The 69,304-nt window shown below is 52.7% G+C and overlaps 2 protein-coding genes across 4 annotated transcripts; one reads left to right on the top strand and one right to left on the bottom strand.

Moving 5' to 3' along the window:
- Positions 1-14,222: 14,222 nt before the first annotated feature.
- On the top strand, positions 14,223-26,861 carry ANKK1 (ankyrin repeat and kinase domain containing 1; the record flags this gene model as incomplete). Of its 2 annotated transcripts, none has more annotated exons than XM_082843739.1 (8): positions 14,223-14,404; positions 20,311-20,605; positions 22,018-22,169; positions 22,420-22,469; positions 23,081-23,236; positions 23,939-24,057; positions 24,695-24,728; positions 25,645-26,861. In XM_082843739.1, 8 exons carry the CDS (start codon positions 14,223-14,225, stop codon positions 26,859-26,861), a joined length of 2,205 nt encoding a protein of 734 aa, XP_082699865.1. The 2 variants fall into 2 exon arrangements, with proteins under 2 accessions (XP_082699865.1, XP_082699864.1); XM_082843738.1 differs by having other exon boundaries at positions 24,695-24,731.
- A 10,689-nt stretch (positions 26,862-37,550) lies between these two features.
- Positions 37,551-50,323, bottom strand: DRD2 (dopamine receptor D2; the record flags this gene model as incomplete). Of its 2 annotated transcripts, XM_082845075.1 has the most annotated exons (7): positions 37,551-37,744; positions 39,475-39,802; positions 41,401-41,487; positions 42,389-42,579; positions 43,738-43,874; positions 44,932-45,041; positions 50,039-50,323. In XM_082845075.1, the coding sequence occupies 7 exons, from the start codon at positions 50,321-50,323 to the stop codon at positions 37,551-37,553; spliced, it is 1,332 nt and encodes a 443-aa protein (XP_082701201.1). The 2 variants fall into 2 exon arrangements, with proteins under 2 accessions (XP_082701201.1, XP_082701202.1); XM_082845076.1 differs by lacking the exon at positions 41,401-41,487.
- Positions 50,324-69,304: the final 18,981 nt, after the last annotated feature.

The raw sequence follows: 69,304 nt of genomic DNA, 5'->3' as shown, positions 1-69,304 counted from the left end.
AAAGGGGTAAGAAGAACGCTTTTTCAATTTTCTGAAATTTTGCTGATAAAGCATTCACATTTTTCCACTTAAACTACTGTAAGATTTATATATATTCCTTACACTGGATATGAGTAAGAGCCATGATTCATAAGTTTTAGGTACAATTTAAAATAAGCATATCTATTATTACCCGTTACATATTACCAAAATTACACATGGCCTTAGCACATGACCCATCCAGGGTGATCTCACTGAGTCTTGGAGTTGGCTTAGTTTTAGGGTCATATTCTGGTACTGTTACCAAACCAAACTTGGGTCCACTCGCCTGCACACAGTAAAGCCAATCTACTGACACTGGGTTGTGGTGAAGGAAAGTGCAGCGTTTATTGCAGTTGCCAAGCAAGGAGTCCAGGCTGCTCATGCTCAAAAGACCCAAACTCCCCAGTGGTTTTCAGGCAAAGGTTTTTAAAGACAGGGTGAGGGGGGGGGGATTGTGGGGTTCATGATCAACTCATGGACATTCTTCTGATTGGTTGGTGGTGAGGTAATCGGAGTCAACATCATCAACCTTCTGGTTCCAACCAGTCTGGGGTCTACCTGCTTGTGGTCAGCATGCAGTTAGCCTCTTCCACCTGGAAGGGATTTCAGTCTCTGTAAAACAGCTCAAAGGATATGGCTCAGAATATGGCCTCAGAGGAGGAACTAAAGGTCCTTGACTTTGTTTAATGGCTAAACTATTATTATTTTGTCTTGCCTGACTGTTTTCTTTTCTGCATTTTCTCACTTTTCTGATTAAATTTATTCTTTGGAAATCAGGGAAGGCCTAGGAGGCTAAAGTTTTTCTACAGACAAGAGGCAGGCAGAGGACATGGGTGGAGGGGGTCTTTCCCAGGAAGGTCCCATAGGGTCCTGCTGGGTTACAGGACTGACCCTGGCTCCCACGTCTTTGTGGTTCATCATGGTGCTCCAGCACCTCCAGGAAGCCTGAGGAAGATCTGCTGAGTGGCAGTGCCCCACCATGCCCTCTTTTCTCTTAGGCCAGCTCCCCAGTGTGTTCTGTCTGCATATATTCTGCTCATTCCCATCCTCTTGATTCTGCTTCTGCTGTTCCCCCAACTCAAAAGACCTTCTTCCCTTTCCTTAAATCTTACACATCCTCAAAGCCCTGACGTAATAAAAATGGCAGGTACCTTTCATTAAATGCTTACTAGGTTTCAGATCCTGGCTAATGAGGTGGGCACTATAATTATTCTCTCTTTACAGGGAGGAAACTAAGGCATGGAGGGGTGAAGCAACTTGTGGAAGATCGGTCCCTGAAACTGAATCCCCCTAAGTCTGAGTTCCTCTGCTGAGTTTATGATTAACCTTTCTATCCAAAACTTTACTCCTTTTCTTTTCCTAAATCTGTTCCCCTCAAGATTGAGGAGTATCAAAGAAAAGGGGGAATTGAACAAACCCCTGTGTCCCTGTCCTTTGAAGTTAAAGGCTTTTGATTTAGTCTCCCAGGCCTCCCTTGAGTCTCAAAAGACTTGCTCAAGAGTTAATGATTAGGAAATGTGAAGATGTAGAAACAAAGGGCAGCTGTTGGGCTGGAAAACTGGTAACAATTTAGACTATAAATCCACCACACAGCAGAACCACTGAACTCCCAGTTCCCTGAAAGATACAGACAAAGGCCTGACACACGTTCCTAAGTTGTTTTTACAGGAAGCAGACCCCACCAGATGGAAACTGCTGACTGCAGGCACAGACCCCAGACTGGTTGAAACCAGAAGGTTGATGATGCTTGAAACTTCACCTTGATGTCAAACAATCCGGGAATTGTGCGCAAGCCAATCGCTCACCCTGCAGCCTCCTCCCTCACACTGCCTTTAAAACCCCTTCTCTGAAATCCATCGGGGAGTTTGGGTTTTTGAGCATGAGCTGCCCATTCTCCTTGCTTGGCACCCTGCAATAAAGTCTGTACTTTCCTTCACTACAATCCAATTGTCAGTAGATTCACACTCAGGTGAGTGGACCCAAGTTTGTTTTGGTAACACTCTGGGTCCTTCCAGGCACTCATACATTTGTGCCCAGCCCTTGCCAGCCCACACTTTTTTGTCCTTCCTCTGAATTTCTGTCTCAGTGTGCTGCACTTTTAAATACTTCGATGTGAAATTCTTGTCTGTGTCTTTATTTTTTCTCTACAACTAGAATGTAAATTCTAGTTGGAGGACCTGGAAGATTTCTCCCATGAGAAGTCTTGTGAACAAGAAAAAGAGAGTTAGGCATAAATAGAAGGAGTTTAATAACCTTATTCAAAGGCTACGTCATCTGGAGGGCACATCCTTGAGTATGTGCTTGGCTCTGTCCTCAAGAGCATGTGGGTGAGTCACCAGTAGTGACAGTGGCTTCCCTCTCAGTCATGACATTATCTTGTCTGGATCCCAAGCCACTGGGTCCCCCACTCCTCAGAGGAGTATGTGGCTGCTGCACATTTCTTCGTCATAATATCCACAGGACATGGAATGAGATGGTCCCCCTTTGTGTTTCCTCTTGTTACCAAGTCCAAGCTCATACTCCTCTCCACATGACAGGCCAATAAACTAGAGACGAGGTGTTGGGGCAAGAATAAGGACTTTATTTGGAAATCCAGCAGACTGAGAAGACGGTGGACTAGTGTCCCAAAGAACCATTTTGCCCAGCTTTGGATGTTAGTTTCTCTTATGGAACAAAGAGGAGGAGGTGAGGAAGTAAAGTTTAAAAGGCAATAAGTTGTTGCCATTGTTTCCTGGTTCCAGTCAGACTCTGGTGGGGGTGTGTTAATTTCTTCTTTCCTGCAGCCATTCCTGGGTGGGCCTGGTCAGGATGTTTCCTGTGAACTAAACAAAGGTATTTTAGCTCAATGCTCGGGCATGGGAGGCAGGGTTCCCAGAGATTATGTATACTTTAAGTTATTGGCAACATCCCTTTAGTGGTTAACTTGTCTCAAAAGCAATAGAATACAAAGGTTAAACTAAAAGGAACAGATCCAATATGGAGTCAGATATGTTCTTCCCTGTTACGCCCTGGGCAAAAGTAAGCCAAAGAGCCTTATTCAAAAGTCCCACCCAGCAGTCCTGGTGTCTCAAGCAGAGGCTTCAGCCCTGCCGTCTGTTTCCTGTGGCAGGAAAATAATAGCCTCACACAGGGAAGTACTTTTAACTTCTTTAAAGAGCTTTCATGTCATTGCTCTCATTTCATGTGTACAATACCCCTGTCAGGTAGGTATTATTATTTCCCATTTGAAGCTAAGGAAAGAGAAGCCCAGAAATTCAATGTCTTGTCCAGAATTTCCCGAGGAAACCATGGCTGGGCCGGAACCAGAATCTGGCCTTTCCCTTGAACCTTGTTGCCCACCACCCAGCCCTGCCTCCCCTCTCATTCATTGTCGGCCCCAAACTACGGCAACAGTGAAGCAGCAGTTCTTCCTCCCGAGCATGGGAGAAGAATGAAACTCTAACCCCTTTAAGGTTTTATCTGAAAGCCTTGCTAATCCATCAGCAGTCTGTTAGATAGCAGCTTAAATCTCCCCACCACTAAGGAGGACCCTCCCAACGGATTCCCAAACACATTAGAGGAGGTGTGAGGTGGCATGGGCGCGGAAGCTGGGGCACTTTCTCTGAGAAATGGAGGTGCTCAGATTTCCAGACACTGCTGTCCCCCCTCAGACAGGGTGGGGGAGCCCAGGGTCTGTCCAAGCAACTCCTCAGCCAAGGTCACTTAAATGACAGATTGATCCTGAAAAGCTCCTCATTGATCCTGAATAAGCTCCTTATTCATTCAGTGAGCACCTACTATGTGCCAAGCACCATGCTGGATACTGTAAAATGGATGATATTTCCTCATCCACTGCTATGATACTTATAGCAGGGCAGTATCAGGGTGACAAACAAATCAGACACAAGCAAAAACTCTCCTTGGAGCTATTGTGATCTTGGCCTCTGATCCATTCACCTGACCTCAAGGATTAGAGGAACATCCACTGAGGGCAAGGATCCTCCAAACCCCAACCCTTGGATGACAGGGGTTATCACTCCAAAGTCCAGGTATGGCAAGGTGCCTGGTGTCCTTCAAGCAAAAGGAAACATTTAGAAGACTTCAGCCTTCTGTGGGAGTGCTCTCAGTATTACAGTGTATAAATGGAGGGATCATATGCCTGATGAAACAGTTCCTCTCCTATATGGTCTTTATTCCTACTGAACTCAGCTGTGACTTTTTCTCCCAAGGGCAGTTTAGAAGTGCATCAGGAGAAATGCGGTCTTCCCTCTTTACCCAGTCAGTGGAAGGCACTGACCCCCTCTGAGCACCAGTGAATAAACTCTGATAACTAGAGCTAGACTTGGTCTCACCTTTCCCTTAGACGTTTGCTGGGGACAACCTCCTCCATGAAAATGCTATGTGTTTAGGATCTCTAGTCCTTGTTGGACCACACATCTGAGGCTCTGGATCATTAAAAATACAATTTTAAAAAAAGGGCCTTTTTTTTTTTTTTTTCTTCTCAGAACTGGCGGAATCATATTCAGGTCAGGAACTGAAGCAGGAATGGTGTTTTTGAAATAAAGACTTTCAAATAGTTGGGCTCTTTGCTACTGTAACCAGAGTCATTGAGAAAAGAAGATCAGCATCTGCAGGGGTGGCCAGGGAACACTGTGTGTTCAGCAGCAGGAGGCCAAACCAGGTGGCCCCAGTGGGTTCTTCCTGAAGGCACTCTGGGACCAGACTGGACCAAGAGCCTGAGGCCCAGCTCTGCCCTAGTCATGTTTATGACCTCAGACTGACCAGCTCCCTTCTCTGGGTCAGGACCTTTGACTTGCTATTTCCTTGTAGACTGGACAGTTGATTTGCTTGCCCAGCACCCATTCCCCCTGTTGTACAAATGACACCTCAGTCTTCCTTGGGGAACCACTCCTCCCCATGCGTGGACCACATGATTTAGATGGAGCTGATTTTTTTGTTTGTTTGTTTGTGGTACGTGGGCCTCTCACTGTTGTGGCCTCTCCCATTGTGGAGCACAGGCTCTGGACGCGCAGGCTCAGCGGCCACGGTTCACGGTCCCAGCTGCTCTGCAGCATGTGGGATCTTCCCAGACTGGGGCACGAACCCGTGTCCCCTGCATCGGCAGGCGGACTCTCAACCACTGCGCCACCAGGGAAGCCCTAGATGGAGCTGATTTTAACCCTGGTTCCAGAGATGGGTGTGGAATGTAAGCCAATCATAGCATTGTACATCCCTTTCATCATAGTGATTGGTTCAGAGGTGGTCATGTGACCTGAAGAGGGCCAATCAGAGCTCAGCCCAGACATGGAGAACAAAGGAAAGAGAGGAGCACTTACTTTCACTGAGGTTGCTCAGAGGACTAGGACCCGAGTTTGGAGCTGTGCTGGTGGAGATTTTGCCATCCTTGAGAAGGCCTTCACTGAGAATGGAGTCAGCATAGAGGAAAGCAGAACCAACAGATGCAGTTAAAGAGAGCCCTGACATCATTGCTGGAGCCCCAGATCCAGCTGTGCCTGAGGTTATCACTGGGCTTCCCAGTTATGTGAGATAACAAGTCCCCCTTTTGCTTCAGCCTGTTTGAATTGTCACTGTTACCAAAAGAGCACTTATCGATACCCTCCACCTGATTCCCCTTGTCCCCTTTACCTTGATTAAGATCTACGTACCCTAAAAGTGTCAGTGTAAATGTTATGTGCTCCTGCAGCTTGGCCCTGGGGTGTGGGCAGAAGTGGAAACTGTAACAGGAGGAGGAACTCACTGGGAAAAGAGAGGACCCTGGAGAAATGTCAGAGGGACCCCAAAAGTCAGCCTCTACCCCTGAGCTTCACCTTTCCATTTCTTCATTCCTTTCTTCACTGTCAGATATGACTTGAGCTCCCTCCAAGCTATATGCCATGTGCTGAGAACACAGCAGTGAACAAGACACACCACAATTCCTGTCCAGGAGCTTACATTCTACTAGTCTATTTGAGGTTTGACTTTTAAGAGTTGTGTTCTTCACAATCACCTAAACCAATTGGTGAACAAACAAAATCTTTTTTTGGTTTCTTTTAGTGTGCCCAAAGTAGTCTAATTTTCCAAATCTTAAAAAAAGGAAGAAAGACCTTTACTAAACAGCAAGGAAACAAAAAAGAAACACAATACAAGAAGCATGAAATCAGTTGCATCTTAGAAGTTCTTCTCTTCTCCTTCAGAGCCAGCAAGCTTCCAGCACTTCCTATTGTACTGTTACCTGCCTGGGTTCTTGGACTCTTTAATCAAGAGGAATTGATAAGAGGCCACATGAGGAATTCAGGCAAGGCTTTACTGGGGCCCCTGCTGCAGCATGAGAGAGTAAGAACAAGCAACAGTTGCCCTACCTAGCTCGATCCCTCAAACAGGGTGAGGGTAGAGATGGATCTGTGTGTCGGGCGGGAGGCGTGGCTCAGGTGGTCTGCCCATCCCCTTGGTGCTGCCGTGTGCAGAGATCACGCGCAGTACCCTGCTTTTGCTCTGGGCACCTCGGCACCTTGGAAGGGCAGTTGGGTTTGGCCTTTCTGTATCTTGTTCATGATTTGCCCCAACTGCGCATGCACGCAGTTATTTTAGTCCCTTATAGTTTCTTTGTACTCTGTTGCTCGAGGAGATGTTTGTCCAGGTGCAAGCACTGCAGCAAAGGCCCCAGGTCCCAGGTCCCAGCCTGTCTTGGTACAACCTGAGAAAGCCACCTTTTAGCAATTGGGTCTCTCTCTGGTCCCACTCCTCCTGGCTCCCACCAACCCTGGAAGGGCCCAGAGGAAAGAGGAGGCTGGCCGATGCCCAGGCAGACAATCCAGCCCCGACCGATCTCCAGGTTGACGTCTGGGGGGGTATTTTCCCTCCAGGGTCCCTGCTGAAGGGAGTCTCAGTTTCTTTCTTCACATCTCCCTGCCTGACTTGTTATTAAATTAAAAGCGTTCATATTTAAATTCAAAGGCCCTTTGTAACTCCTGGAGAAGGTATTGACCGTGATCTCTTGGATCCAGGGTAGAGCTCTAAGCCTGAGGAGGCCCAGTGTGAGCCCTGGCCGTGGCCAAGCGTCTCGTCTAAGCTGATTGAGGTGGCAGGGTTCTTGGGACATTTGTTTCTTGTTTTGATAGGGACCCAACCAGGATCACAAGCCCCCAAGGCTACAAAGAACCTGTGGTCATAATTAGGACAATGAGAACTGTCTTTCCTGAAACACAGGGTTTCCATTTCTGCCTTCTTGACACTTAAAATAGTTTTTATCAAAAGCCGTTCTAAGGGGAGCCTGGTGTTTTATATCGGGGGAAAGAATGGAAATCCTGCCAAATCCAGAAATGCTTGTACTCCATCCTTGGTTTATCCCATTCTCACTCCTGCTTCTGTACTCATTTTGGTCCTAAGAGGGGCTCTTCTTCTGAAGAAATAAGACCATCAGCCTGGGTAGAAACAAACCCAGCAGACACATATGCCAGCCCCTCGCCGTCAGGCCCTCCTGACTAGCAGCAGGCCAGGTGGGGACATCCTGGGGCCCCCGTGAAGCCGTGCTGGTGCCCCTGGCTTTGCAGCCCAGCCCACACCTGATGCCTGCACATCTCAACTGCTGGACCACAATCTCACAAGCCTCGGTAAGGTATGCTGAATAGAGAGCACTGAAATAATTCTGAGAATGGTAAGTAGATCTTTCTTCTGGCTTTCTCTGAATGACTATTTCAAATGTGGTTTATCAGATGTAATTCTGGTTTTATCCAGAAGTACCAGCTTACCTGACCAAATCACCTGGGTGAGAGTATTGAGTTTTAGAAGGAACTGGATGGCTTCCTCCCACCATCCTCTCCTGCCTCAGACATTTTAACACAGTGGCCTTTGCTCTCCCTCTTTAGGGCTTCTGTGTGTCCATGGGGGGCCAGGTATTTTCCAGGCTTTCCGTGGTAAATGTTAGATTACTCACTCTCTTTCCGCTGTAATGGAAAGATTTTTCTTCTGAGAATGTAATGTTGCCTGGAAATAACAAGGAGAAAAAGGAGGAGGAGGGGGAGGGGAAATGAGAGGAGGATGAAGAAGATAGAAAGAAATTAGAGGATGAGATGGAGGAAGAGGGCTTTACAGGCACTGTTAAAACTTTTTGTTTTGAGATAATTATAGATAAACATGCAATTGTAAGAAATAATGCAGAGATCCCTTGCACCTTTCACCAAGCGAATGGTAACACCTTACATAACTATAGCACAATATCACAACCAGGAAATTGACAATGATACAATCCACAAATCTTATTTAAAATTTCACCAGTTTTAATGCACTCGCGTGTGTGTGTGTGTGTTGAGTTCATTGCAGTTTTATCACTTGTGTAATTCTTGTGACCACCACTACTGTCAAGATACAGACAGTACCTTGTGCTGCCCTTTTCTAGCCACGTCCACTCCACCCCCCACCTCTGACAACCACTAATCTGTTCTCTATCTCTAGAAATTTGTCATTCCAAAAATCTAATATAAATGTAATCTTCTGAGATTGGCTTTATTCACTCAACAGAATTCCCTGGAGATTCATCACGTTGTTATGTTCATCGCTAGTTCCTTCTTTTTTATTGCTGAGTAGTGTTCTGCAGTGTCCATATCCCAGTTTGTTTAACATTCACCTGTTGAAGGATATCTAGGCTGTTTTCAGATTTCAGCTACTCCAAATAAATTTGCTATGAAAATTGAGGTTAAGGTTTTTGTGTGAACATACGTTTTCGTTTCTCTAGGACAGATGCCCAACTTGCTTTTGCTAGCTTGTATGGTAACTGTATGTTTAGTTTTATAACAAACTTCTAGAGTGGCTGTACAATTTTCCATTCCCACCAGCAACATGTCAGTGATCCTCACTTGCATTTGGTGATGTCTTTTTTTAATTTGGGTCAATCTCATAGCTGTGTGTAGTGATGCAGTTTGCATTTCCTTAACGGCTAATGTTAACATCGTTTCATGCACTTATTAGCCATTGTTACTGAATGCAAGTTCATGCACCCGACACACAGTGAGGCTAAACAAACCAAAACGTCGAAGGGTGGAGCAGAGAAAGGTGTATTGGAGGGCCACGCAAGGAGATGGGTGGCTCATGCCCAAAAAACCCCAAACTCCCTGAAAGTTTTCAGCAAAGTATTTTTTTTTTACATCTTTATTGGAGTGTAATTGCTTTTCAATGTTGTAATGTTTGTGTTGGTTTCTGCTGTATAACAAAGTGAATCAGCTATACGTATACATATATCCCCATATCCCTTCCCACTCGCTTCTCCCTCCCACCCTCCCTATCCCACCCCTCTAGGTGGTCACAAAGCACCGAGCTGATCTCCCTGTGCTACGCGGCTGCTTCCCATTAGCTATTTTACATTTGGTAGTGTATATATGTCCATGCCACTCTCTCACTTACCCTTCCCCCTCCCTGTGTCCTCAAGTCCATTCTCTAGATCTGCATCTTTATTCCTGTCCTGCCCCTGCCTCTAGGTTCTTCAGAACCTTTTTTTTTTTTTTTTAGATTCCATATATATGTGTTAGCATACGGTATTTGTTTTTCTTCACTCTGTATGACGGACTCTAGGTCCATCCACCTCACTACAAATAACTCAATTCCGTTTATTTTTTATGGCTGAGTAATATTGCATTGTACATATGTGCCACAACTTCTTTATCCATTCATCTGTCGATGGACACATAGGCTGCCTCCATGTCCTGGCTATTGTAAATAGTCAGCAAAGCATTTTTAAAGGCCAGATGAGGGAGGGGCATGGTTGTTTGTTGCACACTTCTTGGTGTAGGAATCCTTTGTTCTTGCAGCTGTCCACCTAGGTCAGGTCACAATGTTCCTGTAAACATCCAACAAGACAAATGTTATTCTCTGTTCTGCACTTTTTATCTCTATTTGAATGGAAAAGTGTTATACCCTTAAACGTCAGAGACTTGAGAATGGGCTATCCTGTATATTTCAGTCTACAGGCAACATTCTAAACTTGAAGCAAAAGCAATAGAATACAAACATTACAGTAAAAGAAACAGACCTAATATGGAGTCTGGTTTGTTCTTCCCTATCACACCATCTGTATATCCTCTTCATTGAAATGTCTGTTCATGTCTTTTCTCCATTTTCTAATGGGATGGCTTTTTGTTTGTTTGTTTTTACTGTTGCATTTGGAGGGTTCCTTAGATATCTAGAAAATTAGCACTTAGCCAAATACGTGCTTTGCAAATATTTTCTCTTCATCTGCAGTTTGACATTTCATCCTCATCCCAGGATCTTTCACACTCTGAAACTTTTTAATTTTGAGTAAGTTCAATTCCTCAACTCTTCTTTTTGTGGGTTCTGCTTTTGGTGTTAAGCCTAAGAACTTTTTGCCTAACCCTAGGTTCAGAATATTTTCACCTATTCTTTTTTCTAAAAGTTTTATAGTTTTACATTTAAGTCAATGATCCATTTTGAGATAATTTTTTGATAATGTGAGGTTGAGGTTGGTTCATGTTTTTGCCTATGGGTGTCCTTTTAGGTATATTTTTAAAAGGTTAATCCTTTCAGCAACCATCTGAAATGAGTATTGTATTATATTATCATCCCATTTCACAGATGGAGGAACCTAGAGAGATTTGGTAATGTGACCAAGGCCCGACTGCTGACAGGTGGTAGGAAAAAAGCCATGGTTTGAAAGCAGGTCTACCTGACTCACATGCTCTTGCAGTTAAGCCCTGCTGCCACCGCCTCATTCCTTCCCTTTCTTTCTGGGAGAGTCTTCCTTCCTGGGCAGGTGTCCCCGTTTCTTGAACACATTCCTTCATCTTGACTAACCTTGTCCTCACCTCGGTTCATGGGCTACCAGACATTGGAGCATGCCACAACTCATCCAGGTGTCCTGTGACATGTTTGCAGGGTGGAGAATGGGGACAGATTGGGGAACTTCCCTGTATGCAAAGAGCTTGTCATTCTGGTCTGGGGAAAGGCTCATACTGGATTTCAGCATCTTTCAAAGTATTGCAGAGCTGCACTACCAACTCACTGGTCTGGGGGTGGCAGGCCCTCCCCCAGAACAATCAGACACCAAAATTCATTTAATAATTCTGAGTCCAGAAAATTTTCATCCCTGATCTGCCAAAGTGAAATATATTGATAGAGCCAACAGGAAGGACTTGGAGCATCTTGGAGCAAAATTCCTATGGTTAGAACATGTTTCTTGCTCTTTCTGGTGGGACTGGATCATGGTCAGACTACCCTAGTAGTTCATTTCCATTCATTGCACCCATCCCCGTTCATGGGTAGGAGGGCAGTGAATGCGGAGCTTTCCTCTCCAGCCCTCTGCTCTCCACCCACTGGCTGTGGACTTCCTAGGCAGGCAGGACCTAGTAACTTCCGCATTCAGACCACTGGGGAAAAAATCAGCAGTCTATAGATTGTCGTTGTTCTTTCCCAGATCCCTAAGTATCACCCTACCTATTAATGAGGGATCCAGGAACTCTTTGCCTCTGTGACTTTACATTCAGAAAGAGCCCCTCCCCTTACTTCTCTCAGAGTTTTTCCAAAGACTACTAGGCTTTTGTCCTGGCCCACCTTAGAGAGCCCAGCTACAGGTATGTATCTATTTTGTAGTTATAGGTACATGCACATATCTATTCTGCCAGATTCTTCAAAAGCCTTGGAGGTGCCTGATCCCTCAGCTTGGCTGTTTCAACAGATAGGTCAACAGTAACACATGCCAGGTCCTTTGTGTCCTTCTGCCCACCCTGTAAAGAAATGAAGAAGAGTTTTATTCGGGATTCTGACACCTGCCTTGAGCCCTGGGTATCTCCTCCCACAGGGATGATTCCCCAGCACTCCCGTGATGGTCTCTGCAGAGGGCCAATGGCAGATTCTGGTTTCTTGCTCTCCCTAGAGAGCCACTTCAAGTGTAACTGGTCCAAGGGGAATTTCCTTGATGGATTCAGGCCATTTGACCCTGGTATTTCCCCCAGTGGCCTAGATAGATCATGTTGAGGGTCAGAGATCAGAGTCAACCTTCCTTGGGTCCCATGGGCCACCTTCCCAATCTCCATGCTCACCCACCCCGCAGAAGCTGAGAAGCATTCTCCTTGGTCTCCTGATCTCCTTGACAATAATATCCTCTGTCATCTTCCAAGCTTCCCTGGGGGAGGATCTGAGACTTGTCAGGAGTAGGCAGGGCTGCTCCAGGGGCAGTAAGTTCTGTCAGGCCCTGTCTTGCTCTAACCAAAGCAAGCCAGGGCCTCCCTCTGACATTGTCTTTGGGGGTATGTCTCCTGCTCTGGAACAGTTTCCATCGCCTCCACCCTCTTCCAGGGAACACGACCCCCTTCCCTCCTTTTCCCCCATATCCTTTAAAGGCTCCTGTTATGCCCAACCCTTTCCACAGGGACCAAACAGACCTGGGTTTGAATCTCAACTCCCACTTACTAGTTATGTGGCCATTCACTACTTACTGTCTTCAAGCCTGGTCCCCCCATCCCTCACAAATGGGGAGATATTAACCTCATGCTGTTGTTGTGGATTTAAACAAGATCGTATCTATAAAGTTTGTACAGCAGGTAAAGGAACTACTGACCTTGGAACAAAGTTAAGGCTCAAGAGTGGCATTGTCTCCGGGCCAATCTTCAGTTTTCACTCTGCCCACCAGAATTCATCCTGGGGAAGGCGGGTAAATTGTTATGGGAAGCGCAAGTGCCCCAACTCCCACATGGGGTCCCTGCTCACCTATCATGGCCATGCTGCTCCCCAGGAGTCTGGCAGGAGTCAGGATATAGGGCTCTACAGGTTAGGGCCAAAGGCAAGGCATGTCCTCCTCTGGTAGGCAGGCTCCTCAAACTTGAGGATGGTCACCTGGGGGTTCCCTGGGGACTTTGGCTCACCTGCCCAGCTGCAGGTGAGAAGTGACCTACCCTCCACTGCTCTGTGACAGTTCCTTTAGCAGCACCTGCCCTGGAATGGCCCTGGGAAAGCCACCTGTTCAAGCACTTATAATTTTCTCTGTACTGGGGGGTCTCTCAGGTGAGAGGGCAAGTCCGTGGACCCAAAACCCAGAGATACCCCACGCCCCACCCAGGTTCAGCACCAGGAAGCTTTCCTGTATCCTCACTTGTATCCCCAGACAAGGACCAAGGGACCTCCCACAGTGGATGCCAGGAAAGAGGAAGGAAGTAGGGAGTTCGGAGAAAGGAAGGGGAGGCCACCCAGATGTGCTTCCACAGGACACCTCCCTCCCCTCTGCCATTGGCTAACTTTACCCACCAGGACAGCTTCACATCTGTCCAGAAGCCACGTCTGCCTCTGCAGGTGCATCTTCTCCCCTCCTGCCCCAAGTCTCCGCACTGAGCCCTTGACCAGATTCCTCCACAGCCCCACCCTGCTCTGTGTTCGTCTCCTCCCAGGCTGCCCCAGTCATGCTCCAGCTGCTCCCTGAGCCTCATCTCTGGCCCCTGGCAACAAGCCACCCCAGTAACTGGGCTAAGGAGTTCACCTCCCCCATGGTCAACCCCAGACCCAGCACTCATCCCTCTCAGGTTGGGGCCAAAAGCAGTGCCAAGAAGGGGAGCTCCCGCCTCTCACCCCATGGGTCCTGCTGACCCCTCCTTGGTGACCTTTTGCATGCAGAGACTGACTGGCAAAGAAACAAAAAAGCCGTCAACAACAAAGGAAGCGCTAAGTCAGCCGAGCCAACTGATCCAGACCAGCGAATCCGCGTTACAACGCTTTACTCCAGACTTGCTGTGGAGGCGTGGGTTCCAGGCCCCTAGCTCTACAATGGAGACCCCTGGCAGAGCCCTGAACCTTTTATAAAGCCTCAGGACTTGCAAGTTGAATGAATAAATGAATCTACTTCAGTGTAGAGTTAGGTCCAAATCAAAGGGGGGCCAACTGCTCTGGCCAGACTCCTGTTTCTAACTTCAGGACACCTTCCACTCCCAGCACCTACCCAGGATCAAGCTGGGGGGACACAATCACAGGCCGAGACTGAGGAAGGATACTGGGGCGGGGCAGAGTCTTTTGGGGTGCTGCGCAAAGACGAACCCTCTTTCCGGTCCGCGCCCCCATCGCTGCCCGGGGCCTCAGGGCTCAGGCTGGCTTTCCCCGCCCTCGCAGGGCTGAACCAGTTCCTCCCCGCTCGCAACCCCACCCTCCTGGAACCTGCCTCTCAGGAAGCGGAGGGTGCAGCCCGGCCGGCCGGGAGCGCGCGGGGCTTGGAGGGCCCGGGCCGTGCCGACCCCATGGCCGCGCGCGTGGAGCAGCGGCTGGGCGGCCTCCCCGTCTTCACCCGCGACGACTTCGAGGGCACCTGGCGCCCAGTGGCGAGCGGCGGCTTCAGCCAGGTGTTCCAGGCGCGGCACAAGCGCTGGCGGACCGAGTACGCCATCAAGTGCTCCCGCTGCCTCCAGCCTGACACCATCAGGTACCCGCCTGCCTACCCCCTACTTTTGCGGAGGGAAGCCCGAGGCCCGGGGAGCTCCCGAGGGAGGGGCGGCCGGGTTGAGGCTGAGGACTGTTCTCTCCACTTTTCTAAACTCTGTCCTGTGGCCTGAGCTCCCCAGGCACAGCCCTGTCTGTTTCTGGCTCTGAAATAAACTTGGCTCTGTTTGTGGAATCAAACCTATGTGTGAAATCCACAGAGGTCAAAGGTGAGCAGGAACTACCCTCCAAATACGCCTTCGTTCCATTCAACCTCCCAAACTGGTCCCGCCTGCTTCTTTCCAGCCTCACCTTGCTTCCAGGTGTCGGCTTGGTGATGACTGCTCTGGATGACCCTCTGCCGCCCTCCTACCCACCCCCTAACTCGCAGCGCAGGCAGGGCTGGGCTTGCTCAGAGCCTGTGGCACTTGGCTCAGTGATGCTCAGTGACCTGGGGGGAATCACAGGTTCCACACCAGGGGCAGCTCTTGTCTGGTGTGGTCCCAGCCCAGCCCATGCAGGCCGATGGGGGCTTGCGGGGGGGGGGGGTGGTGGAGGCTGCCCAGCCTGCTGGCCTGAGAGCCTGTCCAGCCCTCACACCGGCACTGCCAGCAGGTCAATCCTGGAATGCTGCTGTCTCCGTCCTTGTTTTTGTCTCTGGCTTCTCCCAGGTCCCATTATACGTACTATGACCACTCCCTGGCAGGCCTCCTTTTCCCTCTTACTACCTCTTTCCCATTGCTTCCACCCATCTCTGCCTTCCCATTGCTTCAACCCACCTTTGCTGGTACTGGCTGTGCCCTCGCCCCTCGTGCAGCCATGGAGACTCTGGGATATGAAGTCTGAGATGATAACCATGTCCTCCTCCCAAGCCTCCTGGGACATCACCTAGAGCGCCTTGGGGGTGCAGGGAGCAACTCCTATTGGCATCTTTCCTGGTCATTCTCTGTGGTCACTATGCAAGCTCCCAAGACACAGCCTCCGGTCCCACACACCCAAGTCCCTTCTCTCACTCCCAGACGCCCACCTGCTTAATGAATAAGGGCAAAGTGAGATAGCCCCAGACTCACCCACCTTCCTCCCTCAACATCGTGGCTTGGGAGTAGAGTCAGGTTATTCTAGGATCTATTCAAATCATTTACAGCCTTTGAAGCATTGACAAGACTACTCATGAGACATTGACAGTAACTCCCATCTCAATTCCCTTCCCAATTCCGGGAATCCTTGGGTGGAAAGGGCTAAGGGATTTACGGTAATCAGTACCTGCCACGTGTGGAGTGCTATACGAGGAGTTTCATGAGTATGACTTCACTGAGTCCTCCTTCCATCATCTCATTCATGTGTCCTCCTGATGAATGTTTATTGCTCACCTGCTATGTGCCAGGCTCTGTGCTGGACCCTGAGATATAATGGTGAATGCCACAGATATAGCCCTCTAAGTGTTCTCCTGGAGCTTGCAGATAGGGGAGAAAAGACATTAATCAGATAACCCCACGTGTAAATGTAAGCGTGCTGCTGTGAGAGGTGTAAGAAAGGAGAGAGTTGTGGTTCCATGAAGGCTTATTATTGGAGTTTGAGATCAGAAAAGGCTTCTCTGAGGAAGATACACTTGAGCTGAAATATGAAAGATGAGTCTGAGTTAAGTGGGTGAAGAGAGGAAAGCTTTCCATGTTGAGTTTAAGGTGCCTTTAAACAACCAAGAAGAACTGTCAGGTAGACTTCAGAGTAAAGCTGTGAGCTGACAGTATTAAAATTTGTGAATCATTTGTTATAGGTGTATTTGAAGCTAGGACGTAGGTGACGTTCGCTCATTCTAAGCACTAAGTGAACAAAACAAAGTCTCTGCCCTGGTGGAGTTTATAATCTAATGAAGGAAGACAGAAAACTAACAAACAAACGAATATTTTTATCTATATCCCTTACAAACCACCTGACATTTTCTTTGATTAAAATACCTAAGGAGAGTTGAGTAGTCTGATCTTCCAAAAAAAAATTTTGATCTTCCAATAAATCGTAATTTGTGGGCTTTTTTGCCCAAAATGTTAAGATTTTATTTACCAAGCTTCTTTGCTGTACAGAAAGGAAAAATGCTGTTACAGTCTCAGTGTAAGTGGTAGCCACACATGGTTGACTTACCAATCGCAGCTCTCCACCCTACCACAAGGGTCTTACACGAAACTCTGACAATGCTTATAATTTTGTCGTCGCCTATAAATTTGTTATAATGCTTGGTGGTAGATTTCCGAGAGGGACTAAATGGGTGAAGGCAGAATGTCACAGGAACTCTTCTTTGGTTCTTTGCGTGGGTGGGTGTCCTAGGGTTTGTATCACAGCTACCTTAAAAGAAAAGCTACCAACTCCATTTGAGCAGTCCAGCCAATACGGAACTCAAGAACAGATAAAGCAAGGTAGGGTTTTTGTGCAGGTTGTTTGGAGTCTTTCCTTCAGCTTTCCTAGTTTCTTCCTCCCCTTCATCCTCCTCATTTTCTTCATTTATCACCTTCTCCGTCACATCCAAATTCTCCCCTCCCTTCACTTCATCCCCTTCCCCTTCTGCATCTTCCTGTTCACCATCAGACTCTCCCTTCTCACTGTTTTTCTCCTCTTCCTGTGGGCATCTTCTCCTCCTTCATTCTCTTCTGGGGGGATAAGGATTGATGGAGCAGGGTTGCTATTTTCTATAGGCCTGAAATCCTTCCTAATTAAGTACTATTTGAGAATAGAGATTTGAAGCAAAGAAAGAGCAAACCATGTGGCTCTCTCAGGCTCTCTTAGTGTTCTAGGCAGAGGGACGAGCAAATGCAAAAGGTCCTGAGGAGGGAACAAGCTTGACATGGTGGGGCAGGTCATAGAGGGCTTTGTAGGCCATTGTAAGAACTTTAACTTTTATTCTGCATGAGAAGAGAGCCACTGGACAGTCCTGAGCAGAGCAGTGACATGCTCTAACTGACATCTTAAAAGTACCACTCTGGCTGCTGGTGGAGGGGAAGAGAGAGAAGCAAAGGCACCAGTTAGGAGGCTTGGGCCAAGATGCCAATGGATAGAGGTGGTCACCAGTGGTCAGATTCTTGCTATATTTTGAAGGTAGAGCTGATGGAATGTGCTGAGGGGCAGCTTGTGGGAAGGAGAGGAAGAGAGGAGTCCAGGATAAGCAAGATCTTTGAGGGCTAGAGGGATGGAGGCCCCGTTCACTGAGATGGAGAAGGCTGAGGGAGGAGCGGGTTTGAGGGGAGAATCAAGAGTTCAGCTTTAGACACATAAAGTGTCAAATACCCAGTTGGAGATGCTGAGATTGCCTAGAGACAGAGTACGGAATGAGACGAGGAAAGAAGAGGGCCTGGGACTGGGCCTAATGATCAGGTCACACAATAGGAGCCCGCAAAGTAGGCACTGACCCTACACTGAGAACGAGAAAATTGCTTGTAGGCTCCAGCAACATGGGGGTCATCGGTGACTAGCAACAGCCTGTCAGTGAGGTATTAAGACCAGAAACCAGATGAAAGGGGATGGGGGGAGATGAAGAAAAGAGAAAGACAACAGGTGTAGCAAACACTTTCAAGAAGTCGGGGTGTCCAGGGGAGTTGTGCAAGTTACTGCTGTTCCCATTTTACAGTTAAGAAACTGAGGCCCAGAGAGTTTGCTTGTTCAAGGTCATACAGAGAATAAGGTGAAATTGGGATTCGAAAGCAGGGCAACGCGATCCCAGATCCCTTGCTTTCTCCACTTCATGACAGGTGTCTTCTCAGTTCTTGTGACTTCAAAAGTACAAGAGGAGACAGATAAAAGAAAAAATATTGCAGAGGTTTGAGGGGAGAGTCCTTGAACAGTAGAGCAGTAAAGACAAGAACGGCAGAAACCAGGACTAGCCAACCTGTCCAGATGCGAGGGAGAGCAGGTGCCTTTCCCTGGAGCAGAGGAGTCTCTGGCTGGCTTCCCAGGGAGGCCCTGTGAGCACATTTCCAGCAGCCTCTGACTGCAGTGCCAGTGCAGCTTTGCAAATACTCTGCTTTTTAAAGATGTCATTTCTCCTTAATCTTCATCCCCGCAATCCCAGAACAATTTATAACAATTTGCATATTTGCTGTTTTGTGGCACGTACAGTGAAAAGAGTGAAAAGTTTGCAAATGCTTATTTTGTAAGGCTTTCCTTTAAGTATTGACTTCTGTTCAGTTCAACATAGATGCCTTGTGCTGTACGTGGCCATGTGCTGTGGGGAGTACCAAGATGAAAACTTATACTTCATCTCCAAAATGGAATCCCATGCAGCCATTACCGAGCTTGCTTTGAGAGAATAACGATGCAGGAAGTGCTCCACTACACCAACAGGGAAAAGCAGATCGCAGAACAGCCCACACTATGTGATGGCAAGAGGGAGTGGAGGAGAAAGGAGTGACAGGGAGGGAGAAAAGGAGAGAGGTTCCTTGAAATGTATTGTAAAAGGATACGCTAAATTATTAACAGAGGCCAACTCTAGAGGGTTGGGTTACTGATGATTTAATTATTATTACTATTTTTATTATTATTTTTTGGCTGTGCCATGAGGCTTGCAGGATCTTAGTTCCCCGACTAGGGATTGAACCCAGGCCCCACAGTGAAAGCACTGAGTCCTAACCACTGGACCGCCAGGGAATTCCCTAATTTTCTTTTCTATTCCCTAGATGTTCTACAAGGTATATATATTACTTTCACCATCAAAAAGTTCAATAAATGATATATTTTTTCAATTTTTTTTCAATATTTTTTATTGAGATATAGTTGATGTACAATGTTGTGTTAATTTCTGCTGTACAGCAAAGTGATTCAGTTATACATATATATATACATTATTTTTTTAATATTCCTTTCCATTATGGTTTATCATAGGATATTGAATATAGTTCTCTGTGCTATACAGTAGGATCTTGTTGTTTATCTGTTCTCTATATAAAAGCTTACATCTGCTAACCCCACCTCCCACTCCATCCCTCCCCCAACTCCCTGCCCCTTGGCAATCGCCAGTCTGTTCTCTGTGTCCTTGATTCTGTTTCATAGATAGGTTCATTTGTGTCATATTTTAGATCCCACATATAAATGATATCATATGGTATTTGTCTTTCTCTTTCTGACTTACTTCATTTAGTATGATAATCTCTAGTTGTATCCATGTTGCTACACATGTGGCATTATTTCATTTTTTATGGCTGAGTAGTATTCCATTGCATATATGTTCCATATCTTCTTTATCCACTCATCTGTCGATGGGCATTTAGGTGGTTTCCATGTCTTGGCTATTGTGAATAGTGCTGCTATGAACATAGGGGTACATGTATCTTTTTGAGTTACAGTTTTGTCTGGATATATGCCGAGGAGTGGGATTGCTGGATCACACGGTAGCTCTATTTTTAGTTTTCTGTTTTCCATAGTGGCTGCACCAATTTACATTCCCACCAAAAGTGTAGGAGTGTTCCCTTTTTTCCACATCCTCTCCAGGATTTGTTATTTGTAGACTTTTTAATGATGGCCATTCTGACCATTGTGAGGTGGTTCCTCAATAAATCATATTTTAAAAGAGAAGCAGGAGGCATAATTTTGGTCCTCCACGGGCTTGCGGTCTCCTAGGGGAGGTAGACGTATAGAAGTGGCCAGAATAAATGGCAGGCTTTTTGTGGCCACCTCTGTAGAATGGGCTGGCTCCTGCATTTGCAGACCCCTTTACTTCCTGTCTTGTTGCATCTGGGCCCTAATCTATGCATCCACTGGGCATCCTCTCGTGTCTCTCTTTCCCCCTCCATTACCTTGCAAGCTCCCAAGGCATCTCTGGGTCTGCACAGCCTGGTAACAAGTCTAGTTTGTGTGTCCTGCTAGTTGCTCTTAATTAAAGGGTAATTAAAGGGTCAGCTCCTTCCGTCTCTCGCTCCTGTCCCTCCATAGCTCTGACGTGAATTGCCTCATTGAAGAAGCAACCAAGATGGAGAAGATCAAGTTTCAGTACATCGTGTCCATCTACGGGGTATGCGAGCAGCCCCTGGGTGTTGTGATGGAGTTCATGGCCAACGGCTCCCTGGAGAAGATGCTGCCCACTCACAGCCTCTGCTGGCAGCTCAAGTTCCGCATCATCCATGAGACCGGCTTGGCCATGAACTTCCTCCACAGCATGAACCCACCACTTCTCCACCTGGACCTCAAGCCGGGCAACATCCTCCTGGACAGCCACATGCATGTCAAGGTAAGGACCCTAGTGAACCCCTCTGCCCCCTTTCACTCCAGAGCCTTCTCCAGATGAACAGGATTATTTACTGCCTGTCAAGAGTTTTTGTTGTTGTTCTTGTTGTTTTTAATATGTATTTATTTGGCTGCACCAGGTCTTCGTTGCGGCATGTGGGACCTTTAGTTACAGCATGCGGGATCTTTAGTTGCAGCATGCAGGAGCTTTTTAGTTGCGGCATGCACGTGGGATCTAGTTCCCTGGCCAGGGATCGAACCCGGGCTCCCTGCATTGGAAGTGTGGAGTTTTAGCCACTGGACCACCAGGGAAGTCCCCTGTCAAGAGTTTTAAGCAGCTCCCTTCATGGATAAATGCCGAAGGCAGGGATCACACCTAAAACAGATAGATGCACAATGAAATTTGGTGCATGAAACTGGGTATCAGGACGTCTGCAAAACCCCTCTTTGAATGCCAGTCTTCCATTTCTAATGTGGGTAGAATAATCTCTATCCCATTCTTTGCTTCAGGTGAGAATGTGTGTACATGAGATGTTCTTAAGAAAGGTCATGATGGCCATTTTTTCAGTTCCTAAAACACGCCCCGCTTTCGTTTCTGCCCCAGGACCTTTGCACATGCTGTTTCCACGGCCAGGAACAGTGTTCCCCCACTCCCTCTTTATCCAGCAAAGGCCTACACATCTTTCAGGTCTCAGCTTAAACAGCACCTCCTCAGGGAGGTTTTCCCTGATCCACCCCCGTGGGCCCCTGTTATATACCCTCACCGTACCTCTCTTTTTATACTGCTAACCCCAATTGTAAGTATATAGTCATTTGTGAAACTATTTCATTAGCGACTATACCCCCTATTTGAATAAGCACTTAGGAGAGTAATGGGCGCGAGGGTTTCATCATTCTTATCTGCTGCCTGACCCTCAGTATCCAGCCTAGTTGGCACTCAGTGAATCGTCAGTTTATTGATGTATGAATGAATCGATGGATGGAAGCAACGTTAGAGATAAATATACATGGTGTCAATGCTTCAGGGCCCGTGAAAGTGGGATGAACAGAAGCTCACCGAAGACGCCACTTTATCCACAGTCCCTTGGGGTAATGGCCACACCTTCCAAGTACTTACCACGTGCCGGGCACTGTTCTAAGTGCCTTTTGTATATTTCCTTATTTAATCCTCATGATACCACTGTGAGTTAAGTACTTATCTTGTTTCCCTTTTATAGATGAGGAAATGGAGGTTCTGAGAAAATAAGTAACTTGTTCAAGGTCATCCTGTGGTACATGGTAGTGCTGGGAGAGAGCTTATGGTCTCAGCGGCTACACTACACTGGCAGTGAAGATAGTGGGAGGGATGAGAAACTCAGGCAGTTTCCTAGAGGCAAGACTGTATTTCCCCCCATCCCCATCCGGGCTTCCTCCCAGGTTTCAGACTTCGGCCTGTCCAAGTGGATGGAACAGTCGGCCCGGATGCAGTACATCAAGAGGTCAGCTCTGCAGGGCACCCTCAGCTACATTCCCCCTGAGATGTTCCTGGAGAGCAACAAGGGTCCAGGTCCCAAATACGATGTGTACAGGTGAGATGGAGGCTGGGCTCCAGGCCACATACCCAGGGCGTAGCTTGTTGTCAACGCCCTGCCTGGACCCCAAGGCCCAAAGGGCAGGGCAGGACAAGGATGAGGTCTGGCCCCTCCCTGCCCACGTGGGAGGAGGAGGGATGCGGGGGGATTCTGGCTGGAGAGGCATTGCCTAGGTTTGTGTGGTCCGTGGGGCCCCCCTGCTGGATGTCCGAGACGCCACTCAGGGGGCGCTTTCCCCCATCTGCAGCTTCGGGATCGTCATCTGGGAGATCCTCACTCAGAAGAAACCGTATTCAGGTAGCACGCGACAGCGGCACCGTCAGATGGGGTCCCAGAAGGGACTGGGAGGCTGGGGGTTCGTGGGGGCAGGGGCAGGCGGCAGGTTTTTCTTGGGGACCGTATTGCTCTTTAAGGGTTCCCATCCTCTCACCCTCCTTCCTTCCTCCCCCTACTTTCTAGAGCTCACATGACGGTGAAGGAAAGGGCAACCCTCAGCCCAGGCCATACTCTCTGCCTCTAGCTCCTTTGCTTCAAAGTGTTCTTTCCTGTTTCTCTCACCCCCAACCCTGCCACCCAGGTGTCCGGCAAATAGATTGTCAGGTAATTTGGATAATCCAGCAAAGTTCAAAATCAGAGCCTGTAACTAGGCCTGCTGGTCAGTCCTACCACCTTTGGACAGCAAAGCCCGCAGTGAGGGGCCATGGCCGGTCTCGGCCTGGGCGGGGTTGGAGCTGGACCAGAGACCCAGCTGCTCCAATCGGAGCCTCAAGTCAGCCTGCAACCTAGTTATTAACTTACTGTGCATTTATGGGGCCCCTGCTGTGTGCACCACCCTGTCGGGATCCTCAGAGCCCCCAGCCCCTCTGGCCCTGCCTCAGTACCCGCATAGCCTGGGCCCCCTCTCACAGGCTTCAACATGATGACCATTATGGTGCGAGTGGCCGCAGGCCTGCGGCCCTCCCTGCAGCCTGTCTCTGATGAGTGGCCGGCGGAGGCCCAGCATATGGTGGACCTGATGAGGCGCTGTTGGGACCAGGACCCCAAGAAGAGGCCCTGCTTTCCAGGTTCTCATCAGCCTGATGTACACAGGGATGAGGGAGATGGGTGGGGCTGGGGGGGCCCACAGGCCAGGAGCGGTGGCTGAAGCCCCGGGCCACTCCTGAGAGCTCTGCAGGGAGGGCCCTGCGTGGCACTAGGGCAGACTCTGTACCACAGTGCGGTGTTGGCAGGGGGTGGGAGGGTGGGGGGTATGGATGGCAGAGGGCCAGTGGCAGCTGAGGACTGCGGTCTGGTCCCTTTGGGTTAATGTGTAACCTTACGGGAGGTAGAATAGAAAACCTTCATTGCTGGAAGGCATCTGGGCCCGGCTCTGTTGCTTCTGAGGCTCCAGTTAGCCTGCGTCCTCTCAGGCTGCACTGTCCGCATTGGTAAAATGTTCCCAGACCCTGAGATCACAGGCGGGATGGGTCTTGCGGTCATCCACTCCTTTAGGAACTATGCAAATGTAGGCACGTGTGTAAGCGTGAGCATCTTAGCAATGCTTTATGGAACAGGTCTGACCCTCCAAAAGGGCCAGGGACTTGCCAAACGTGGCCCCACTGAGCCAAGGCAGGACCCTAGCTTGCTGGCCTTCTGGTGCGCGTGTGTGGATGCCCCTGAGCCCAGGGATGGCTTTTGGGAGGGGGGACATGGGACATATTAGGGTATTTAAAACGGGGAAGAACTGCAGCCCAGCCTGTCACTTTCTTTTGCTTTTTTTGGAGCAGACATCACAGTGGAGACAGACACCCTGCTGTCCCTGCTCCAGAGTCCTGTGGCTGACCCAGAGAGCGAGGCCCTGGCCAGGAAGGTGTCCTGCACGGCGTGTCTGCGCCGGCCCCGGGAGGTGAGTGCGTGTGGGGCGGGCCTGGTCTCCGGCAGGCGCTGAGGATGCGCGCGCAGGTCCCTCCTCGTGAGGCTGCCTGGCTGAGGGGCAGGTGGGGACCGGAGCCAGTGCACGCTCTGCTGGCCAAGCCGGGCAGCCACTCGGGGACACCTTTTCTTAAGTTGCTCGAAGATGCTCTAAGGGCTAGCGGTAGCCGTGGCTCAGAGCCTCTGAGAAGGACGTGCCATCCCTCACATGCGTGACATTAAACAGAGCCTGTCCTGCAGAGGGAGACCTCGGCTCTCCCAGGCTCTCACCCCCTATGGGTCAGCGTCATCCTGGCTCTGCTGTCCTTTCCCTCACCTGGGAACCAGCTGTGGGCTTCCGTGGGGCTCTAGGCTGAACCCACAGGGCCGCCCTGCCTTCCCTGTGGCCCAAGGGGAAGTCAAGGCCCTGGGCCACCTCTTCCTGGCAGGGCCTCCTCTGCTCGGGGATTTCCCCTAGACACAGCTGGTGGCAGGGATGAGAGAGGAGGGGGTCTCCTAGGACAGGGTGGAATGCGAGTCCTGACAGGTGAAGGGAGGAGTGGAGGCCGGCATAGGCCAGAACTGCCCTGATCCTCTGATCCGCCCCCTGTCTTCTGGTTCTCCCTCCCCAGGTCAGTGAGGAGATCAGCCAGGAGCTAACAGACAGTGGTGAGTCCAGAGTGCGCAGCTGGAACCAGAGAACCCACAGCGGAGGAGAAAGTGGACTCAAACCATATCCTGTCGCCATCCTCCCTGGCCCCGCTTCCCCCCAGGGCCTGTCACAGATCAGGAGTCCGGGTTCCCTTTCCTGGCACCCGGCCCTGTGCTCCAGAAATGCACATGCCCCCGGAGGCCTGGCTCTGCTTCCCCTTCAAGTCTGTGTCCTTTTGAGGCCGGACTCCTCCCTTCCTGGCCGGGGAGGAGCATTGGTTTTCAACTCCGGTTGCATATTAGAATTACTTGGGGAATGAAAAAGTATACGATGCCTGAGCCACCCTAGAATAATTTAATCAGAATCTCTGGGGGTTTGGGCTGAGCAGTGATTTTCATTTGTTTGTTTTTTTTGTTTTGGAAATTGTTGCTTTTAATTCTAATACACCACTGGGTAGAGCAGGAGGAAGTGGGTCCTTAATGGCTCAGGAGGAGTTCAGATCTCGGAGCTCAGCTGCAAATTTATCTCCAATTTGCATTTATTTACTTTGTACCAAGCACTGCTGGGGGAGTTCTTACCTACATGATATGATTTGTCCTCCCAGTGGTAGCATGAGGTTGGGCATTGTTCGTGTCCCCTTACGGATGGGGAGCTGGAAACTCAAAGAGGCAGAGAACACGTGATGCCAAGAGGTAGAGTCAGGATTTGCACCCCGGCCTCTTTCTGCCTCATCCTTACGGGACGGGAAGAGCTGCCAGAGTCAGTTCTCTAGGGCAGTGGAGCCTGCATAGAGATCCGGGATGCCGGGAAAGACGTTGCCCTCACTCCTATGTCTTTGTTCCTGGCTGGTACTTCCAGGAGGCGGGGGGATGGCCGAGATGACCTCTGGACAGGTCAGAGGTCCTCTTCTCAATCTCACCTTCCTCCCAGCAGACTCAGGAGACTACTTGAAGCGGGTCCTGACTCTCTCAGACGGCAAGAGCCTGGTCCTGAGCGATGAGCAGCTGCGCATCCGTGAGAACAAGGTCACTGCCCTCCACTTCCTGGTGGCTCAGGGCCGCCTGGAGCGGGTGAGGCTTCTGCTGGCCCAGGAGGTTGACGTGGACTGCCAGACGGCCTGCGGCTATACTCCCCTCCTCGTCGCCACCCAGGACCAGCACCCCGACCTCTGTGCCCTGCTCCTGAAGCACGGTGCCGACGCCAACCTGGTGGACGAGGACGGCTGGGCCCCGCTGCACTTCGCAGCCCAGAATGGGGACGACCGCACTGCCCGCCTCCTCCTGGACCACGGGGCCCGTGTGGATGCCCAGGAGCACGGGGGGTGGACCCCGCTCCACCTGGCTGTACAGAACAACTTTGAGAATGTGGCACGGCTTCTGGTCTCCCGTCAGGCTGACCCCAACCTGCAGGAGGCTGAGGGCAAGACCCCTCTCCACGTGGCCGCCTACTTTGGCCATGTCAGCCTGGTCAAGCTGCTAACAGGCCAGGGGGCCAAGTTGGATGCCCGGCAGAGAAACCTGAGGACACCGCTGCACCTGGCGGTGGAGCGAGGCAAAGTGAGGGCCATCCAACACCTATTAAAGAGTGGGGCGGCCGCTGATGCCCTTGACCAGAGAGGCTACAGCCCACTGCACATCGCCACTGCCAGGGGCAAGCACCTTGTTGGCAAGATGCTACTCAGGTACGGCGCCAGCCTCGAGCTGCCGACCCACCAGGGCTGGACGCCCCTGCATCTAGCAGCCTACAAGGGCCACCTGGAGATCATCCACCTGCTGGCTGAGAGCCACGCAGACGTGGGGGCTCCCGGAGGCATGAACTGGACCCCCCTGCACCTGGCCGCCCGTCATGGGGCAGAGGTGGTGGTGTCCGCACTGCTGCAGTGTGGGGCTGACCCCAATGCTCCCGAGCAGTCAGGCTGGACGCCCCTCCACCTGGCGGTCCAGAGGGGGGCCTTCCTGAGCGTCATCAACCTCCTGGAGCACCATGCAGACGTCCACGCCCGCAACAAGGTGGGCTGGACGCCTGCCCACCTGGCCGCCCTCAAGGGCAACATGGCCATCCTCAGAGTGCTGGTCAAGGCCGGTGCCCAGCTGGACACCCAGGACGGGGTAGGCTGCACACCCCTGCAGCTGGCCCTCTGGAGCTGAAAGCAGGGCATTGTCGCCTTCCTCGAGGGCAAGGAGCCCTCACTGGCCACTCTGGCCGGGGCTGAGCCTGGAGCCCAGACGGAAGTTTAGACAACCTGCAGTCTCCTTACCTGTAAGGAAGAGAGGTTGGTGCAAGTGACGCTGGGCTTCTGGCAGGGCCCCTTCCCTGTCCTTGCCAGCTGCCCCTTACACCTTGAGAGGAGACGGGAACCTGGTCCCCTGGGTGGTGGAGGGATGGGGAGAGGAACACTGAGGTTGTAGCTGGGGAAGGGGCCCCCGGCTCAGAGATCTCCTTTCAGCCCTTCCTCCACGTGTGTCTCTAGCCAACTCTCAGCCTCTTCCTCCTGTACCTGGACTCAAGCCCCCGAAGTGAGTTCCCTCTTTATTCCCAAGGTTCCTGCCACCTTTAACCACTTGCCCCTGAGTCCACAGGGGCCCTTGCATCCTAGAACTCTCTCTAAAGAAGGAGGGAGGCACAGAGGAGAGGGAAGTGTTCCCTCCCAGCTCACGTCTGTGTGACTTGGCCCCTTTCTCCGGGCGCGGTCAGGACAACCAGACACCCGTGCTCTGTGCAAGGGCAGGAGCTGAAATTCCGGAGGGATTTTCCACTTCCAGTTGAAAGCCCCAGCCAAGAGCCTGTTGGCTGCACCGACCACCTTCCTGGCGGCTCTGGTCCCAGGGCCCAGGTCTGCCATACAATCTCTTGCAGGGAAGGAAGGGTCTGCTCCAACCGCCCACGAGTGATCCTACATGGGACGCTTGGTCCCTGGTCCCCCTGCCTCACCCCTCACCCTTTGCTGTGTCCAGTTATGTGGCCGGTTTCAAATCTAGCATAAAGCTGTGGACCTGAGTCCCCGCCTCGGAGGTGGACTGACCCGTGGCGCCAGGCCGGCTGCGGGGGCTGGTCTGGCGTGTGCGTGTGCGCGTGTGCGGTGCGGTGTGTATATGATCGTGCGTGAGTTCCCGCTGGGGAGGAGGCGGGGGCAGACGTGGGGGGGTGGGCGGTGGTGATGCCACCTGGAGGGGAGGTGTCTGGGCTTGGTGTGGAGCTTGCCGGGCAGGGACTTCCTCGGCAGCGGCTCAGGGAGCTCTGTCCTGCCCCCATCAGCTGGCCTGGCCTGGTCTGCGAGTTGCAGGGCAGGTTGCGGCAGGCCTGGGATTGCTCAGACTAGCCTTGTGTGACCAGTCCTGGGCTCAGCGGCCAGCAGCTTCTCCCTCCTCTCTGGCTGTGCCGGGGCTGGCCCACCGTGGGGAGGGGACAGGGCGGGACGGCAGGTGGGAGCAGGGCAGGTGCCCTAGGGGTCCTCTACGTCTCCTCTCTCCCTCTTCACACTGCTGGAGCAGCCCCTCCAACTCAAGGATATTGTGTAATTGTCAGAGAAGAGGAATCTTCTGCCCCAGCCACTGGCCAGCTCCAACCCCAGCCAACCCGCAGGCTTGCCTTTGAGTGTCATCCTCATGGGCTGAGTGTGGGGCCACCAGTCACCAGCGTCACGTGGGCGTGGGGTAAGAGGTGGAGCAGAAGACACCTGTCGCCCCACGGACATGCTGAGTGCGAGTCCGTTCTAGCAGAGCTGGCGGCACAGGTCTCCCATCCTGTGGGCTGTGGGCTGTGGTGCCAGCCTCATGGACGCTTCACCAAGCCACAGACTACAGCCCCCACAGAGAGTCCTGAGAGCAGCTTTGAATGGGGTTGTGCCCTAGATCAAAGGCTGTAAATCAGGCCTGCACATCAGGATCTCCTGGGTGAGGCGTGGCAGGGTTTTTAAAGTACCCGGCCCTACCCTTGACCAGTTAAACCAGAATCCCCAGGGCAGGATCCTGGTATTAGCTGGAGGGCAGCCAGGGCTGAGGACCACCACCAGGGGGCGTCCCGTGGTTTCTTGCTGGGCCCGTAGCATCGCCATGAAGACAGTCACCAGCCGGCAGCCTGGGTGGTGGTCTTCTCCCCTCCTGGTTGGATGAGTGGAGACTCCTGAGGGCCGGGCCAAGGCTCACTCAGAGGACTGCTTCATGCCCCTGCTCCCTGCTAGCTGCCTGGCCCGTTCTCCTCTTTCGCGCTGAGACTAAGCCTCGGGCAAAACTTGTAGTTAAACGTGCCCCTGGGAGTTCTGTCTTTCCTAGAACGACTGGGGCAGGAAAAGGAAAGGCAGAGGGCACAGCGCTGGTTGCTTCTCCTCACACCCTGAGGTCTGAGTCTAGCTCCAAGGCGAGGATTCTGCACGAGCCAGAGAAGGGGCGTGGGGCTGCATGTTCAAAGCCAGGCGAGCTCGGAACAACTCGTGCGAATGTCAGGAGTGAACCACGGAAGGGCAATGGTGTCTGGCTTATCCTGGTGGGAAGAGTTTGAGGGAAGACTTTGAAGAATGCAGTTAGAAAAGGTAAATGATTTTTTTTTTCTTGCACCTGTGGTCCTGTAAATGGCAGAGGTCCCATGGAGATGCACGTGGGACCATGCCTAGGATTCATTTCAACTCTAATGATCCCAGGGTCTAAGCAGAGATCCTCAGACCCCTGCTTTCTCTACTCCCTTCCTCCAAGAGATAACTGAGGTCACAATTTCAGGCCAGCTCCAGCCAACACAGCCCTATCATTGCTTTTCATCACCACCTTCTCCCTTCCCAAGCCACCCCTAGCCAGACACAGACCCTACAGACACACAGCATCTACCCTGAGTCCCATTTCAACAGAGCTGCCTTCTAGAGGTTTCCTAGGGAGGTTTAGAATTGGATTTTAGTAAGGCCTTTGCAATTCCCAAGGAGAGGATCTCGCTTGAATTTCGAACCTGTTTAGGGAGATTGGGGTAGACGAGGATGCGAACCCCTAATTTCCTACTGGCTGTTTCCACGTGAAGATCCTATAGACCCTTAAACTCAGTGTCCCAAACTGAACCTCCCCGTCCCCTCCCAAGCCTGCTCCTGGTTCTTCTTAGCTGAGGGGACTCCTAACCCAGGAGTCTTTCCGGACCAACACTGTCCAACAGAACTTTCTGGGAGGACGGAAACCTTCCACATCTGCCATTAACTCCATGTGCTGCTGAGCACTTCAAATGTGGCTGATGCAACTGAGGAACCCATTTTTTTTTTTTTTTTTTGCGGCACGCGGGCCTCTCACCGCTGTGGCCTCTCCCGTTGCGGAGCACAGGCTCCGGACGCCCAGGCCCAGCGGCCATGGCTCACGGGCCTAGCCACTCCACGGCATGTGGGATCTTCCCGGACCGGGGCACGAACCCGCGTCCCCTGCAACGGCAGGCGGACTCAACCACTGCGCCACCAGGGAAGCCGAGGGACCCAATTTTTAATTTCAACAAGTTACATTTAAGCAGCTACAGGTGGCTGGTGAACAGACAGCGCAGTCTACACTCTTCCTCTCCATCTCCCCCCATCCAATCAGTCACCCAGCTGAGTGGGGTTCATCAGGAAGGGCTTTCCGGAAGCTGCAATGTTAGAGGAGGACAAGGGCATAGCAGACGAGGGGCAAGGCCCAGACTAGGTGGGAGAGGCCGGGGCACGGGAGACTGGGGAATGTGAAAGAGCAATGAAGCTGTTTGTGGGTGCAGACAGCACAGCGGAAGAGCGGGGGCGGGGGAGGGTGGGTACTTCATTAGGAGACCATGACGCCATTCAGGATTCCAGAGCTTGGACTCCACATGAGGGCCAACTGTGAGCTCCGAGCAGAGGGAGTGTGCTATCGGAATGAACGCGTATTCCAAAGAACCCTCGGCCATGTGTAGGGTAAGGAAACAGGTGGTGGAGAAGGGGGTCCTGCCTGTGAAAGGCCTCGTAGTCTGGTCGAGCTGGGGTGAGGTCTTTACCTGGACTGAGCTCCGCCTCTCTCTTTGTAACGCGTATCGTTGAGGGGATGAAATTAGATCACGCACATCCCCGGCTGGCACTGGGACTCCCTTTACTTTGCTTCTCCTCCATTGTTCTGGTTCTGTCCTTTCTCACCATTATCCTGGCCACCCACTCACTACCCTTTATCTAGACAGGAGCCTCCCTCCGCATTCTCAGTGCTGCTGCTTAAGCCAATCCATCCCTCCCCAAGGAGGGCCCTGGGAGAAGGCGCCACCTATCGGCTGTCCCCAGAGATGCAGACGGCCCTGTTTGTTCTGCCTGGGAGGCCTTCTGTGCTGGGAGGAGCCGTCCCTCAGGAGGCTTCTCCTGGTTGTGAGGCCAGGAGAACAGAAGGGACAGGGAGGTTGGCAAGCTGTATCAACAGGAGTTAAAGTGCAGCAGTCCAAAGAGGCTTCTGTGATGTCTCGGCAGGCAGGCCGGCTCTGGGAACCAGTGGCGTCTGCCCCGAGTCCCGACACCTGTGTAACCTCACACTGCAGTCACCAAGGGTTCCCCCAGGGATCAGCGGAAAATGCCTTGGACTGAAAAGGCACCCCAGAAGCATCAAGGAAATGAGGGGGCTGGGAGACTGTGTCCCTCGAAGCCGACCTGGGGGGTGGAGCTCCTGGAAGGAGTGACAGGGGCTGGCGGAAGAGGAGGCCGGTCTGTGGGCCTGTGGCCGGGAGTGGAGGAGGGGGCAGCCAGCGGGCAGAACACCAGAGGGGCCCCAGGGCTCCCTGAACACACGGAGGGCAGCTCTGGTCCTCTGTTCGAGACCATTCCTTCCCTCCCTGCCCCCACCAGCGCCCATAGAACACAACTCCCGCCGTGTTCGGGCCTCCAGCAGGGGCTCCAGCGCCCCCAGGCCAGAGTTCCTCTGGTCCTACAGCTGGTCCTGCCACCCTGCTCACAAGCACAGGCCCCCTCCACCCGCCCCCCACCCCCCGCTGTGCTCCTGGGTCAGGGTCCTGCCTGTTCTTCAAGACCCAACTTGCCTGTCCCTGCATGTGAAGCCTTCTCTGACTGCCCAGCTGGAGATGGTCACTCTGTCCCAACACCCCCTGCGGTGAGGTTCCCGCCTGGTTGTGAGCGCATCACTGCATCGGCTTCTTTCTGCTTTAGACCCGGTCCTCCCTCTGCCCTCCGTCTGTACCTGCCGCATAGGATACAGGCAGCTGGGTTGTTACTGTGACTTAGGGGAGAGAGGCAGCTGCCCGTCTGGGCTGAGATGAGGAGGGAAGCTGTTGGGGGCTGGGTATCGGAACGGCTCTGAAGCTGGCCAGCCGCTAGCGTGTGACCCTCAGCTGCTAAGACTTCCTTAGACTTGGCTGCCTCGTCTAACGGAGATAATGCTTATCTCACTGGCTTGCAGTAATGATCGACCCGGATGCCCTGTGGTCAGAGGGCAAAGCTGTTAGCAAGCACTCAACACAGTATCTTGCAGTTTCTCCCAAGTCAGAGGAATTGTTCTCTTGGAAGGAGGCACAGACGACCCAGCCTCCTGCAGCCTTTCGGCGAGGATGCTCTTGGAAGCGGCTTTGCCAGCCTATTCAGGGGAGGAAGGGCCGGTTCTTCTTCAGTGCCTCGGTGTGGACTGAGACTCTGAGACCTCTTGGGACACACCTAAAGTAGTGTCAGGTCAGCTGTAGGGCAGGGCAAGCCCCACCAGTGGGTCATGCTGACTGACACACAGCTGAGAGGCCCCAGGAGCCAGACAGGGGGTTCAATGTCAGCAAAGCAAGGTGGCCATGTCTGCATCTACCAGGAGAGGGTAGGGTCCAGGGCTGGTGTTCCGATGGGCAGAGGCAGCGAGAGGGCTCAGCCTGCACAGAGAGGACAAATGGATGAAGACAGCAGCTGCACAGTGGGTAGGGTGTAGGGTGGGGAGAAGAGGTTTGTACGTGAGGCTGAGAAGGGCCGGGTCAGGTCCCTGCTGCGGGGAGAACTAGACCACAGAACATGTCTCCTCCAGGCAATTTCCTCCCTCTCTTGCCCACTCCATCTTTTCCCTGCCCCGGATGCAGCACAGAGCCGGACTCTTCTCATGGGGCCCACAGGACAGTGTTTGGAGTGGGGCCTGGTCAGGAAAACCCAGAAGTTGTGCATGCAAAATCCCCTGCCTCTCCCATGTCCCAGGTGGCACCACCTCTGTCCCCCGCCCTGCTTCATCGGCAACATCCGACTCCCACTGCCCCTGAGGTTCTGGGGAGGCTGCCTCCCTTTCTCCAGCCTCACACACACATCTCCAGGTTTCAGGACAGAGCCGGGGTGAAGACTGGAGAAAGTGCAGGCAAGTGTGGTGGTCACACAGCATTTCCTGCGGACTCGGAGCTGCATGGCTCCAACCACGTAAAAGGCCTTTCCAGATGCCCTCCACGCCAGGGGTTCTGCCCAGCAGCTCTCACCCTGCTTTATTTGCCAAGTAGCAAAGGTGGGATGGGAGAGGGAATGGGAAGCTGCTCCTACCAGGTACCTCCTTCTCCCTGCCCCCGATCACCCCACAAAGCCAGAGTGGATCTCCCTCTGCAAAGATGGTCTGCCCTCTTCCTGCCAGCTTCCTGCTTCCCTGGATCCCCCAGAAGCAGAGCCAGGGGCACCTGGTCGGCGGGAGAGGAACTTCGGGTGCATGGATGCACAGAGGCTGGCCTCCCACTTCTGACACGCCCACTACTGAAAGCTGCTTCCCCTAACCTGCGCCCCCCCCACCCCAGCACCTACTCATCTACTCTTGCAGCCCCAGTGGCCATCAGGCTGTTCATAGTCACCCCAAGGGCCGCATCCTAAAAGTCTGGTCCCAAATGGTTTTTCTTTTTCTCTCTCCTTTAAAATTTTTTTTTTCTGACTACAGTAGCCTCTCGCAACTTCACCTGGGGCTGGTCAGGGAAAGGGCAGGATGAATAATAAAAGATGCAGAGTTGAAAGACCTGGGCAACCACCTTCCCTGTATGAAAGGCTTCTCCTCCCCCAGGGGTTATGAGGACAGGACAGCACTTGGGGCGAGGCCCACGCAGCATAGATGGTTGCCAACGTTACGGACACAGCCTGGGTCCTGGGACCAGGGAGGGCAGAGAGGCAGTGGGGCACAGGGCCTGGCCACACATCCCCAGGACAGGGGTGGTGTGGGAAGAGATCCCCAGATAGGTGAGCACACTAGAAAGGCCCCCAAGGTGTGCCAGTCCTCAAAGTCCCTGTGTGCAGGCAACTGACTGCCCTGTTCTGAGCCCACCAGGCAGCAGGCTATGCGCTTGCTTCTCTGGGGGGCCTCCTGCCTCACCATTGAGGAAGTCCTCTACCGTCACACTTCTTGCCCTCACCAGGTCCCTACCTACTTGTTCCGGGCCAAGGCATGGCGGGGCTGCTGTCTCCCACTCAGCCTCATCATCTAGGTTAAGAGCGCCCTGGGGCGGGGCAGCGTGTGCTGTGGCAGTGGTCGCCACACCCAGCCGGGGCTCCGCCAGGAGCTTCTACCACTATCGTGTGACTGTGGGTAACGCCCGGCGTCCACTGGATTGTGAACCTGCAAAGGCAGGGATGTTGACCCCCTTTTCCACTGTTCATTCCCGGCACCTCGCTCAGGGTCTGGAGCGCAATAAACAGTTACTCAATAAACATTCACCGAGTGAGATGCATGGATGAGGTGATGCAGTTTACCCTGCGCTACTGCCTTCTCCATTCCCAGGACACCTCCCCAGCCTATCGCCGCCTGGGACTTCTCCAGAACCCACTAGGGGACGAATAAGGGCCTGAAGCTGGAAGACTTGCAGTCGCAAACGGACACCTGAGAGGATGATGCAAAGTGCTCCACTGTGCCTGACCAGGAAGGCTCACACCTTAAGTGGGGCTTCCTTGCTGTGCTCTGGGAGAGGGGGCTGGGGGGTGCAGACTCCCCCTTCTGTAAAGGCAGATCAGTGATCCTTTGATTAAAAGGCATTCTACAGACAAAGACGAGCACAGAGGCAGAAGCACAGGGACAGGCAGTGAGGAGAGAAAAATCGGAGCTGCAGCCTGCCCAGCCGCTGGCTTGCTACTGCCCTCGCTGTCAGGGCCTCTTGCGAGACAGCCAGAGCCTGGGCCGCCCCCTTCCACTCGGCGTTCCTGGGTCGCGCACCATCCCTCTGCCCCTGAAGCACCGAGTGGGGAGGGGGGGAGCCCAGCCCTCCCCCTGCCCACTCCAGCTGTCAATCTGCTGTCTGGAAGAAAGACTTGAAGCTTCATGACAGCTGTGGGCAACTTTCCCTGCCCCGCCTCCCGCCCCTGCCTGCCCTCTTCCCCTCTGCTCCCTGTCAGTGCTCTTCCCAAACTGCTTTCAGGCTGCCTTCCCTCCTCCCTCCCTCCCTCCCTCTTTCCCTCCTTCCTTCCTTCCCTCCCTCCTTCCCTCCCTCCCTCCCTCCTTCCTTCCTTCCTCCCTCCCTCCCTCCCTCCCTTCTTCTCTTCTTCTCTTCTTCTCTCTCCATCCTTTCGTCATCTCTTACAACTCCCACAGCTAATAAACCTATGTGACCTCCTGAGATTTCTAATGATGAGCTTTTAAGCTCCCATCCAGGTCAAGATCATTCATAGAATGAGTGTGTGTGTGCATGTGTGTGCGTGTGTGTGTGCGTGTATCTGTGTGTGTGTGCACGCGTGCACACGCGCGCCTTGGCTATGGGGTGGGTAACAGAGCTGACAGGTCTCGGGGGGAGGTTCTAGCCCCCTTGGGGGTCTGGCGCCTTCCGCAGGAGGGGGTCACTGGGTTATTGACCCCCCGTTCCAGCTAGACCAGGAGCCTGTTTTGCCCACCTTCTGGAATCGGGTATTCTGGGGACAGGAGCCTCTCCCAGGGCTTCGTGCTACATTCAGGTTCAGGGAGAAGATCAAAGTCCATAATTAAGTGTTCAGGGCAAGTTAAGTGCTCCAAACTTTGGTGCTAAAAATATTGTATTTAGCATGCAAATTATGCCCTGACAGCTCCCCGGAGCCTGAGCCCGTGGGTGCCAGCACCTTGTTTGTTATCACCGCTGTTATTCTCAAGGTGGTAAGAATATTCCTCCTTCACTGGGTTGATTTACATTTCATTTTTAAAAAGCCAAATTTCTGTTGTTGGGTCAGTGCCAAGTCGTGGCCCCAGAAGGCTTGGAGCTGTGACTGGTCTGGAGGCCAAGAGGCAGGAGGACACCAGGCCACGTTACGCAGGGCCTCCCCGCCTGCCCCAGAGGAAAGGGGTCCTGATGCGAGACAGGGGAAGGGGCAGACACAGACGTGGGCTCAGCCGCACCTCGAAGGCCACCTTTCCCACAGAGCCTTCTCTGCCCTGGTGGACGAGCAGGGCTAAGGACTGGGCCTGCAGAGGTGCCAGGACCTGGAGAGGAGCAGAAGGGAAGTGGGGATAGCCTGGCTTGCCTCTGGTAGGACCCTGCTGCTCTGGCAATTAGGGGACCCGTGGGCTACTGGAAACGTTCTCCCCTTCCATCTTGGCTGGTGGTTGAAGATCAGGACCACCCAACTGCAGCTCTGAGAGCGCTCACGTCCCTCAGGAGGAGAGGACTGGATGAGGGGAGAAACACACAGGCACATACGTCTTCTCCTTGGCCCTCCTGCAGCAGCTCCTCTCCTCCTTTCCCCCAAAGTCCTGTACCCACTGATGGGGGCCAGGGCCACCTCCTCTGGAGGGTCTGCAGAAAGGCTCTCCAACTCTGACCCCCAGCACAGACACGGAGCTTTGGCCACACCGGGTGCAGAGACTGGAGGTGACACTGCACCCTCCGCTTGAGGGGCCCTGCATGTGACTCTTGTCAAAGTTTTATTAGTTTGGAGCATGTGTAGTGATGTTACAGAGTTTGGGGCCTGGGGGCTCCCCCAAGCTGCAGCTTCCCCTCCTCCCTCTGGCAGGGCCAGAGCAGGCCAAACGGTATTCAGCAGCCGCTTAGCCATGGGCTCCTCTAAGGCGGAGGCAGTGGAAAGAAAGGGAGACAAGAGGACTGGAGAGTGGAGAGGCGAAAGGAAGAGAAAAGGACGTGGTTTGTGGCAGAGGGTGTCAGGAGCAGTCTCCCATGGGACCTCAGACACCCCCAACCAAGCCCCAAACATGTCATGTGCCCGCCTTCCCTGCCAGCTCTCCCAGGTTGGCCCGACATGTGCTACAGAGAGGCACCCACGTCCGTCAGGGGGGCAGTAGAGTGGGCTTGGGATAGGGGTGGTCCTCTCCCCGCAGGCCCTCCTGGGCTCTTGGAGTATGGAAACCTCACGGGGAGCTGGGTGGGGTCGGGACCCACTGCTGTGGATGGAAGTAGCAGCTCCTGCCAGGCTCGGTGGGGGAGAAGGGGTGAAGTTTTGGGCTTGAGCTTCTCTGGGGTCCATCCAGACCTGGTATGTACATGGGTCTCCCTGGCCTGAAGTTGCCTGGGGCCATGGCAAGAGCTATGGCTTCCCTGGTGTAGGCCTTGGGGGCTGTGAACTGTCCATCGCTCCCCACTGCCCGCTCCAGCACAGGCCTGTGAAGACCAGGCCAGCATGGCCTCTGAGCTTTGACACTGGCCCAGCAACCCCAGAGCCCCAGAGAAAGGTCAGAGAAGGTGGCTGTGTCTTTGGTGCCAAGGAGAGAGGGTCTGGAAGTGGGAGGGGGCTCCGTGAGCTGCCTCTGAGCCAGGGGTCCGGCCCGAGGGCTGGCACCGTGCCTGGCTCTCTAGCACTGCCCTGGTAGAGCGAGGGTGTGCGGTCAGTGAGGGCTGTGGAGCCAAGCTAACGCTGCAGGGCCTACGGGCGAGGAGAAGGCCGAGTCTGCCCTGTGTCACCCTGCCCACGGCTCCCAGGGCCTGAGGCAGGGCCGCTGGGCAGGGAGTTGGGAAGCAGGCTGCTGTGCAGGTGGGCAGCTGGGTCAGCAGTGTAGGATCTTCAGGAAGGCCTTGCGGAACTCAATGTTGAAGGTGGTGTAGATGATGGGGTTCACGGCGCTGTTGACGTAGCCCAGCCACGTGAAGGCGCTGTACAGGACGGGTGGGATGTTGCAGTCACAGTGTATGTTCAGGATGTGGGTGATGAAGAAGGGCAGCCAGCAGATGATGAACACGCCTGGGGGAGAGGGGGGCAGTCAGGGGTGCCTGGGGCCGGGGAGGGCCTGGGTGGGGAGGCTGCGCCGGGTGGGGCAGAGGGGGAGGACCCGGATCGCGTGCTTCAGGCCCTGCCCAGGCACCAAGGCTGCAAGAGCACCGCAGGGGGAGCCGCGGACTTGGATGCTGGACCTGCCTCTGACCCCAGTTTGCAGTCATCTCACCTCCCTCGGCCTTGTTTTCCTGCCTGTGCAGTGTATATAACGATACCCACCTCATGAGGGAGGATAAAGGGCTTGAAAACAAATCCGAACACTTAACACCCTGACACGGGTCAGCTGGTGGAAATGGCTGTATCTACTCTACTTCCTCGTCGTCTTTGACGACCTTCCGCAGAAGCTGGGAGTGGAGAGTCTGTTCACTGCCGTGGGGAACGCGCGATTGGGACCAGAGGGAGAGCTGGGTGCGCAGCCACTAGTCCTCTTGGCATCCCCACGAGGAAGGCGGAAACTGAGGCTCGGGACAGCTCTGTGATGTGCGCAAGGCCACTCCACTCTTGGTGGCAAAGCCGAGATCTGAACTCCAGTCTATCAAGGTCCCCAAGTGGCCAGGCGCTTGCTACGTTTTCCCCCAGCTTCCCCAGCCCTTGGTGGACACCCCTTGCTAATCCCCCGCCTGGTGACACAAGGCTGTCAGGAGTCCGACCTCCTGCCCACCTCTCTGCCTGCCTAACTCAGGACCTCCTGTTCGGTGGGATGCTCCGTGGGGAGGCACCGTCTGCACAGAATGCCACACGGGCACACGGGAATTCCCCGGGGATGAAGCAGTGCCTGGGAAGGGCAGGGCCGCAAAGCAGAGACCCCCAGGACTGAAGCAGAGGCCCTGGCCAGAGCCCGCTCTGCCTCTCCCAGCCGCGTGATCACGGGTTGGTCCCCTAACCTGCTATGACCACGAGCTCTCATTTGTAAAACCAGAACAGTGACACCTGTCCTTCTCATGTCATAGGACTGTTGGGAGGCCAAAGGGATGGTGGGTGTGGGTGGGTGTCACAACTGCCCTGGGTGCTGCCTGGAAGGCAGAGACACATCAGTCCCTCCATCCTGTCCCCGTCACCCATATCAGTCCAGCCCTGGATTCTTGACCGAGAATTTATTCTAAAGCCTTGTCTCACTCACTCTCATTTAGATCGGGGGCCCCCTCACAGCCCCGTTTATCGTTCACAGCTTTGGTCCCACCGGGTCTTGCTTGAGGCAAGTGAGTTTCCTGATTCCTCAACAATAGCAATATTAACAACGCTTGTGTGTATGGCTTTGTAGTTTGTAAAATGCTTTCACCACCGTGTATCATTTGATGACCACGACAACCCTGAAAAGTAACCCACTCTCTACTGATGGGGAGATGAGAGAGAGAAATGACCTACCCAGGGTCACGAGGTTCTGGGGGTCATTATGGTAAACTGGTCAAGTTCAGATTCTGAAGTGGGACTGCCTGAGTTTAAATCATGTGTCCTCTTTGATCAAGTGACAAAAGCTCTCTGAACCTCAGTTTCCACATCTTTAAAATGAGCGTAATTATAGAATCTACCTAGTCAAATATGTCAGTGGGCTTGACCTGTGCCTGAAAAGTGCCAGTCCTGTGACCTAGCAGCCATGACTAGGGAGGGATGGTAAGTAATGGGACCTACAGTGACGGGTCCATTGCTCAGCCAGGGCCGGGCAGAGGCGGGCTGTGTCCCAGCCAGGGCCGACTCACCGAGAACAATGGCGAGCATCTGGGTGGCCTTCTTCTCCTTCTGCTGGGAGAGCTTCCTGCGGCTTATGGTCTTGAGAGAGGTCCGGGTTTTGCCGTTGGGCATGGTCTGGATCTCAAAGAACTTGGCAATCCTGGTGTGGTCTTTGGCATGTCCGTTCTTCTCTGGTTTGGCAGGACTGTCAGGTGTGCTGTGGAGGCCGTGGTGGGATGCGTTGGGGAGGGTCAGCTGGTGGTGGCTGGGCGCGATGGGGCTGTACCGGGTCCTCTCGGGCGGGCTGGTGCTGGAGAGCATCTCCATTTCCAGTTCCTGGGCTCGGCGGGCAGCCTCCTGCACAGAGGCAGAGAGCTCTGGGTAGAGCCAGGCAAGTTCTCAGCCATAGCCACCCAGCCTCACCCGGCCCCTCTGGCCTCACCTGACCTCACCCAGCCCCACCCAGACCTTCATTATCCCCCTACGGAGACTCCTACAAGCACCACAGGGTCACTCTGCCAGCGAGGCAAGGGGGATGATCATTTTGGGAGGCAGGGACTGTCTGGGGGCAGGACCCAGGGCCCAAGGCAGTCCCCACCTGCCAGGTCTCCCTGGCTCCCTTCTCAGAGCAATCCCCAGGCAGCCTCAGCGACCCCACCACCATTCTATGGGGGCTTTGTACCTGGCGCTTCTCTGTTAGGAACTGAGCAACACTCACTGAGTGCCGGCTAAGGGCCAGGCGCCAGCCGGCTGCCGGGAATAAGTTACTGATTGGCACCAAGTGCCTGCCTCCAGGACCTCATGTTCTAACTGCATGAGGGCAGCCCTGTTCTTCCTGCCAGGCCGAAACAGGGGCTGTCAGGCTGACCCGAGGCCCCTGTACCAGCACTCACAGGTGAGCTCCATTTCTCCTGGTAGACTGACGCAGGGGCCGAAGGGTGGACCCCTGGGTCCCCACATCTTCCTCGCTGGGCTGATCTTGAGGGCCCTGGCCTCAGGTCCTTCCTCATGCTCCCTTATTCCAGGACTTAGGGTCTCAGCCTGAGCTTCTGAAACGCAGCCTCACTGCGTGCCCAGGTGCCCCGATCCTGAGTGCCTGTCTCGGCCCCTGTATCTCAAACGGTTGCTTGGAGCCCTGCCCTTGCAGGTGAACAGTGAATGTTCAAGTGAAGAGCAGGGGCCCTGCTTCCTGAGAACACCTGACCTGGACTTGGTGTGCAGTTCTCTGTGGGTTCCCTGGCCCATCCTCTTCTCACCCCCAGGGGATGGGACATCTGCTGCTTGGACCCTGGTGCTCCTATCACTGAGCGGACCCTGGGGTCTGCTGGGATTCTGCATCTCTGGGCTCTACTTACAGGCTGCACTTTACTGTGAGCCCCATGCCCGCTCTGCTCCCTCCTCCCCCAGCACCCAGCCTCCAGCCCCAGAACCTGCCTGTCTGTAAGGCAGCATATGCAAGTGGAAAGAACACGGGCATGGATTTCAGAGAGTCACTTAGGTCTGGACTCAACTACTCACTCTCTCACTCACTGTTTGGCCTGGGTGAGTTACCTAACCTCGCTGAGCCTCTCTTTCTCTTCTATAAAATGAAGATCCATAAGATCAAGAAGACTTAACCTCTCAGGGTCGCCGTGAGGATTTGATGAGATACTAGGAAGATGGTAGGTGCTCAGTTAATGGTCATAGCCATTATTGTTATTGTTATACGGCCAAGTCCTTTCTCCCAACCATTTCCTTGTGCTAGGGGTCCCTCTCTGTGCCTTGCAGAATTGAGCTGTCTTGCTCCTTGCCTGCTTACGAGTGTGTGTGGTAAGCCTGGCCTCGGCTGAAACAAAGTGGGGGATCCTGAGAGGTGCTTATCCCTTTGAGCAGCTGGTGAGGTCTTCGAGAATCATGGCAGGTGCATTTCCCTAGAGGCAGAGACCAGGCTCCAGGTCCCTGACCTGGACACTTACCACTCTCCGCCTGTTCACAGGGAAACTCCCATTAGACTTCATGATAACGGTGCAGAGTTTCATGTCCTCAGGGTGAGTGCAGTTGCCCTGTGGAGTGAGCCAGCACATGGGTCATGACGGGGAGAGGGCTGGGGACAGAATCTCAATGCCGGATAGTCAGACTGGGCACAGGAGCTCAGAGGAGGGCAGAAATTAGGAGGCTGGGGGCCTGAGGAGGCAATCGAGGCAAGGGTGGGCTCGGTACTGTGATGGGAAGAGGTGGGCAGAGTGAGGGACAACAGGGCCCTGACTTTTATGTGGCACCTGCTAAGGGTCTGGCACCCTAGTAGGCATGCTCAATCCCTCTCACACCGAATCCTCAAGACCACCTTGTGAGATCTGTATTTTGATTCACGTTTAACAGATGAGGAAACAGGCTCAGAGAAGTTAAGCAACTTGCCCAAGGTCACTCAGCAAAAAAGTGGTGGTGCCAGGATTTGAACCTGATGTGTCTAAGCCCAAAGCACTTGTTCCTTCTGTGCCCACATACCGTCTTCCTCAGGGAGGGCTGAGCGGAGGGAAGTCACAAGACACAAGTATGGAAAAGAAAGGGAGGCAGAGGAGGGAAGTAGGCGGGAGCAGGTGAGGTAGAAGGAGGTTTGAACAGAAGAGGACAGAGCATGGGAGATAAAGGAGATGGGATGGAGGCCTCAGAGGGGCAGAAAGGGAGACAGAAGGGCCAGAGTGAGGAAAGGAGAAAGGGAGGACAGCAAAGCCGCGGAGTTCCAGGAGCTGCTGGGTTCAGACGGTGGTCTCCATGCAGAGTCCTCTCCTCCCAGGTGGTCTCCACCCGCTCCCCACCTCCGACCCCTGGAGATTCAAGTCGCCCACTGAGGTCCCAGCCTTCGAAATCTGCCCGCGCCCAGCTCCTCGGAGCTCCTCCAGCCTGGACCCCATGCACCCCTGGGTCACGGTTAGGCAGGGACATCGGGGGAGGGGATCTCGGGACCTTGAGCGGGGCCTTCAGGTTGGCCCTGAAAGCCCGGCTGCTGCGCTTAGTGTTGACCCGCTTGCGCCGCCTGCGGAGGACGATGTAGATCTTGATGTAGACCAGCAGGGTGACGAGGAAGGGCCCGTAGAAGGAGACGATGGAGGAGTAGACCACGAAGGCGGGGTTGGCGATGATGCATTCGTTCTGGTCTGGGGGGGAGGAGAGCCCCAGATGGGTGTGTCAGCAGGCCCCCCGGGCCACAGCGCCTTCCCAGTTACCAAGAATATGACTAGACGCCTAAGGCGGCCTGGAAACGTTAGATGTAAGTAAATGTGCAGCATAAATCAGAGTATTAAAAACAACCATGAGCAGAAAGCCAAGCTGTGATGACTGTTTCCAAGTGTTTCCATTAATATCCCCTCGTTACTTCATCATTAGTTTTGTCATCCATGAGCACACGAGTGGCGCCACGGTTTTGGGGACAAAATGACGGAAGAAAATGATAGAAGCAGAGTAACCTATTATTGTAGCCCTTCCTGTGTATTGGTGGGAGGTCTGACACCTTTTAATTTTAGGGACAAGATGACTTGGTCCTCTTTGCTGAACTCACCTGTGTTCCAATGTCTTTCCAAGTTCCCTTCCAGATCTAGCAGATGTCTATCCTCTCTCCCAGGGCCTTTCCAGATTAATCCAAGCACGTTTAGCCCTATTCCTGCTTCTTGGAATTCCCATGACACTTAGATCTTGAACCGCATGCTTTCAAGGCTTCCTTGTGTCCTGTCCGGTGATGGTCTCTGGAGGCACACCGGTGTCATCTATCTCCCTGATGGTCGCTGTGCCTCTTCTGTCGGAGGCGCTCCTGACTGCCTTGCATAGGACACAGTCACAGTGAGCTAGCCTCCTACTTGTTTCTACCTTTCCTGCTCCAGGTGGCTCAGGCCTGGCCTGGGATTGGCCGGCCCGGAGGCTGCAACTTCATTATACAAACACTATTATCGGGGGTGATGGAGACCCAGCAGCCTCCTACCCTGTGTGCACACACACACAGGCACACACATGCATTTTGCAAGGCTGTCTGGTCTGCTTCAGTTCAAAGTTGAAAATGGCCAGGCGTCCTCCTGAAGCATTATCCCCACTCCTCACCCAGCTCCCTTGTGCTCCAGGCCATTGTTCCTCTCTGACCTTACCAGGTACAACTCGGAGTCGGGTTTGGCCCAGGAGACTCAGCCTGGCCTCAGTCCGAGGTGGCAAACAGGTTCCTGATGGGCCACCACCCACATCCGCACCAGGGTTTAGCTCCCTCAAGGTCCTGCACGGGGCCAGGGCTGGGGCCAGCTGAGCCCCAGGCAACCAGAGGCAGGACTCACCGGTGTTGTTGAGTCCGAAGAGCAGCGGGCAGGAGATGGTGAAGGACAGGACCCAGACGATGGTGATCATGACGGTGACTCGGCGCTTGGAGCTGTAGCGCGTGTTGTAGAGCATGGGCATGGCCACGGCTGTGTACCTGTGAGGGCACGGGGCGGGAACCTTGAGTGTGGGGTGCAGGCCCAGGGACCACTCACTCCACAACACTGGCACAACAGAGACCCCACTTTGGGAGGATGGAAAGTTGGTCCACCTCCTGTTTACTCTAAATCAACGCTCCCCTGCCCCCAATTCAGACAGCAAGGACAGTTGGTGACTGCCAATCGAGTGTTTGCTGACTGACCGGCTACCATTCCATCCTGGACCGTATCTGCCACTCCAGTCTCCCTGCTTGGATTTTAGGCTTTTTGAGGGGCCACGGCCTGGGTCTTTGCACCTTTGAAACTGTACCCCCTGCACCTGTGCTGGGCCCGTGGCGGGTAGAATTGTTTGATGATGGATTGGTAGCCAGGACCCTCAGAGCAAGGGTTAGGTCTCATTCAGCAAAAAATAATAACAATGGTAATTGTTTGTGATGCCACACATCGCCCTACCCAGCACTTCTGAGACATTAGTTCCATTCATCTTCCAAGAATCCAGCAAAGGGTGTAGAGCCAGGGCCTCCGGGAGTCCATGTGGCCCATGTGTGCAAATTAGTAAAAGGCTCTGGGGATATAGCTTAGCCAGGTGGGCAGAACCTGGGCCCCCTTGGCCTTGTGCCCCGTGCTGGACGCAAAATGCACAACCAGATACGAGACCTGCACGTGGGCAGGTACCATCATGCCTGGTTTGTAGACAGTGAAACTAGGGCTCTGAAAACATCTGCAATCTGCCCGAGGTCAGGCAAGTAAGAAGTGATAGGGCTAGGGCTTCAGTCAGGTCAGGGGCTTTCTCCTCTGTGCCTGTCCCTGTCTGGGTATTCTTTGTAGCATCACTGCCCATAGACAGTCTCCCTTTAGGGGGTCTGTCCTCCCCCACACACGTGCACACACTCACGCGTGCACGCGTACATGCACACACGCACACACAGACACGTGGACTCACAGGCACACAGCCAGCCGTATAGCATCATGGACAGGGTCTGACCCTGCAGAAGAGGTGGGGCAGCCCGAGAGGTGAAGGGTCTAGGTCACCTCCCCCATCCTGGCTGGGCTCACCTGTCGATGCTGATGGCACACAGGTTCAGGATGCTTGCTGTGCACATCATGACGTCCAGAGTGACAAAGATATCACAGTGGATTCTGCTGAATTTCCACTCGCCCACCACCTAGGACAAGGCAACATAATGGGCGGGCAGGAGAGGAGACTGGCTCAGGCACTGCAGCTCGGCGTCCCGGGGCAGACCGGGCCATGGGCTCAGCGGGGGTCTCGTGGGGCTCTGGCCGAGGGAGGAGAGGGGCAGCCATGGGGAGCTGTACCCACAGGTGTCTGAGGCCCTTGCCCCGGCCCCTTCTCCTCCTAGACACATAAGGCCACTTTGTGCCAAGAACTTTGCTAGAAGAAAGATGACCAACTTACTCAAGTGCCTCAGCTTTGAACCCTCACCTGTAGAACGTTTGTGTGAACACCCTGTGATCCTCACGTTACCAGTGAGGAAACCGAGCCTCAGAAAAGTGCAGTGACTCACCTAAGGCCTTTCAGCTCAGCTCCTGCCCTGCCCTGGCCCAGGTTTCTAGGGGAGCCGGGCTGCTCCTTGGTGTATGGCACGGAGTTGGGACCCAGTAAGTGTCTGTTAAGAACAGTGGTGAAGACAGTGACTATGAAGCAGTGAAGACGTTTCTGCTCCTTGTTACACTTAGAGAGTAAAAGAAGGCAAGCCTGGACTAGAGCTTTCAGAAGAGCAGGAAGGTCTGGGGAAGGTGTGTAATGACACATCCCTGCTTCAGTGTAAAATGAGGAGCCCAGCTCTCGGCAAGAGCGTTTTGCACCCCTCTTCCCCCCCGACAGACACATTCCTACCCCCCATGCACACCCTCACCCCGACACCTCCCATTTACACACACAGGCACACACAGCAGGCTGGCCCTGGCAGCCGTGGAAGGTTGGAGCAGGCCCCATCCTTGAGGACAGAGTCAGGACAGGGAGATACGACTTGCACTACTACCTATCGGAGGAAAGGAGAGCAGGAAAGCCCCTCCCAGTGGCGGGAGCAGAGCAGGACCCACTCTGTGGGGCACAGCAGGGCAGCAGGGCTAATTATAATGCTTACTCTCAGCACTGGCCTCTTAGCTGCTCTCAGGCATAAAACCAATTGCTGGCATTTAAGCACAGTGATGGGAACTGCTTGGAGGAAACTGCAGCTTTTCCCAGAAGACAGGAGACCTCTCGTGTTGCCACGCTGGCCAGGTGAGCTGGCTATCCAGGGGCCAGGGAGGCGGGCACAGGTGGACGGGGATAGAAGGGGCTTCCCTGGCATCAACAGAGTCTACCTTTAAGTCACTACTGAGAGGGTCCCAGGCCCGCATGGTCTGTGCTCCACCTTGGCGCCCTCCTAGGACTAGTATTTCCAAACTGCTGTCATTCCCCTGGGGATCTAGGTCTGAGATATCAGGGCTGTCTTCTCCATCCTCCCTGCTTCCTTCCGTCCTCCCTGCCTTCTCTTCTACAGACACTTATTGGACAACTTACTATGCGTCCGGCTCTGTCCTAGACTCTGGGGCACAGTGGTGAACAATCCTGACACAGCCTTCAGGGAGCTCTCAATCCCTGCCCGCCAAAAGCCTTCCTGGAGGACAGCAGAAGGCGGGGCTTCCTCCGAGGTTCCAGGAGCAGCTGCTCTAGAACGCAGTTAGGGGCTTCTGGATCAAAGGCTCAAGAAAGTGTGTGGATAGCCACTGTTTACAGAGCGTCTCCTGTAGGCACATACTTCGTCTCATTTATTGTGCTTAAAGCTTGGACAAGAGGGGATTGCTTGTGCCCATTCTTGGACGAGGGAATGCAGCCGAGGAGTACACCCAGCTAGTGCGCAGCAGGGCTGGAATTTGAAGCAAGCTCTTTGGGCAGCACATCCTATGCTCTCTCCTGAGCTGCCTTGGAGGGGACAGTCTAGCTTGTCAAAAGAGGAGATGATTATGTAAAAAGTACTAGATAAACACAAAGTGGGAAAGGAGAGATTGTAACAGCAAGGGTAGACTAACGGGGTCAGGGAGGAAAAGGACTTGCCCAAGATCCCCTGATCATTTAGTAACAAAGGGAGTACCATCCCCCAGCTATACTAGTCCCACTTCAGGGCTGTTTCCTCCGCACCTTTGGACAACATTCCTCAATATTCTTGCACAGAATGAGACCGGTGGGATGGGCCTCAAGCTGCCTTGGCTAAATCCTAACAATAACTTGTACACATGCGTCAGGCACGGTTCCAAACACTTTACACTCATTTCTATGGAATGTGACGGCAAACCTCGGAGGCCACCGCCCCTCGAAACCTCCAGCCAGCTATGCCCCGGCCCCTACACCCCACTCTGGGGCTTTGCACACTTCTTCCTCTGCCTGGAGTGCAAGTGCCTTTGCTCCTCTCCTGGCTAATTCTTCTGAAAGCATCACCTCTGCCTGCGAGCCTTCCCCAACGCCTCCAGGCCTGGTCCTGTGCTCCCCGCCCCGTTGTGCTCCCACATCTCCTGTGGAGGCTGCTCCCTCGTCATCTCCATCGGGCTGCACTATAATGGGCCTGCCAAGGCCTTGGAGCCCAGCCCCAGGAATGGGGCAGGATGCAGACATGCTCATACCTGTTGACTGAGCGAGTCAAGAACGGGGATCTGAGTCTGCCCATTTTCTCAATCGCATCTGCTTTTCTGGAAAATTCACGAGGCAAAGCCTCCGCTCCAGGGCTTGTGAGGCCAAAATGGCCTATGCAGACAAGCAGGCCCTGGCTCTCTTCTCTCAGTGTCTCCAGGTGGAAAGTGGTAGGGTCAGGAATCGAACCCGGTTCTCTCATTCCAAAACCAGCATGCTTCCCATACACTGAGCAGAATAAATGGTGCACACCCAGCCCCACCTAGCCAGATGCTGACATGGCAGCTATCAGAGGCATTTAGCATCGCTGGAAACGGAACAGGATGGAAAATTCTGGACAACGAGATTGTCTCTGGAGAGGGTACAGTATATGGTTGGGAGGATACTTGAACAGGATGTTAGGGTGAGACTCCACTTGAGACATTCTCTAGGGACAATAAGTACCCGAGACAATGTCGCAGGGCCCACTGTCCAGCTCTTGTTTGATGGGAGAGTTTGAGCACTGCCCTCTGAGATGCCATTCTTCACCCTCCCCTGAAACACTGAGCTTCACCTTTAAAATAATGTGAACAGGTATGTTTACAATATGTGTGTCAAGAACCTATAGATTCCTAGGAGCCCTAAAGCTCAGATGTGGCTCTCCCTTAGAGGCTCTGGGTAGGGGGGGTGGGTCTGGAAGCCCCAGATGCCACACCCAGAGTCCTGGGCAAAGCAAGCGTCCCTCTGGAAGAGGACACCTCTTTGCCTGGGCATGGGGAGGGTCCTTCAATGTGCAGAGGTGTGGCTACCTCTCAGCATCTTCATCTTTATCACCGTTGTTATGACTACTTTTACATGGTGCTTACTATATGCCTGCTGCCATTCTAAGCACTTCTCATATATTAACGCATGTGATTCTCAAACAATGCTATGACATAAGCACTGTGATTATCTTCATTTCTAGATGAGGAAACCAGGCGCAGAGAGGTTATTTGCTTGGCCAGATACCCAACATTTTTTACCTGATGGTCTGCGGCCTGGGAACCTCCTTTTCAGGGGAGCAGGCGGGGAACAAGTGTAAGAATCAAGAAGGCGTTCCTCAGGGAGAGGCCCTCAAACAGGATGTGGGATGGACAGAGTCTAAGGGTCTCCACAAACGTGCAGTCATGGAATAATTGGATGGCTGGCCGGTGGCGCCTGTATGGTTTTAGGTTGTATTGTATCTATTGTCTGTTTCTTGTTGGTTGTCTCTTAACATTCCGGTCAGTTTGAAAGTTCCAGCCTGAGTCCAGTCCACAGTCTGAGCCGTGCTAAAGGAAACCAAGGGAGTGATGGCCCAGAGCTCCATGTGGGCCCGTGTGGTAATGACAACAGGAGCCCCTGGGGACGTGGAGACCGTAAGACCAGCCTCTCCTCCCCACCTCCGCTTCTTCTGCTAGATGTCTCCTCTGCTCAAACCTACAAAGGTTTCATGTTTTCTTTGAAAGGTGGAAGCCTTCCCTCCCAGGCAGGGGCTTGTCTCTACAGCACAGGTAAATTTCCTTCTCGTCCGGGGCGGGGAGGTAACAGCTCAGAGATCTTAGTGACCTTGGCATTGGCTTTTTCCTGAATGCCTGGTCAGCTTCCCTTGAATCCAGACTCCACCCCCAGAACCCAGGGCAGAGAAAGTGGCGGGATCTAGCCTGTGCCCACCCAGATCCCCCAGGCCCTTCCTCATCTGCCTGCTAGCTCTGGAAAGTGTCCTCCTGGAGGTGGGTCCCCACTTCAGGACTTCTCAGTGATTTCCCCCTTTGCTGTGTGATCCAGGTAAAGACAGGCAACTTCTCAAAGCTTCTGTTTCCTCTTCCTTAAAGTGAGAAGAATGATATCGAGTCAGAATCAGCACACGTATTTGCTGAGTATGTGTCCGTGGAATGCCCGGCAGCGCCTGGCCCACAGCAGGGGCTGCCTACTCACTATTCCGGGCTCAGGGCTGGGCTCTGTTCCCGGCCGAGCAATGCGTCACCATGTGGTCCTTCCCCGGGAAAGGGGGTACAGCACAGTTCACAACGGCCTTGAGCTGGAGGTCCCAGACACAGCCTAGGACACACGGAGGAGTGGGGAGGGCAGGGAGGAGAGCGTGGAGCAACAGCCTGCATTCTGAAGCGGGGAGAGAAGGGTGAAGATTTCAGGCCCGGGAGCACGAGCCTCCGCCATCCTCAGGGATCCTTGTCGATGACTCCCGTTCTCAACACGACCTAATGAACCAACTCTGGGGCCCGAATTCCAGCTGCTGTGTGAGGCTGGAGAAGTCACCTAACTTCTCTGACCACCTGGCTCACCACCCAGAAGATGCTGTGAGGGCTCGGTGGGGAGATGCTGTATGTGAAGGACTAACGCGAGGCCTGGCACTTGCTAAGCGCCTTACAACGGGTAGTCGGGATTGTTAAGGAGACGATCTACCCATTTTGTAAGACTGAGCCCACCCGAGAAGGCGCACTCTTGGAGGGAGCCAGTGGGGAGCCTGGACCCTCCCGGGGAAGGCGCCCGAGCACAGCAGGGGCCCAGACCTACCTCCAGGTAGACCACCCAGGGCATGACGAGCGTGGCCACCAGGAGGTCGGCCACAGCGAGGCTGACGATCAGGTAGTTGGTGGTGGTCTGCAGCGCCTTCTCGCGGGACACAGCCATGCACACCAGCACGTTGCCGAAGACGATGACGAAAATGAGCAGGGTTAGCAGCATGGCGTAGTAGTTGTAGTGGGGCCTGTCGGCTTTCCCTTCGGACCCGTTGAAGGGCCGGCTCCAGTTCCGGCTCTCCAGATCGTCATCGTACCAGGACAGGTTCAGCGGATCCATGGGAGCAGCGGGGCCACTGGGTAGCCAGGCTCTGGCCAGGAGAAACGGACACAGGGCGTAAGCAGGAGGGCCTCCCAAAGCATGCTGCCACCCACAGAGGGCTCCGGGGCTAAAACGTACCACGGGAGGTTAAAAGAGAATTCTCCAGCCTCAGGATTTAAGGTTTGCATCCCCAAATCTTTGTAAAACATTGGGGCCTGCTGCCACTCTTCTGCTAGCAAGTTCTTGCAGATGGTAAAACAAATGAGAAAGTACAATTTTTTAACTATAATAAAATAGATGATCTTGAAAAGAGCTGATCATTCATTCACCCATTTTTTCAACAAAAAATTAAGTGCATCCCATGCCCCACACAAGTTACTGAAGAATTCAGCTTCTAGTGGGAAGACTAGAGATATGCATTCATTCATTCTTAGTTCTATAAATGTTTATTGAACATTGTTCTGTATAATGCTAGAAACATAGTCAGGAACAAAATATACATAGTTTTCCAGCTCACATTCTAAAAGGAACAATAGGGGCTTCCCTGGTGGCGCAGTGTTTGAGAGTCCGCCTGCCGATGCAGGGGACACGGGTTCGTACCCCGGTCTGGGAAGATCCCACATGCCACGGAGCAGCTGGGCCCGTGAGCCATGGCCGCTGAGCCTGCGCGTCCGGAGCCTGTGCTCCACAACGGGAGAGGCCACAACAGTGAGAGGCCCGCGTACCGCAAAAAAATAAAAAATAAAAAATAAAAAATAAAAAATAAAAATAAATAAAAGGAACAATAGCCAATTAACCAAGCAATTAAATCTATGGGTGGTAGGCGCTAGGAAACGGAATGGGGAGAGAGACACAACCTAGTTTAGGGATTCAGAGAAGGCTTTCCTGAGGAAGTGATGCCCAACTGACACCTACAGGATGCAGTCAGGTAAAGAGTTGGGAGCCAGGGGAAGGTCCACATATAGGAAGCAGGTAAGCAAATTTCAGAGCTGGAGAGCAGGTGCCATGTTGGAGGGCTGGCGGGAGATTCGGGACAGCTGGAGCACAGAGGGCTTGGGATGGGCTGAACTGGAGGCTGCAACAGCCTCCACCACAGAGGGCCTTGTAATTCACTCTAGGAGTTTAGACTTGACCCTAAGGGCAGCAGGAGCCACACGATCAGATTTGCCTTTCAGAGAGAAGAGTCTGACTGCTGCGTAGAGAACGGAAGTGTGGCACTCAGTGGGGTGGCAGGACCAGCTGCAGGAACCCAAGGAAGAGCTGATGAGGTTCTGCATTTATGCACTAAGAGCCCGGCGGAATGGGCGTCGCATCTCAGGGGGGAAACACTTCCTGAAGGAGGCGTCATCGGAGATGAAGTAGAAGGAGTTAACCGGGCAACTGAGTGCAGGGGAGATGTTCCAGCCAGAGAGAACACAGCATGGTCCCAAACAGCAAATAATTCTCTTTGGCTAAAAATGTAGGGCATGATGATGAAGCTGGGGAAAATTAAACTGGAGGGCTGTTCTTGGGCCAGAATGGGTCTTGTAAACTTGGAGCCCCTGAAAGCCTGGGTGCAGAGGAATGACTCCATTGGATTGCTGCTTTGCCCAGGTCGCTGGCTGTGCGGTGCAGAGGGGATGTTAGCGGTAAGTGAGGTTGTGACTGTAATTCAGGTGAGATGGTGATTGTCTGAATGAAGGCATGGGAATGAGCATGGAGAGGCGTGTTCAGAGTCACTAGCTAACTTGGAAGTCAATTTCATGGAATTTGGTCATTGGATAGGTGTGGGGTGGGAGAGGGGAGGGGGCAGGCAGGGAGACAAAGGAGACGAGGATAACTCCGGATTTCCGCACTGCGCTCTTGGAGGCTCGGTGATGCCTGCTCACTGAGAAAAGAAAGCAGAGGGGCTCAGAGGCAGTGGGCATTGATGAGCCTGACAGCCTGTGTTTCAGTTGTGATTGAAACATAATGCACATATAATATAGTTGGCTTTCCTGCTAACAAAAGTGTTCCTCCTTCACACAATGGAACTAAATGATCAGTATTTCAAGGCATTCCACACAAAGCCCCACGACTTCCAGGTGCTTTGCTACCCAAATGGATTTGAAATCCAGCAACTTATGCCATTCGATTTGAACATGGTACCATGTCCAAACCAGGGAGGAGGGCCCACCAGCCGCAATGGGTCAGAGGGGACGCCGGAGAAGGGTATGCCCACCTCTACACCCTCATCCCTCTGACACATGTGCTCCGCCAGCTCTCAGCAGAGGAGTACAGATGATGTCCAACCCAGCACCACCACTCCGGAGCCCCTTAGAGAAAACAAAATGCCTAATTCCATGTGGGGTGACATGGAATGCCACCATGCAACAAGTCTTCCAGTTCCACGGTAGTGAAGCACTATGTCATACTGATGCTGCACTGGGCAAAGCCCGCTGGTACCTTTTCCCATTTGGAGCACACAGAGGGAGACCTGCACGTATGTATTGATCAGGCAGCAGGGGCTGATCGCGCCATTCATTTGCTCAGTCAGCATCTCTTGAGCTTGCTGGGCATAAAGCATTGCGCCATGCACAGTCAGGGGCCTGGAGACTCGGAGACACACTCCCCTCCCCCAGGATCCTGCCTGTTCCTCTCTGCCCCTCCTCCCACCTCTTTAGTCCCTCTCTGGGTAGGGCCGGGAGCATCTGATGGGAACTCTCAGCACCCTGTCTCCCCCACCCCACCCATTCTCCATGCCCAACCAGACTACTGTTTCTGCAACAGGATCCTGACCCTGCCCTGTGATGACAGCTTCATCTCCTTGCAGAGGAGATGATAGTTTGCCAAGTTTTTTTCTTTTCGATATAGTATCTCATTTATCCTCAAAATAACGTCGAAGGCTTGTAATTCTTATCTCCACTCTACAAATCAGAAAAGTGTCTGGAAAACTTCTTTTCCCTTGCCCCTACTGGCCAATCCCTACCCATCTTTCAAAGCAAGCCTTGCTCAGAATCCTCCTGCCCTGGAATCAATCGCAAGTCCTCCTGGCTGGACCATCTCCCATCTTCCTCGGGGCTCCCAAGGCGTTGTCTCATGGTTCCATTCTGGAACATTCCCCATTTTTGTGTCTGTTTTTTTCACTGGGGTGTAAACATTTCAAGGATTACACCGTGTCTTGCTCATGCCTCATCTTATTCGTGGAATAAACAGAAAAGCGTACTCTCTTATTTTTCTCTTCCAACTCCTAATGCTGTGATTTGCAGGCAGTAAGTGTTTAACAGCTGTTTGCAGAATTGAATCAAAGGCTCTGTGAGTCCAACTGGGAAGAAAACCCCTCCACACTTGAAATGTAACTGTTAACATAACCCATCAGATCAACAAGTGACCAAAGAAAGATGCAGCCCAAGAATATCATGGGTGTTACATGTTGGTCCCCAGAAAGCAGACTGAGGAGGAGGGCAGCACACAGGAAATCTATTGGGGATACAGGGATACTCAGACACCAGAGAGCATGTGCGCATGGGCACAGCCAGAGTGTTCATGGAAGGCTTCCTGGAGAGGGGAGAGCTTCAGCTGAGACTTACACTATGGGTACAGTTTCAATGGCAAATGTGAGCGTTGCTGGTTGGGGGCAGGGGAGGGGGTGGTGGCTGGCGGTTAGCACTTATTCCTCTGTGCTGCTGGTTACTCTGCAAAGCAAGTCTCACCAAGGCTAGAAAGGCCTCATGCATTTAATTGTCAAACTGAGCATTCATTCTCAATTGTTCTTGTTGCTTCTTTGCTGATACAAATGTAATACAATTACATTGTAGAAAAAATGAGAAAATATGGAATATGCCTAAATACCTGTAGATTAACCAGAGCCCAGGGTGAGCTCCAGCTTCTCCTGTGTCCTTCCGAGTTGGGACTGACACCTCTCACCCACAGGGGATGCCTGGCTCGCTCTCAGGCCGATTCGGGATTCGGGCGTCAGCAAACCCCCCTCCACAGATGGGGTACTCCGGCATAAGAGACACTAGTATAACATAGGAGCTGAAGACCGAAACACCTGGGCTAAATCCCAACTCTAGCCTTACTAGCTCGGGGGTGTTGGCCAGATTATTTGGCCTTCCTGAGCCTCAGTTTTCCCATCTGCAAAATAGGGAGAGCAATTACTCTTGTGAGGATTAAGTAAGATGATGCATATGTGGCCGGCACAGGTGAAGCCTCATGGAAAAACCAAACCAGGCTAAATAATTCAATGAAACAAGCGATTAGACAACAAGCCTGAGGTTCCTAGAGATGAAGTGGCAGGCGCCGTCCAAATGCAGCCCATCAGGCTCACAGGTCCTGCTGGGCTCCTCCTGTGACATGCTGTTGCCTCCTACCGCTTATCCTTGAGAAGTCTGTAGACTTTTACGGGTCTAGACAAAGGGAGAGGGATTCCGAGATGCAGCAACCGAGCCCTTGGGAAGGAGTGAAGGAAAGAAAAGGCGAAGTGTATTCCTGGGCAGTGGTTGCAGGTTGAATCTGAGAGACCCTCAGGATGGGGTCGCAGCTGGCCTGGAAGAGTCAGCTTTCCCAGGCCACCTGCTCTAACCAGGGGCTGTAATACCAACTGCCATATTTCTTAGGCTTTAAGACAGAATTAAATGTAAGATGCACCATTGTCTTAGGTACCCCTAGGGAAGAAAAAATGCCATCTTAACTCTGATACTGCTTTAAGATGGGGTTGATCGTGAAAATGTGTTCTGATTTCAGAGACATCAGAATGTTAGAGAGGATATGCGTCTTAGAATGGATAAAAGATAGTGACCTCCTGGAATTTCTCTTCTGGCATTTTCTCAGGAGGCCTGAGAAAACCTGCTGGTCCCCAGGCTCCCCCTGTCCCATCCCCAGCCCCTCCTCTTTCCCTCCTGTCCAGGGTTCCAAGGGGCATCAGTCAGAAGAAAGCACAAAGGAGAGGTCAGGCTATGGTCTTCCTCGCTCCAAGGGCACCCGAGGGACCCCTCAGATCCCTGCCTCTGCCCTGCACCTCGGACTTCTCCATCTGTGTCAGAGCCTGTGCCTGTCGGGGAAGGGGAGGGCTCCAGGTAAATCCGGCCTGGTCCCGGGTCTGGAGAAGCCAGGTGAGATCAGTGCCTACTCTGGGGTTCCTGGAGGTGGGAAATGCCACCCAACAGCTCACACCCTGGATGTGCCAGGATGGTCCAAATGTCTTGATCTTTTTAAAAAAGGAGATGGGCTAAATGTATGACCCAAGGAGAATTATTCTTACAGTTAGAAGACCTCAGATAAATAAGATCCCATACCATAGAAAAAATTTCTTTTGTGAGAACAAGCCTTTTGATTTGGGATTATGAAAACGCGATCAACTTGCTCACCAACCTCCACACGCCACCTCCACCTTCCCCCCGGGCGGCTCCTGCCTCGTGCGTAGAAGCTCTGAATCGCGGTCCCCAGTCAATGTCATTTAGGGAGCTCCAAACACATGCACAGTCACAGCCAAGCTCTCAGCGGGTTAGCTACTGGGTCCTATCTCCTCGGAGAGGGATGGATGACCTGAGCCTGCTGCTGTGGACTGAATCGTGTCCCTGCAAGGTTCGTATGAAGTCCTAACCCTCCATGTGATGTTTTCTGGAGATGGGGCCTTTGGTCAGGAGGAGGTCATGAAGGTAGGGTCCTCACGATCGGATGACTGCCCTTATAAGTAGAGACGCTAGAGAGCTTGACCTCTCTCCCTGCCGTAGGAGCAGCCATGAGGAGAAGCCGTCAGACAGCCAGGAAGGGAGGGCTCACCAGAGCCTGACCGTCCTAGACAGCCAGGAAGGGAGGGCTCACCAGAGCCTGACCGTCCTAGCACCCTGATCTCAGACTCCCAGCCCCCAGAACTATGAGAAAATAAATTGCTCTTGTTCAAGCCACCCAGTCTAGGGTGTTTTATGAAGGCAGCCTGAGCTGACAAAGACCCCTGCAGATGCAGGCCTCACTCACGGAGCGGCTGCCTCTCCCCCAGAGTACCATCCTCACCTTCCCTGGGCAGCAAAGTGGGGCAACTGCTGTTCCCTACACCAGCTTTGCCAGCAGAGGTTCCCAGATGAGGATCCAGGCATGCTCTGGGGCCACCTAGGCTCTTCTTTCTTAGCTGCCCTGGCATGTGGGAAAGTGGAGGGAGCCGGAAGCACAGGGAAACTCCATCCGTGTGGGTGCCAGAAATCACCTGGGCCTTGCGTGTCTCCAGGACTCATTGCCCTGCCTCCACGCAGAAGGGCAAAGACCTACTGAAAGATCTTCCAGAATCATCCACGCTGGTGGTCAGTAGCCCTCCATCAAGTTCTCCCTAATGGCCCGCCCAACTCTAGCCTGCTGTGGCACCTGCTCTCTTCAGAGCCTACGCAACAGAGCTCCCTCACAAGCTCTCTGGGATGATGGAGTTGTATGGGGTTATCGGGGCAAGTGGAGTGTGGGCCCAGGTGTGTCCAGTCCCCAGTGCCTCTGCCATTACCCTATCTGCTTTCCAACTGTTAGCATTTTCTGTGTGTGCTCTAATTTGAAAACTAGCCAGCTCTCAAGTTGAGGAGTGCTGTGTGAGCCCAGACAGCCACCCGGGGCTGAGATGGCCCACGGAGGCGGCCCAGGCCAGCGGCCCACCGTGCTCAGACCAGCCACTGCACAGGGGGTGGGGGATGGGGCAGATACTGCAGCTGGGAGGAGGGTGGCCAACCCCCAGCCTGTAAACAGAAACAGCTTCTCACAAGTGTGTTGGAAGAGAGAAACTCCTTTGGAGCTCACAGTTCGAGGCGGACACCCCAAACTGGTATTTTCTCTTAGGAGGGACTTGGAGGCCGGTCCCTGGTCCCTAGCCAGGTGGGGTGGGGCGAAAAGGGTCAATCTGTTAGGGCACCTGGGACCCTGGAGGAGAGCTGGGTGGTGGGGAGGAGAGAGGAGAGGATTCCATTCTCTGGTTTTGACTGCATCTGGCAGCGAAACTCTGGGGCGCCGGCCGGGAGGAGGGGGGCAAGGAACGCTTGGTGCTGTATAAACTCAAGCAACCTGTTTCCCTGGTGCTGCCTCCCCCGAGAGGTTGGCATTTAAAGGAATCAAATTGTCTAATTAAAATTTAACAATCCCTTATCGGGCTCGATGGCGGGTGAGACACTGCTGTCTTAAACACATCACTTTTCCCTCTTTTCTGAGACTTGAAGCATTTCAATGAAAAAGAAGAGGGGGGGCAGGGGGAAGCGCTTCGCATTTGCATTTCAAAAGCAGCTTGCTGGAGTTGGGTGGGAATTGGGAGTGAGGGGTAAGGGGCTCCTCCCCACGACCCTGGTGATTCAGGTCACCCTCTGCACCTCCAGACAAAGGTCCAGGCTGTGACTTGGGTCTGGGCCCTTCCCCAGCTCCTCAGGCCGCTCTGGGAAAGAAGGGTGGGAGGGGAAACGGTAGGGAGAAGCCCCGAGTTCCTTCTGTCTCCAAAGGAAAAAGGAGAAGAGTCACCGAATGAGGCCTCACTTACTGAACCCCGGAGGGTGGCCTCAGCAGGGGTTCCCAGAGCCCTGGGTCAGGCAGCCTCGAGAGCCCTCCGGGCCCAGACCTTGGGAAGGCTGGTGACGGGCACAGTCACGTCTTACCTGGAAAGGCTGCCCAGCCGGGGGCTGGGGAGGTGGGGAAGGATCTGTGGGAGGAGGGGTGGAGGAGGAGTGGAGAGGAATGTTGGGGAGGGGAACAGGGGAGACTGCGCTGTGAGGCTAGGGTGAGCATCTTTCTCCTCGCCCTGAGCGTCTTTCCCGGCGTCCCGCGCAGGGGAGCTGGGGGGTGAGGCGTGGGTCTGGCTCAGGCAGCAGCAGCTGGAAGAGATACGGGCTGCTTTTGTGCAGCTGTTGGCGTGGGACGCTCCGGGGCTCGGGCAAGGTCCAGCTCCCAGGAATTCCTAGGCTCCACGAGCTCAGGAGTGAGACTCTCCCCGTGGCTGCCGCACCCACCCCCGGAACCTGAGTGCTGCTGTGGGCTGGGGACAGATCTGGACTGCTGTAAGAGACATAGGCTAGTGGGGAAACCTGCCTGTGATGACCTGTGGGGAGGGGAGGCCACACACTGATGCCAGCCCCAGGTGCCAGGCCTGGAGAGCCGCCCTGGTCCAGCCTGAAGTTCCACAGGGGCAGCTCGGCAGCAGAACTTAGGTTATCTCTGGCGAGAATTGCCCAGGTTTCCTTAGAAAGGGTGGAACAGCTCGGGTAAATCTCTCTCCCATTCTCTGGCTGTGTCTGGCTCCACCCAGCTGGAGCCAGGATGGTGGGCACTGTCTCGAGGGCCGTCAGGGGACCAACCTGAAGCTGGTGAGCTGGTGATGCTGCTTCCAGGCCAGGCATCGCCTCCCACCTCACAGCAAACAGAAGCTACCCTGGCACGCCCGCCCATTCCACTTCCTGTCGTCAGATCCACCCACGACCGGCAGAGGGACCACCTGCTCCCGCCCCTGGGCTTCCAGTGTCCTGACTCCCAGCAAGGTCCAGGCCTTCCGCCTGGGCTCAGGGCCCGTCCTGGCTGACCCCCTCCTCCTTCCCACCTTTCAGGACAGCCCCTCCCCATGCAAGGCTCCCTGTTGCTTCAGCTCAGAGCTGTCCCCTTGCTCAAGGCCCTCCCAGCACACGTGCTCCATGGTGGCAGTGATCACAGGTGTAATTGTTGTTACTTGTCTAGTTATTTGTTTAGTGTCTGTGCTTCTCGCCAAGGTGTGAGCTACACCAGTGTGCGGCTCACAGCTGTCTTATCATGGTTTTCTCACCTCCCGGCAGGGAGCCTGGCAACGGCAGGTGTTCCATAAATGTCTGAGAGGCGCCACAGGAGCTAGTATCCCACTCCAGCGTAAAGGAGTCAGCTCCTAGGTCTTTTCCTACCCCGGTTGTTGTTTCTCCCCTGGGTCCTCCTCATGGGGTACCAGGAGCCTCCTCTGAGATCTCTCCCTGGCCCCCTGGGTCCCAGTCACGAGGTAGCTGGGCTTGGGTGCCCAGCTTGCTGGGACTCATCCGTGGAGCCGTCCAGGTGGGCCATCCCTGGGCACGCAGTGTGAACAGGCCTTGAAAGGAAAAGAGAACGCCCCGCGTGAAGGGGAGTGTAGGTATGTGGGGAAGTGGGTGGGAGATGACCTGAATTGTGTAGGAAGAGGAAGCACAGAGCGTGGTGGGGATGGCTTCTGGGCGGCAGGAAGGCCTGGGGACCCAGGGTTTCACAGCGTCTAGACTAGCGCCCCCTGTGGGCGTGAAGCCTCAGCCGGCCAAGGCGGGGGCCTGGAGCCAGCTGCTCCCCGAGCACAGGCTAGCGGCTGCAAAGCCTTCCCAGGGGCACACTGGGTGCAGCTGAGACTCGGCCCGTGAAAGGGGCCGCAGGGGGCGGCGTGTCCCAGGGAGAGGCTTTCCAGCAGCTGTGGAAAGGGGGCCCTGAGTGAGAACTCGTCTGAGAGCAGGAGACCAGAGCAGAGGGTGACCGGGCCTCCTCACCTCTGAGGCTTCAGCCCGGACGCCCCCTCTGCGGTTCTGCTTCTTCCCTGGGTGGCCAGTGTCCCTGGGTCTGGCCATGTGTCCCTAGGTATGTGAAGTGCTTGGAGAGGACTTCAGGGCCTCCTGGCCTCGCCCCGGGTCTCCCGGGGGCTGGGCCTGGGGTCCCTGAGTCTGCAGCAGAACGAGGAACGTGTGCAGGAAGGGGTGTCTGCCTGACAGCCCCATCCCTGTGGATTTCGATGGCTCCGTAAAAACGTCTCCTCACAAACTGTCAAAGTGTCACAAATTAATTAACTGTTAGCGGGAGTGACTCAGGGTGGGGAGGGTAGGGAGTGTGGCTCCCGTTCTGCTAAGGGGTGGGTGACGGCGGCACTGTTCTCTGCCTGCTGTGCCTTCTGATGAGGAATCCTGGGCGCTCAGCGCCATGCAAGGGAAGGGGCAGAGCCGTGGGGCAGCTCACGTGCCGAGAAGCAAACGGCAGGTGGGAAGCAGGGTGGAGGGCGTGGGGCTCAGGACCCCCTCCCAGAGGAAGGGCACACCGAGGGGAGGAAACGTCTAGACACTGCTCAGGGAATCTACAGTCAGAGCGGAGTTTACAGGCTGGCACTGTTTTCTACTTTCTTTTCTCTCTCTTTCCCTCCCTCCTCAATCCCCCCCCCCCCACCCCCGGGGAAGAAAAGAATTGGGAAGTTGAGCTTGGTTTGCCCTGGGGCCTGGGCCGGGTCACAGGAGTCCAAGAGGCAGGCCCACTTAGCTGCCTGCTCTCCAGCTGGAGAGGAGGGAGGGGGGGCGCTCAGACCAGACTCCTTGACCTTTACTTTAATTTCAGGAAAGAACTGAGAAAACATGCTCTTGAAAGTCAAGAGGGAGACAAATCCTGAACCTTATTGCTCTAGAAGGACAAAAAACAGTCCTCGCTATTTGGCAGAAAATGGCTCTGCTCTATGAAAAGACACCCCTGCTCATAAACACAGAGAGAGGGGCCAGTCCAAATAACAGCCAACGTCCATCACGCGGCTGGGAACCCTCGGGAAGCCCCTTTCCACGTCCCCCCATCCTTCAGCTCCAGCAGGCTTGCTCTGGGGACACTGGGGACATTTCCACAAGGGATAAAGCCCTTTCTGAAAGGGGGTGAGGTGGCAAGCAAGCTTTAACTTTGTGACACCCACACAAATAGCTATTTGTTGTCGGTATCTCAAAGACAATGGAGGGTAAAACTTCACCACAGGAACGCAATCAGCAACATCCAGATTGTGGAACACGTGCCAGAGCAAACGACCTGGTTTCTTCCAAAAATAAATTGCAAGGAAACAAAAGAAAAAATGGGGGTGGGGAGAGAACATTTATAATAACAGAAACTTAAAAGCCTATCAGCCAGTTGCAACATGTGGACCTTATTGGAATCCTGATTCAAGAGAAACCAACTTTTCACCATCCTTGACATTCAAGAGGCTACTGAATATTTGGAGTACATTTTTTGATGATATTAAGGAATTACGGATACCAATTTTTAGGTGTGGCAAAGGCATTCCAGTTAATTATTTTCAAGGCCTTATCTTTTAGAGATATACACTGAAATATTTACAGTTGAAATTAAATGATGTCTGGGATTTATTTGACAATAATATGAGATGGTGCAGATGAAAGGTGCAGATGAAACAAAATCCTCTGTAAGCTGATTGTGGTTAAAGCTGGGTAATGGATACATTGGGGTTCCTTGTACTATTCTTTCTAATTGTGATTATGTTTAAACTTTTCTATAGCAAACTATTTTTAAAAATCGAATCTGCTCTTTAAACCTCACCACCCACTCTCTTTCCCCCCACCCCACACCCCACCCCCCCACACACACCCCCACCCAACCCCCGGCAAAAACACAGATGTAAGCCAGCCTTCAAGTTAGCCTTCTGATCCCGTTCACTTGTTATAAATGCTGACTTCCTTTCTTGCCTGACGGACCATCCCCCTGTCCCCATCACTCCTGTGCCCTGTCCAGCAGCTGGAGCCCCGGGACCCTTCCTTGGTCTAATGGGCTGTCTCTTCCCTTTCACAGAGGATGAGGCTTGGCTGGTAGGGACGGGAGGTAGGGGTGGATGCCCAGTTTAATGACAAACGTAACGGCTACTGAGCTCCTATTCCAGGCCAGTCACGGTGTGAAGCGCTGAGCACATGCATCTCATTTTACCTGCACAGCAGCCCTATAAGATTAGATATTATTTCCATGTTACAGGTGAAGAAACAGGCACAGAGAGGGTGAGTAACTCGCCCAAGTTCATCCAAGTGCAGTGGCTTATGAACACAGGTGTATCTGCCTCCAGAACCCAGGCTCTTCTCCTTGTGCCAGGGGTTGAGTCTGGGTCTAGCAGGGGTCTAGAGTGGGAGGGAGTGAGGTCTGCGGGCCCAGGTCCCACATGCACGCAGGAGAGCGATGTCTTTATCTCACTGCAAACACAGCTCCTTCAAGGGCGTGTCCAGAGCCTCACTTCACCAGGCTGTTAGGTCTCAGACAGGTATTCACAGGAGACCTCTAGGAACCCCTCACAGCCTTATAAAGAGGGAAGATGAGGTCCAGGCCACACCCAAGTTTCCTCAGAGTCCTGAGAGCCCTTAGGCAACCGGATGTTCTCCAGAAATCAACACTCCTGGAGTCCCCAGAGCATTAGGCCGCCTGGACCAAGTGAGGCAGAGGAGGGCAGACGCGCAGGATTCTGGGTAGAGAGGAAGAGAGCTGGCTGTCTCTAGGCTCATCCCTTTGGGCCAGTTCAGCCCGCCTTCCTCCTGCTCCTTCCTGGGTTTCCTTTCCTTCCATGGGGTGCGGGTGTAGACTCATCAACAGGGGCGGCACTGTGGGTCCGGGCATCTGGCCCTGCCTGGGGAGGGGCACACGGCACAGCCACAGAAGGCAGCGGAGGCAGTTTCCCGGCTGCAGCAACAGGCTGGGGGTCCTGGGCAGAGCCCCTACCTTCCTCTCCCACATGACGGAAGTAGGTCAGAAGGGCAGTCTCAGCGATGGGCACAGAGTCCTGATGGCAAGCTGTGTGCCCACTGGCACTGCATTACCCTCCCCCCCCATCCCTGTCCTCAACATTGAGGCTTTTAAGCAGTGCTGACCAGAAAATAAAGAAGAGTGGCTTCCTTCTATCCTGGGAATTGAAGGAGAGCAATCAATACAGCCTGTTTTTTTCTTAATCAGACACAAAGATAGACCTGGGTTTTAGTCTCGTCTCCAATACTTGCTAGCAGTGTGGTCTTGACGGTGTAATAGCTCTGGGCCTCAGTTTTCCCATCTGTAAAATGGAGACAATAAATCTCTCCTGATTGGAGTGGTTGTGAAATTAACTGAGAAAATGCAAATGAAGAGGCCAATAAGATGCTCAGTAATCAGCAACTAATATCACTGCTGGGGGTGAGGGGTGCGGTGCGGAGCTCTGCCGGGTCCCAGCAAAAGAACAGCTGAGTGTCCCCTCTGGGCCAAAGACTATGTTAGAGTCTTGATGTATCTCGTTTACCCTTCACATTAACTCCATGAGGAAGGTGGTCTCACCCTGTTTTAGAGCCACGCAAAGCAGCACTATTGCTGTCAACGCCCACCAGCACTACCAGCAAAAGACCCACGCTGGGATGAGGGGCCCTGAGAGAAAGAGACCCCCTATTTCTCTGTGGCCCCCAATCCTCTGAACACTCTGGAGAGACTCCAGCCACGGCCAACATTTAGTTCCCACCAACCAGCCCTGAGCTAAAAGCCCTGAGAGGTTGGGGGCACCTGGCAGGTGACCTTGGTTACAAGTCTTCTCAGCCTGTATCACGAGGGTTTGCAGCAACCTTGCCTCTTCCCTCTAAGTCTTCAAGGAAAAGCCCTACTTGGCCTGCAGCCTTCCTTATAAATTCTATGGGTACAACAGCTATGGGATGTATCTACGCGTTTTTTGTTTTTTTTTTTTTTGGTGTATAGTTGTTTTACAATGTTGTGTCGGTTTCTACATACAGCGAAGTGGAGTTCCCTGCACTGTACAGCACTCCTCATTAGTTATCTATTTTATACATATTAGTGTATATATGTTAATACCAATATCCCAATTCATCCCACCCCACCCTTTCCCCTCTTGGTGTCCATACGTTTGTTCTCTACATCTGTGTCTCTACTTCTGCCTTGCAAACCGGTTCATCTGTACCATTGTCTAGATTCCACATATATGCGTTAATAGACGATATTTGTTTTTCTGGGACGTCTCTACTCTTGAAGGCAGAGGTGGGCCAGGTACCCAATGAGACCCCGGGGACTCTGAGGTATCCAGCCACCATCAGCACTGGATTATTTCATCTAACTGCAGGGATCTGACAGGCAGAGAGAGAAGGATAATCTAGTTCCCTAATCCTCAATTTAATAATTAATAATAATTTAATGAGAGCAGTCATACCTAATTTCAGAGAGTGGTGGAATAATCACATAAATTGACATATATCAAAGTGTCCTGCAAAGTCTAAAGTCCTATAAAAATGTTAGTGTGCTATTAGACCTTCCTTTGTCATCTGTAAATTGATCCTACTGACATCCTCACTAAGGCGGCACGGAGGCTGGTGCCGTGCGCTGGCTGTTTGCACATGTTCTTTGGTACTTCCTTGCTTCTGTGTCTGTCCCAACCCTGTGACGTGTCTGTGGGGCTTGATGGGCAGAGGTTGTCTTAGACCCATGTATATCCTTAGCGTCTACTGAGAAGGATACCAGCTTGCTAAGTGGTAACGAGTGTCGGTGGTGCTGGTGGGCGTTGACAGCAATAGTGCTGCTTTGCGTGGCTCTAAAACAGGGTGAGACCACCTTCCTCGTGGGGCTATTTTGAAGGTTAAACGAGATACATCAAGCTTTTAGCATAGTCTCTGGTCCGGAGGAGACACTCAGTTGTTCCTATTCTCTTGATGGCTGACCTGGAAAAATGTGGAGTATTGAATTTTACTCATCAAAGAAACCTTAGAAAATATCAGATGTAGCCCCTTTATTTCACAGATTAAAAAAACTAAGACCAGAAAAGTGAAAGGACTCACTCAAGTTCACAGAGCTGGTTGCTTTCATTACCGGGATTGCAGTTAAGGTCTCTAGATAGGTCCCCTGCATGACCCTACTTGGCCCTCTCTGTGGCTCATACAAAGGGCTCAATAAATGGCAGGTGTTAGCTACTGACACGGCCACTATCATCGCCATCATCATCTGCATCTTCAAAGCTACTGTCAGCTAAAGGAGAATGACTCTGGAGGCTCTGTGGGTATCTCTCCTGAGTCTAACCTGAATTCATCCAACTTCTTGTGTATGCTCATCTCTCCCAGAGATATGTCAGCAGAGATGGGCAACAGCAGGCATCCGGGAACCTGTTACGTATCCGGTCCCCACCCAGCCTGTTCACCCCCTGGAAATAATCCTTTCTTTATAAGGGTTGCTCTCTAAGTCTGACACTCTTCTCTTGCTTTCCTCTGGATGTTGATGAAGCCGTGTAGACCACAGGTCATGTGCTCATGGATGGTGTCTTGAACATCTGTTCAGGGAGCAGCCCAGGGCCACGGGACCTGTTAGGTTGCTTTGCGGGATGCTGCTCCTTGAGACAATTTTTGGGGAGGTTTTCCTATCCTGTTCTTCCCCAGGAGTCTGGGGAAAGGGCTGAACCTCTGGATTTGTTGCTCAGCAGCCTGACATGGGCAAGGGTGGAGACAATACCAGAGACCAGCAATCCGAATCCAGGAATGCTTCATGAGACACGGAGGATTCCCAGTCAGGAGAGCTGCTCAGCTACAGAGGACAATGGATGTGACCAGAAACCCTGTTCACCCAGGCCCTCTTTGGGTAACTTTAATCCAGAGACCCACCTATGGAGTCGGGGGAGAGAGGAAGGGAGGGAAGGAGAGACGTGAGGAAAAAGTGCCCGTCGGGAATGTCACTAAGAAAACACCTCTGGCTCGAATTGTCACACTGGCTTCCCATCCTGAGAATATCTGAGGCAGAACATAAACACTTCAGTCTTATCTTAGGACTCCTGGGACACAGATGAGCTAAGTTTTCTGAGCCCGACATTGCAAACAACATAATGTCGCTAATCAAACTTCCGGTGCGCCCACCCTATTTGATCAATCAGCCAGCTTTTTGATGCACTAAGTGAAGATGAATTAACAGTAATGAGGCTGTGACAGCTCCCTGAGGCACAGGCTGACGGAGAGCTCTGATGGCTGTGGCAGGAGGGAGGGGAAGCTCTTCTCAGGGATTAGTTCGAGCTGCCAAGTTTGTGAAAATAACTCACTGATGCCAAGGCACCTCGGCTTCTATCCGCAAGCCACGTGCTCTCACACACACAAAGTCGCTGTCCAAGAAACCTAAGCCATTGGGTATCTGAGAAGCAGAATTGGCTATCTTCCTCCAGGGAGCCACACGCCATAAGCAGTAATGACTTTGGGCAGGCCAGAACATACCAGAACATACCAGAACATGGGCTCGATCCATTTTGTTGTATGGGTAAAGTGGAGGCTGGCAATGACAGGCTAGTAAAATCCTTTCTATTTGCAAGGTTGCCAACTACTTAGTTTAGTTTCTGCCAGCCCATTAACAGAGACTCGGCACTGGTTAGCTAACCCTTTCATACCAGAAGGTGCCACATTTAGTTTGCAGATACGTGTTGTTGGGTTTACAGAGCATTGTTGAAAGACTGTAATTTGTTGCCAATATTTAAAATTTGGAGATTTCACATGAGAATACGGGTTCCCATCAAAAGAATCACAGGATTCTGTAAACACTGGGTTAGCCTTCCCAAGAGGCCACCACAAGCTGGGGTCAATAGACGCAGCCCTTTTTACACAGAGCACACGCTAACTGAGGAAGGCGGTGGCCCTCGCCGACCAGAGGAGGGTTCAGCTTCGGGGAAGAGACTGTTTCTGCACTCCAAGGATGGAAGCGGGGGGAATGACCTACATCTCTACCCCATGCTCTTCGACCCTACATTCCCCCCACTCGCCCCAGCTTGTAAGGGGTGAGGGCCGAGGCTTTGGCAGAGTGCCCCTCCTCCTGTCACTACATCCTGCCCCAGCTAGCTGGGGCACAGTGTCCTCGAGTTTACCACAGTCCCCGCCAATCTTTATAACCCTACACCCAGCTGGCGTCACTCAGTTTACGTCTGTTTCCAGGCCCCAGCATACATTTCAGTTTGCATCACCTGTCTTATAAGAGTATCCAGGGTAACCAAGTCGCAAAGACATTGCTGGACTACAAAGGCTGGTCTGAACGGTGCTCTAGTATCTTCCCACCCGATCCTCACTACTAAGTCTGGTGGCCACAGCAAGATGGGAGCCTCAGGGCTGGGGAGGCTTTAGGAAACACTGGTGCCTTTTGGACAAAGCGGAGATTTTTCTACCACTCCCCAGCCCTGCCTGAAGACTCCAGCCCTCTCTCTGGAGGCCCCTGTCCTACTGTTTCCGAAGCACAGACCCTCTTGGGGCCCTTTCTGCCCGGCTGATATTCAAAGTGACATAGGAAAAACAAACATCTCTCCCCCAAGTCCGCCTTTGCTTTAGACTTTCTCTGGTTGATCATCTAATTACATTTGTGGCCCAGAAAGCGGTAATCTCTTCAGCAACTGGGGTGCACACCGCAGGCTGAGACAAAACATTCCATCTTCCTGGCATGTGACAAACCGAGGTCTGGAGTTTACCTTGTGTACCAACCTGATAGGCAGGCTGGGCTGACCCCGGAGAGGTGCTAGGCACGTTATCTTTGCTGCCTTCTTCACTCTGCGCCGTGCTGGGCTCCCTGAGGGAGGACCGGCTCTATCGCCTCCACCCTCCTTCCTTATCTGCAATTCTAACAAATATACCAGGGTTTGCTTACTGTCGTCTCCAGTAGAGACGGGAATGACAGTAAACAGCAGACCCACCTACTGCTGGGGCCTCCTGCTTCCATTTCAGGGAATATCAGCATCTTGAATTTTTTGAGAGGATGATGCTCAGTGGTCCCTGCTTCTTCCAGATTCCTTTCTCACTCGTGGTCTCTGAGGCCACCTCCTCTAAGTAGCCTTCCATGATCTCCTTCAAGGGAGAATTACTTGCTGATTCCTCTTCCACTTCACATACAGGATTTGTTCTTTTTGGCGTTTGTGGTATCAAAACCTGAAAGTCTGTCTCTTCCCTTCTCCTGTGCTCTTTCATGGCAAGGTCTGCATCTTCTTCTTCTTTGGCTCCTCCAGCATCTGATACATGAGTAGGAGCCACACAGATAACAGCTAAATTAAGATGAAAGATCGTGTACTTTAAACGCTCTCCAAGGTCCTCCACGTTGCTGGCCCATTGGATTAGTCATCACTCTCAGGAAAGGATGCTTGACGGGTGCCCATGGCACACAGTCTGTTAACTGTACGAAGCTGTGCTCTGCCTGTGCTCCCGGTACACCTGGAGAGCTGTCTGCTTTCTTGTCAGTTAGATCTGATCCCAAACCCGTGCATGCTAGTTGTCCTTGTAATTGCCATTAATCTAGTTCACTGTTTAATAAACAATAAAATATTAATACCAAGTTAAAACATTGATTCCATTAAAACTAATTTGAATGGATTGGGACATTTTTTGATAAAGAAAAATCGCTTAAAATCCTGACTAGTTACTTGTGAATGAGATAACTCTAAAAATTCTGAAAATCTAGGAGTCTACACTTACGTTCTTTTGTAAGTTTAAATCTTTGCTTTTAAAAATAAAAGTAGAAATACTGGAAGTTGTAAATAAGGCATTATAGGAATTCTAATGCAACTAAGATGAGGCAAAACTCCAGTTGGTAGACTCATAACTCAAAGAAAAAACTCAAGATATACACCAAAAGTCTAGTAAATTAGTGGACATGAATGTTCTAAGGTAACATGAAATGTCTGAAGGATCATTTTTTAATGCATCTTCTCTTTAATGAACTTTTTCAACTGGTCAATCCACCATGCTGGGCAAGAGGGCTTCTACTGTATTGTCTGGCCAGCACGTTAGCTTTTTCTGTCTGTTTACAGAAATAGCCCTGTCTCCCTAACAGGGCTATTGAGGAAATGGGATGCCTGACACTTCTATAGCCCAAATGCCTGTTCTTTGCACCCCTGAGCCATCTATAAATGGTGGCTGGTGGCGAAGGTGACTGCTCATTTATTCCATGTGTGTTTGTGGCCCCTGTTACATGCAGCACCGATTAAGAACTGGGGATACAGAACTGAAATGAGGCAAGGGCCCCTGTTCTCATGGCATCTACCATCTGGACAGAGTGGCTCAACACCTGAGGCTCCCTTGTGAGCACAAGCTGGACAGAGTGGGTCGGAAAGAGGAAACAATCTGGGCAGGAGAGGTGACATGGCTACTGTGGTATGCTAAACAAATGCACTTCCTACCACTTTTGTAGCTGAATGGGATCTTTCACTCTGTGGGGCAAATTTTTGGCAGAAGTAAAGGCTCTGGGAGAAATATAAGAAAGTGGAGAAGTAGTAAAGCAAGACTGCTCACTCCATCACAAATATTTCAGATGGGTATCCCACATTCTGCAAATACCTGACTAGTACTCTTCAAAAGT

This window comes from Leucopleurus acutus (assembly GCF_964270905.1).
Source record: "Leucopleurus acutus genome assembly, chromosome: 8".
Classification (NCBI taxonomy): domain Eukaryota; kingdom Metazoa; phylum Chordata; class Mammalia; order Artiodactyla; family Delphinidae; genus Leucopleurus; species Leucopleurus acutus.
This window is presented reverse-complemented; position numbering and strand designations above follow the sequence as displayed.